The 72,089-nt window shown below is 38.3% G+C and overlaps 1 protein-coding gene across 1 annotated transcript; it reads left to right on the top strand.

Annotated features, from left to right (window-relative positions):
- The first annotated feature begins 24,148 nt into the window (after positions 1–24,148).
- Slco6a1 (solute carrier organic anion transporter family member 6A1) lies at positions 24,149–66,679 on the top strand. Its single transcript, XM_048331315.1, has 14 exons — positions 24,149–24,584; positions 30,553–30,813; positions 32,120–32,305; positions 37,010–37,103; positions 39,669–39,796; positions 43,362–43,471; positions 45,164–45,308; positions 50,422–50,617; positions 52,001–52,154; positions 56,275–56,462; positions 59,250–59,314; positions 61,279–61,416; positions 65,005–65,102; positions 66,650–66,679. Exons 1-14 carry the CDS (start codon positions 24,149–24,151, stop codon positions 66,677–66,679), a joined length of 2,229 nt encoding a protein of 742 aa, XP_048187272.1.
- Positions 66,680–72,089: the final 5,410 nt, after the last annotated feature.

Genomic DNA, 72,089 nt, shown 5'->3' with positions numbered 1-72,089 from the left:
CCTGAGCCACAGCGCCCCTTCTGGCCGTTTTCCATATATGTGGTGCTGGGGAATCCAACCGAGAGCTTCATGTGTAGGAGGCAAGCGCTCTTGCCACTAGGCCATATTCCCAGCCTTCCCTCCTTCTAAGTTGTTTGTTTCTTACTCTTTTTGTCTTTGACACAGAAAGGTGACTAATAAAGTTTATACAATGAATCATGGAGCGGTGATTATGCAGCTCTTTAAATTATTTATTCATGTATTTACCCTTCAAATATTAGTTTAGTGCTTAATATGTGCCGGACACAAAATAAAGACCCAGAAGATGAGATGAATAATGCATAGCTTCTGTCTTCTAGGAGTTTGTCTCTATCTTGGGACTAACAGTAATCATACATAAAATAAAAGCAACAAATTAAGTATAAGACAACACTGATGGTAACATAGATGTATGTACTAATTTACAAAGTTAATTTCCTAACAAAACTGAGTTTATCTTACGTGAAATTTAAGTTTGATCTCAAATGCACAACTCTAAGAAAGCCTGCAAATTAATTTAAAAGAGGTATTAAGTTTATAAAATATTTTTAACCTTGAGAATTCATTTTTTTTTAATTTTTGCTGGTCCTGGGGCTTGAACTCAGGGCCTAGGCACTGTTCTTAAGCCTCTTTGTGCTCAAGGCTAGCACTCTACCACTTGAGCCATAGCTCTGCTTGTTAGTCTACCTTGATCTGAGCTGTGCCATGAATTTGGCCTCGGTAACTGCTTGGCTATTGAACTTCAGTGGTGAGAAACAGAACCTCAACCCAGCAACCACTGAGGTGAGTTCAAGTAATAGGTGGTAGGAAGAAAAACAAAACAAAACAGAACAAAACTCTCTACCAATGTCAGGACTTGATTGCATAAATCCCAACATAGAAGTATGGGTCCTATGGGGAAAAAAAGCAATATATCCTCTCAAGATGTCAAAAATTCTGTAAGAAAGACTAGAATGGCAGTAAAGAGGATGAGATTTCAAACACTGAACTCAAGAGAACAATGATAAGGATGTTCAACAAAATTACATCGGACACATAAATACCTGAATGAAAATGTAAAAATAAACAGCTGAGTGAACTCAAATGGTCCAATAACATAAGAAAGACAATGTAGAATTAAAAAATGAGTTCAACAAAGATATAAAAATCTAGGAGGAGAAAAAGCTGAGCATGGGAGCTCATTACTACTACTCCCGGCCAAAATCATTAGGATCATGATTGAAGGCCAGCCTAGGCAAAAAATTTACTCCTCTCAATCTCAACCAGTAGTTAGACATGGTAGCATACACCTATTAGTCCACATATATGGGAGGCCAAGATGGGAAGCAACAGGCTCAAGGCCAGCAAGAAAGTACATGAAAATCCTCAATCTCAACAGAAAAAGTTGGGCATCATGGTTCACATCGGTGTTCCTGCTGCAGCAGATAGTGTAAATAGAAAGTTCGTGGTCTAGTATATCACAGTAAAATGTGAGATTCTATTTCAAATATCAACAGAATATATAAAGAGCTTGGGATGCGGCTCACTCAGTAGAGAATATGCTTAGAATTCACCCTGGTTCCATTAAAAATAAACAAATCAGACAACGCGTAGTAAGAAAATACGAATGGAAATGCAAAGCCTTTGGAACACCATCAAAAGATCAAACTTGTGACATAGAAGGAACTTAAGGGCATAGACAATATATTCAGCAAAATAACAGTAGAAAACTTTCTCCATCATAAGGAAGAGAGGGTCATCTACAAACAGGAGATTTTCAGGACATCAAACAGAACATTAACACCCCTAGACATATTACAGTTAAGAATTATGTACCATAAAGAAAGAATATGGAAAGCTGCAAGAGAGAAATGACAAGACCTATGAAAATGCATTATAAGAACAGCAGAATTTTTCCACAGACACAGTGAGGAGTGTAAGGAATGATTTATTCTGTGTCAAAACTGAGTATCACCTAAATTAATAGATCCAGTATCCCTATCCTCATAATAGAAGAAGGGAAACCTTCTACAAAAAAAAGAAATATAAATGTATTTTATCTCAATATCTTTTTATTATTATTTTGGTGAAAACCTTTTTTACCCAATAAGCATAGAATATTTTCTTCAATGGCATAGACATGCCACAACACACTGTAAGATCGCAGCCCACCTACCCCACAAAACCCACTGGCTACTAGAAAATGTCTTAGAATTACTATATTTGAGGTCATGGATTTTTTTTTCTCTTCCATATGTGCTATGAAAAGTACTTTGTTATTTTTGGCAGTACTTGGGTTTGGACTCAGGACCTTGCACTTGTTAGACAAGCACTCTATCATTTAAAACACATCTCCAGCCTGTCTTGATTTAGGTTATTTTTCAAATAGAGTTTTAGGTTTTTCTTAACCTGGCATGGCTCTCAAATGTAATTCTTCTATTGCTGCCTTCCAAGTAGTTGTGATTATCGGTATGAGTCACCACACCCAACCCTTAGAAAGTACATTTTTTTTTAGATTATCTTGAGAAAATCAAGACACTTAAAAGTTGTGTTCTCCTTTCAAAATTAAAAAAAAAAACTCAACGAGTTTTATAAATTGGACTGAGTCACTAAAATACCGAAGAGGATAATGACACAATTTTTTTTTCATGCAAACATTGGAATGCAGAGAGAAAATCAAAGAATCTAAGAAGATAGAAAGCCATCATAGGCTTTGCCATGCTCTTTATTGCTCAGCACAGTTGTTTGTACTGTTTTGCTGAGAGGTGATACCACTAGGACCCATTTATCCTCACTTTAGAATGGTCATCCCAAATGGCTGCAAGGCCTCGTGCTTCTCTTGTTCCCTAGCAGCATGCCTCCCTAAAGAGTATTGGCGGCCAACATGATGATGTTATTCCCACTGCAACTATGAGTGCTCACAGGTAAACTGTTTCTCATCTTGGTTGAATGCACGCAAGTATTAAATATGTTGCCTGTGTTCAAGATCACAGAAATATACTGAGTGTTTATAGGGTTAACAAAAATTTAACTTGTTATTTTACAGGCTTTTTGGGTACCAATGGCTATGACCTTATTAACTGGAGGAACTTCCCATGTACTATTGCAGGAAATTTCAACCATAAGCTTTAACTTTGTTGTATGTAATAATAGGTGTCTATTTTGTGGTAAAACAGAAATCATGTTTCTTAAAACACGAAATGGCTTCCAGTGGGCTACAGACTCTTGCTTGCTGTGGGGCTGCTTCCGTGAAGTCTCTTCCTTGGCTCTATGGCTTAATCAGAACTATGTCCTTTTTCAACTCTCCTAATGGAAAGAGTTTGTATAATGAGTTTTATGTGTGATACATTTCTTACCACAAAGGAAGCCAATGCACATTACATGACAGCATTCTCATAACAGCCAGTGGTATGAAAAGCAAAAGTTGCTTTCCATAAGTTGGTATTGGGAAACTGCTGCGGTTTAGCAGACATCGTTCACAGAGGCGAAGCTGTTTCTCTAACCTCCATTTCCTTAGCAATCACTCCGGCGGTGTTCTTCACACTCTATATCTACAGCCACAGCGTTTCAACTCTAAAATTTACAACTGCAGATTTACACTGCAGATGCCTCTTCTGTAGAGACAAAGTTTTAGGCATGAGTTTTGAGCGTTCTGGAGGAAATCAATATCTCTCTAGAGCGTTACATTTCACTTTATTTGTGGCTGACTGCACCATCAACATTATCTTCAGTATAATGAAAACGATCAAGCTCGAGAAAACTTGGTAAAATCACAAATAGTTACCTTCTACACCTTAATAAAAATTGTAGCCATTTCATAAACATAGGAAGAAAGAGGCCAACATTAGGAAAATTGTGGGTGCTTCATAGAGAAAATAGGCTCCTCTTTAAGTTCCACGGTTTGCCAAAATATATTTTTACAGGGAAAACAGTACTTAGTTTAGGGCATAATATTTACACTTTCTAGAAGAACACAGAGTGGCCATTTAGTAAACATTACTAATTATCTTGTTTTGAAAATAAGAGCTGGGCAGCCTCTGTTGGCCTGTTGTTTTCCTTGCCCAGGAGATTGGCCCTAAAGGCTCAGTGCAGTTAATCAGGAGTTTCGCTTAGATCTTTGTCCTTCCTTCTGGGAGATAATTCACATCCCATCCCTCCACAGTGCTTACCACCAAGGCAATGAGGCAAACCAAGTGCACTCAGGTAGAGAAGCTTAACTATACAGTTTCAGAACTGGGTTCCCATTAGAAAGCTTGGAGGGGTAATGAGCCACCCTACCTTCCTTCCTTCGTCAGCCTGGACTTGCAGCACACTGAAAATCCTCCTCTGCCAATGAGCTAGCACGTGGCTTCCGTCCTTCCCCTTCGCAAATCTCTATGATGTGATTCTCCTTAACACGGTTTAAAGAATCATTGCAAATGAGAAGACCTGGACAAAAGATAAAATTATACTTGAATGGAGCTGACCAGAGGAGGAAAGCTTTGAAGAATCCAATATTTGCTTCATGTTGTGAAGAAATGTGGATTAAAAACTAATGATGAAAAAATTTTAATGGGAGGCTTAGTAACAACAAAAACAAATTGAGAGATAACAAGTGTTTACTTTGAACAGAATGAAAATAAACACACTAGGGACAAAATTAAGAATAACAGAGTTGAACATATATTTGTGTGCATAAATAAAAAGAGATTGTTTTCTTTTATCCACTGATATCTATAATAGCAAGAAAATAAAATACCTTTCCTGGAGCTTTCCCAAGAAAGATACACAAAGCTGTTAAGTAGCAAAACAATAAAATTGTAGAATTTATTGTTGAAACTCAAATAGAATTCATGAATCACTCAAGAACTTGAGTAATATACATCACATTACATTACATATTATTCACTTAGAATACAAAGTTGTATTAACTATGAATCATTACATTATAAGAGATAAAAAGCCAGAGCAAACTAGCTAAAAATGAAACAAAGTGGTTCTTTAGCACTAATTCCTGGGATGGAAGAGATATACCTTAGTTCTAAGAGATTTTAAAAACCTCATCAAAATTCTGTCTGTCTCTACTCTTATTTGGGTATCTGTGTTGCAGTGAATCTGCAGACAGATTCTTTTCATAAGGCCATGAATATAATACTGTTAGCTTAAATCTATATACACTCTGTTTAGCGGAAAAAGTCTTTATATGTGTGTATATACACACACATATATAAACATATATATATATACACACACAAACATACACACACACACACACATATACACAGTAATGAAGACTGCTTTTGTTTCCTAGCTCTGGGACAATGACTGTACCAAAAGATAAGGCACTGTGTTCCTTCAGCCTAGGCCCCGTAGCAACTCTGAGATTGAGAAATAGTACTGTGTGGAGCAGCCCAAGCCAGAGCATCTGGGGAAAACATCAAGCTGCTACTAGAAAACAGAGAATAAATACTAGATTGGAAAATCCACACAAATCTTAAATTGAAACTTTTAATTGAGTGTGGTGGAAAAGATCATTCATGAACATTTTTTTAAAGAAAACAAAAGCAATTTTACACCCAAAACACCATGGAAATACACTTTCTAAATATCATAAATATATTTTTTAAATGTTATGCACACTCACATTTGATCCTATATGCTAGGTTTAGGAACTTAGACTTTACATGGGAGAATTAACAAAGTCCTTTTGGGAGCTTATCAGGCTCAGGAATCACTTAATTTTGCTCTTTTCTTAGCATTTTTGAAAATACAATTTCTACTGCACATGAAAGAGACCAGAAATATAAGTAAAAAGTTAGTTTTGATTTCTCTAGGTTAAGTTCAGTAGGACTAAAACTTCTGGATGGTGTCGTAATTGCATGCTTAATTTTTAAAGAGATGCCAAACTTTTCCACAGTGGCTCTTCACAGCCCTCTGAAGAAGTGGTATGTAAAACACCTTAGGAATTATACATCTGTGAAGAACAGAAGTAACCATGAGTGCTACTCAGGTTTACTATTTCCCATCATCCTTGTAGGTCTGCCAAATGGAAGCCTTCAGAACTTCCACGGCACAAGACTGGAAGGGCCTGAGCAGTCACTTGGAGAAAGATACTATCAACACTACGCAAAGTGAGAACTTAAACGATTACCACAACCATGGCTAGACAAAGGTGAGACCTCAGAGTTAAGAATTAGACATTTGATAAACCTCAGAAGCTAGTCTGGGGTAGGTAGATGGAACAATTTTATAACAGAACTATTGGGTTTGATCTAGATTCTATCAACTCTTCTGTGGTTCATTTTTCCAGTAATTTATCACTTTGGTAGCTCAATTAACTAATTGTTTAATTGGAATATTTGTGCTTCATGGTAAGGACCTTATGATTACTGTTATTGTAAAACATAATTTAGTGCATATTGCCTGGAAAACACTAGGTTGTATAGAAGAATCTCACAATCACGGAATATAACAGAGAATTTGCTATTGTAACTGGGTGCTGGTGGCTCGCACCTGCAGTCCTAGGTGCTTGGAAGGTAGTTATTGGCAGGATTGTGGTTTGAGGCCAACCCAGGCACAAATGTGAGACCCCCCCCCATCTCATATCAGTTACTGAATGTGGTACTGTGCATTTTCCTTTTTAGATAGATGGGAAATGTTAAATACTTGCATTGTGGTCTAGGACAGCCTGGGCATACCAACTATACTCAAAAATAATGAAGGCAAAAGCAGCAAAGGATATAGCTTAAGTAATAGAGCTACGGCAAGAAGGCCCTGAATTCACTCCAGAGTACCTCACTAAGAAAAAAAATCATACAAATTATTTCTGTAGAACCCCCACAATCGAGTTTAGTGGAGTCAAACTTTATATTTAGTTCTCAAGAAAACACTTTGCAAAAACGGCCAGAAGTGGCGCTGTGGCTCAAGTGGCAGAGTGCTAGCCTTGAGCAAAAAGAAGCCAGGGACAGTGCTCAGGCCCTGAGTCCAAGCCTCAGGACTGGCAAAGAAAAAAAGAAAGAAAACAATTTGCAAATTTGAGAGACTACATTTTGTGATGAAATTCCCTAACCTAATAAAGGATAAGGTCAGTTGTCTATTTTTCTACATATTTTATCTGCTTCTTTCATTTTTAGAAAACTTTACAACTTCTAAGTTGCTTTTCAGTTTGCAAATTAGTTTGGTCTTCAATTTGCAAATAACACTTAATTTACAAATACAATAAATGGAGGATCAGGCTTATTGTCAGTAGACTAATAACTGTTTAGTTCATTCACATTCCCTGCCACTGAATTTACTTACTAAAAATTAGCCAGTCCTTAAGTCATTTTCCCATGTCTGAGTGCATTGTAGAAGGGCCTGTGACACTACCACCACTGACATTTAGCTTTTAATTAAGTTTGTGACATTCAAGGTCTTCCTTAAATGAGGGTCTCAGGAAGCAACTTAACTTGACAAATGATTATGATTAAGCATGCACACTGATGTTTTAAAAACCCTGTGTAACTGGAAAAAGGTACAGAGAATAATAAATAATTGAAAGTGTCAGAGTTATAGGAACATCATTAAACCCAAATTCACCACTTAATGGAAATATTATTAGTGACCACAATAGTTATTATGAAGAATGTTCTTATATTTTGTTTATTTAGTGAAAAGTAGGTTGTAGGTTTATTGCACAGCGTAGAAGTTCTCATCATAAGTTCTCCTTTGTAATGTTTACTGTTTGTCTAACACAACTCTAACTAAACCTTTTACATGTATTAACCCAATACTCTTTAAATTGTCTACTGAGATGGTAGCAATTTTTATCCCTAGTTCATAAAAGAGAAAACCAAGGCACAAAGGATTAAATGGCTTATGTAAGTTCAGATAGCTACTGATTGGCAAACCCTCATGTCAGAATTCTGACATTCATATCTTAAGTAGATTGTCCCCTTTAAGTGCTTCCTGAAAAAGACGGAAGAAATAAACACAATCAGAATTGTGAATCTAATTAGATAGAGAAGCTTGACTGTTAGATTCTTCCCAGCCCACAGCATTTGAGTTTCCTTTGGTTGCAAATCAAAAGTCCACGTAACGATAATAACAACAAAGCCATCTATTGGCAGATAGAGCGGATCATTCTAGTAGTTAATACTGGTTTGGGACTTAACTGATTCAACACCATCTTTTCTTTTCTTCTTACATCTCATGTCTGCATCTCTTCTTATTGGCTCCGCATGTGATTCCTTGAGGCCAAGAAGGAGACATCATTCTTGATTCTGGTATTGCTAGAATTACAAAATCAGCACTCCTTTCATAAATGTTCATAATAATTGACAGACGAGAACAGAATGGCTCTGGTTGGATCATACATCAACTCCTAGAGCAATCATTGATTCCTAAGGCAAGTGATGCTTTATTGTCTAATGTGGTTTGAAGAAATGAAACATTATTAGAATCATGTCAAATAGTCAAAGAATGATTTCCCAAATAAAAGGAACCATTGCTTTCTAGAAGAAGAAAACAAATCAGTGTCACTAATAAGTCATGGCTCAAATGTTCAAATCACAAAACATTAATAACAGTGGCAATTGGCAACAAACATTATAGAATTTTCCTTTTCTCGTTTCCTAGAGAGCATGTCAGTGAAGATATATTGTGGATATTTGGCCTATCACTATCATTTACATTAAAGGGAAAAATCATCATGTATTTGTATTACTTAAAATAATGTGTTTTTTGGCACTGCTGCATCATGCCTATACTCCTAGATACTCAGGAGGCTGAGATCTGAGAACTGTAATTTGAAGCCAGCATAAGCAGAAAAGTCCATTAGACTGTTAACTCTGATTGACCACCAAAAGCCAGAAATGGAGCTGTGGTTTAAGTGGTAGAGTGCTACACTTGAGCATGAAAGTTCAGGGACAGGCCCATGACTGGCAAAAAAATAATATATATGTAAATATATGACTATAATTACAATATAATATATTTTACATAATAATATAGAGCATATAATTAGAACATATTATACAATTACTTTCTAACGTTTCTTCTGGTGATTAAAACTATTTTTTCTTGCCAGTCCTAGGGTTTGAACTTAGGGCCTGGACAATGTCCTGAGATTCTTTTTGCTCAAGGCTAGGACTCTACCACTTGAAACACAGCACCACTTCTGGCTTTATCTGTTTATGTGTTACTAAGGAATTGAACCCAGGGATTCATGCATGCTAGCCAAGCAAGCACTCTATCACTAAGCCACATTCCCAGCCCAATTAAAACTAATTTAAAACAAGAATATTGTCATCTAAAAGTTTTGGCAACAAATATAACACTGTACACAAAACATGGCCAATGCCTTGTGAACTCGATCCTTTCTGCTGGCTGAACTCCCATTGTTCCTTTGGGATCCGTTATTCCATGCACAGGAAAGTTCTGGACATTTCCCAAATGTCCTGTCCTTCCATGTATTAGCATGTATATAGGTTCTCCTCTGACTGAATGCTAGTCTTTATGTGTGCCTTATAGATACTCCATGTTCTAAGGATATCTACCCAGTCCATAATCTGTATAACCTCTCATTGTCCTAGCTCCTATACCTATCCTTTCCCTCACTACTCTAGCAATAGTTTTATAGGGTAGGAAGTATTTATCCCCAAATTAAGTCAACAGCTTCTCTATGAGATGGATAGTGCTACTATATCTTAAAAAAAAAACCAAGGCACTGGAAATATTGCATAGAGATAGTTAAATAATAGAGTCAAAATACAACTTCAGACAGATGAATCTTAATGACTATATGTTGCCGCTCAGAGCACCCTAATCCAGTGAATATTTCAATAATCATTAACAACAATTGTACTACTATGTTAGGGCTGACTAGAAAAAACTAGGAAGCACAAACTAGGAAGCATAAACAGGCATCCATTTACTTACAAACAAGTAAGAGAAGCCAACTCTTTCATCCTTCAGGAATTGTGCTGATTGATTATGTACAACAATATGAAGCTATCCATATAGATATGTTTTGGGGAGAAATGTTTATCTACTCTAAGTTTTAAACACATGCACACATTTTCTAATGTGACTTGCTAATTTAATACATACATTATTTTTTCTTGTAAGGGAAAAGTCAAATTTATGGTAAAACATGCATTTATTTTTTAATGCACAAAATATTATTCAATGCTTTTTGATATTCTAAGGCCAGGACATTTTGACCCTGATTCTAAATAGATGTCTACTTTCTTGGTTTGGAATTCAACTGTGTTTAGTGAAGTATGACATAGGTAGCTGAAAATTGGTGATCTGTGTCTATTTTTCCTAATTAACACTGACTTCCAAGGCAAACAATTGCACTAGATTGCATAATAATAAAAATACTGCTCTAAGAAATGGAAGTAAAAAGAGATGTTGGGCCTATGTAAAGCAAAATCAAATTCCATACCAAAAATCTTTAACAACAATCAATTTTTGCAGCTGAAAAACTTCTATCCAAAGATTAATAAACTTCAGATTTCAGACAGCCGAGTTATCTTCTCATGTGTTATCCAAGAGAAATGTTCATATTCCCATTTAACAACTGTGTTAAATAAATTCTGACTTTAATCTCGTGTAAAATACCATTATGCAGAGTAATTTGTTGCCTTCTTTCTAGCTCATGCTAAGTGTACCTATTTTCATTTGAATTCTGCAAATTAGTAGTGAATCTTTCACTATCATTTTAGATATACTATTTAATGCCAAGAACTTTTATGCTGTTCCTGTAGTTTAAAATAATTGGCTTTCTTTTCTGATTCTTCCTATTACATATTTTGAGATGAATTGCATATGGTTAGTCATAGAAATTTTTATTTTGGTTTTAGATTACGTAATCCTCATTTTTATTAAACATAGGCAGGTTTTTTGACTCGTGCTTTGATACTATTTACTTGTTTATATTCTTCAGCATTTACAATGTCATCAGTCTGTTCAGTTTGTAGTATGAAGACCTGAAACAGATCCAGTATTCAGGCTCCTTTATATACTAACTTCTCGGATAAATCCCTCATCATTTGGCTAATTCACAGCATTTGAAAGGTATATTAGTCCTAGTTACCTGTTCTTTACTCACATGCATTCCAGTTTTAGTGAATCCTTACTTGACCTCCTCATAAGATTGGTACCACAACCACAGATGGTACCAAGGACCTGAATGAACTTTTGGGTTTCCTCACAACACTGCCAGAGAGGAGTATAATAAGTATTTCAGCAAATGCGAATACCATAGTTTCTAAATGTGATCACAAAGGCAACACAAATGAACACATATAAAATCAAATGTCACATCCTCCATTTGGTCTTAACCTTCTATGAACTAAGCAAGAACTAAATAAAAAGCCCAAAGCCATGTTGAGATCACCAGTAATTTGTTCTTACTTGATAGTTTTTCCTTCCTTCTATGCTAGTATATATTGTTATACACTAAATATCCATCTCTCCTTCAGTTTCACGTGATGACGTCCCAACTCCCGGTGTGATGGTATTTGGGGGAATGAGCATTCAGGAGGGAAATGAGGTTAAATGAGGTCACCAGAGGGAAAGCTCTCTAACCCAATAGGAATACTTATTTTTCAAAAATGAAGAAAGGTTTCTGTGTTCTTTACATGCATACACCGGAGAAATGCTGTGTGTGGATGAAACGAGACGCCAGCCATCTGCACGCAGGGAAGGGAGCTCCCACCATTAGAGGTGTTTGTTGGCATCTTGCTCTGGGACTTTCTAATACCCAGAAGTGTGAATCATAAATTTCTGTTGTTTAAAGCCACCAAATGTATCTGACTATGGCATCCTGAGCAGACCAAGCCATGTGGTTTCAACTCAAAAGGTTGTGTGAATATATGTTCACAACAAATATGAGAAATGTGAAGGACAGAATTGAGGAATGTGAGCTCTATAAACAATTTGGGTATAAATCTTGGCTCAATCAGTTGATAAGTTTGTAATCCTGGAAAAATAATAAAATATCACTTTGTATGATGAGTCTCATCTGTAGCCTGGATGAATACTAGCTGCTGCAACATGGTGTTGTTTCGAGAATAAAATTATTTAAGGCCTAAATCTGGTAAATGTGTATTTTAAATGGTAGATTGAAGGGAATTAATTTACAGATCCTACACTTACATTTTATCCCTGATCAAGCTGATACATCAGGGTGCCATGCCTGTTTTCTATTCTCTTTTCACAAGCTTTTTTCTCTGCATCCTAACACTTCTTATACACCATGAATCTTACTGTGCCCCTGCATATGAGCATTTCAGTACCAAATAGGACTTGAGATAGTGACATTGAAAGCTAAAATTATTCTCAACTAGTTAAATGATTTCCGATTCTTTGTATTCAACAACATTAAAGGAAATCCTAACTGAATTTTCCAGTGGTAGATCAACAAAAAATAATTATAAAACTGGGGTTTAACTTAGGTAGGGTGCTTTGCCTCATAGTGTATCACAAGACTTGAAAAATAAAATAAAATGAAATAAAGGAAAAGCGTAGTTTGTGATGATACAAATAGAAATCTCTCTTTTCCTAAACTTCTGTGTGTGGATATAAGCCTTAGCTTGTTACATGGCCCTGGTCAATATTTAAGAAAATACTTAAGAAACATGGAGGAGCTGGGAATGTGGCTTAGCGGTGAAGTGCCTAGCATGCATGAAGCCCTGGGTTCAATTCCTCAGCACCACATAAACAGAAAAAGCCAGAAGTGGCGCTGTGGCTCAAGTGGTAGAGTGCTAGCCTTGAGCAAAAGGAAGCCAGGTACAGTGCTCAGGCCTTGAGTTCAAATCCCAGGACTGGCAAAAAAAAAAAAAACAAAAGAAAAGAAACATGGAGAATATATATGCATTATTTTATATTTCAATATCTTGGAATTCAATTGTGAAAAAATATTTTAATCTATATGTACATGTTTTCAACTCAGAGATGTGATTTCCTTTTATGTTATCATCCATAATTGCATTTTATATCTAGCTTCCACATATGGGAGAAACGTAGTATCATTTGTCTCTATGTGCCTGACTTTTTTCACTAGCATGTTTTTTCTAAGTCCATCCATTTCCCCACAATGATATAATGCTGTTCTTTCTAATAGATGAGTAAAATTCAATTGCAAATACGCGCCACGTTTTCTTGCTCCACTAACCCATTGTAGGGCATCTGGGCTGTTTCTATAACTTGGCTATTATAATTAGTGCAGCAATGAACATGAGTTTGCAAGTGTCTTTTTGGTATCCTAACCTGCAATGCTCTGAGATGTTTGAGAGTAGTGTAGTTGGGTCATAGGGAATTTCCATGCTTAGTTTCTTGAGGAATTTCCAAACTGTCTTCCAGAGTGGTTGCATAAGTTATCTTCTCACCAGCAATGTAAAAAGGTTCTTTTTTTCCCTCACATTATCAACCAGCACTTGTTATTGTTTGAATTCTTCATGATGGCCAATTGTGCTAGGGTGAGATGGAATCTCAATGTTGTTTTGATTTGCATTTCTTTTATGGCCATAGATATTGAGTATTTCCCCATGTTTGGTGTTTTTTTTGGGGGGGTCATTCTTAACTCTTCTGAGAAATCTCTATTTAGCTCCTTTCCCCATTTATTATTTGGGTTATTATTTTGGGGGAGTAATTAATTGAGGTTCTCTCCTTGTATATTACGGATACAGGCCCTTATCATATGTATTGTTAGAAATATAGTCTTCTCTCATTGCATAGGCTTAAAGCTTTCTGCACAGAAACTTTTTAGCTTGATGTAATCCCACTTATCAATTCTTTCTTGGATTTAATGTGCTTCTGGATCTTTGTTTAGAAAATTCCTGCCCATGCCAATAAGCTCTATTGTTTCTCCCGCTCCTTGTAGAAGTCTGAATGTTTCAGATCTCATGTTGAGGACTTTGGTACATTTTGAGTTGACATTAGTGCAGGGTGACAGACAAGGATCCAATCCAAAAATGGATATAGATATCCAATTTTTTCATCACCATTATTGCATAGGCTGTCTTCTTTCCAACACAGATTTTTGGCTCTTGGCAAATAGTAGGCGACTATGTGTATGAGTTGCTTTATGATTTAGCTTTCTAGGCAGACAATGTCACTCAAGCTGTAAGTACAAGTCCACCCCAACTCAAAAGAAAGAATCATGGCTTCTTTAGCTGCTTCTTCTTCCTCTTCTAATCCTTCTCCTTCTATTGCTCCTCTTCCTCCTCTCTTTCCTCCACCTTCTCCTTCTTTCTCCTTTTCTTTGGGTGCCACTACTGGGACTTTCAGGGTGTGGATGCTGTCTCGTAGCTTATTTTCTTTTTAAGGCAGAACTCTACCAATTGTGCCTGGCTCAGCCCAACTTCTGGTTTTTATGTGGTTAATTGGAGATAAGACTCCATGAACTTTTCTGCCAGGTTGGTTTTCATGTGAAATCCTCAGATCTCAGCCCTCTAAGTAGCTAACATAGGCAAGGGCTCCCCGCATCCAACTGGACCCCACTTCTGATGGAATGTGTCATTGTCAAATTGTGAGAGAACTCCTGGGGTCAGATGTGATATTACAACCGTCCTTGAGGAATACTAACTTCATTGTAAGAGAGAGGGAAAATATCATTTCAAGGTCATCACTACTGTTTTTAAAATATAAATAGTGAACTTTACCTTTCAAATAAATTATATCATTTGTTTTAGGGAACAATGCAAATGTTTACCCTGTCCTTTCCCAAGGAAGCTAATGATGCTTTCATAAAGAATGAAGGTCATCATAAGGAATGAAATTATTCTTCCTCATGAGAATTTTTCCTTCATGAAACATGGAGCCACATCTCTGAAATTTCTTTCCTTTCAAAATTGCCAAGAATTGCAAGGAAAAGTATTTTCTGACTGGAGGTGTGTCTCAAGTGCTAGAGCCCTCTTTGTGAGCAGAGAGGTTAAGGCACTGAGTGGAGGTGCTAGGTGAAGCCCTAGTACTGGCACAAAATATTAAAAAGGAGGAGGAGGAAGTAAAGGAGGAATAGGAGAAGCAGAAAGAGCGGGAGTGAGCTGTTCCAGGTAATCATGTGTGGAAATACCACAGGGAAACCTTGTTTACAAAATTAACATAGGCTAATTTCCAAAAGGCCAAAACCATGTTCCAGGATACGGAACTAGGCCACAAACCCCTCTGCGAATGCAGTGCGTCATGTTTTGCATTACTGGACTCCATCTGTGTGTGAAGACAGTCATCCAAGGTCACTCTCACAACTCTTATATTAATTTCAACACTTTGCAACATCTATTCAGCCTGACTTTCCAAGGATTTTCTGTCTGTTTAGAGTCACTCCTCAGTCCTACAAAATATGCACTCTTTCCATTTATCCCCTTTCTCAAACCCTATTTCTATTTTGATTTAAAACTGTACAACCGAAACACTAGGTGTGCAATGACACTGATTACAGTTGTTTTTACCTTTGAGATCTGAACACATTGAACAAAGAATATACAAAAGTGACATAAGCACTGGCTAGGCAGGCACGTTCTAGCCCTGGAGACACGCCTGCAGCCCTGTTGGCTTTGGCTGTTTAAATCATAGAGGCTCCTCCTCACGAGACTGAGATCTGAGGGTTGTGGTTCGAAGTCAGCCCCATCAGGAAGGTGGTAGAGCAAAGAAATTAGAGCTGTGGCTCAAGTGGTAGAGTACTTTTCTTGAGCAGAAAAGCTAAGGGGCAGCATCCAGGCCCTGAGTTCAAGTTCAGGAAAACTGGAGCACAAAAGAAAAAAGAAAAACAAAACAGAAACACCCCACCAAAGATGAAGGTTCATATTCATGCCTAAGCCACATTATATAGAAATTGTCCTATTTAGGCTTCCCATATAATGGGAATGATGGACATGAACCACCAAGTAGAACTTTTTATGGGGTGAGAAAAGAAAACATTTTTTTTTTAATTTGGGAAGAGATATGGGTTGGTTTTGAATCATGATCCTCCTAATTTCCCCAATCCACGCAGCTAGGATTACAAGTATGAGCTGCCATGGTTGGCTTGCATCTTCTTCAAACTAAATTAAAATAATCAATGATGATCAGCAAATATGGCCTAGGATACAGAATGCTCAGCATCCTTTTTCCTCTTGTGACTGAAGATAAGCCCATTCCCATACATGGGAGATAATTAAATAATGAGATGGACATGCAGCCCCAAGTAATCTATGTATGTATAACCACCAAGTTCATTGTTCGTCATTTGAGAAAGGCAAGTTAAAGTCAATTTGTTGGGCAAATAAAAAGATTTATTTAAAACTCTTCCAATGCCTAATGTATGAAACTGTAACCTCTCTGTACTTGTTTGATAATAAAAATTTGAAAAAAAATAAAAAATAAAAATAAAAATCTCACAAACTGGAACTGGAAGTATAACTGAAGTGGTAGGGCTTTGAGCAAAGTGAGAGCATGAGGTCCTGAGTTCAAGACCTAGTACTGGCATAAAGAAAAAAGACATATTGAGTATTCACAAATTGGCTGTACATTGTATATCATACCTATAATCCTAGCTACATGGGAGGCAGACATCCAGAGGCTTGTGCTTTGAAGCCAGGCTAGGCAGATTAGTAGATGAGTTTTTTTTTTTTTTTTTTTTTTGGCCAGTCCTGGGTCTTGGACTCAGGGCCTGAGCACTGTCCCTGGTTTCTTCCCGCTCAAGGCTAGCACTCTGCCACCTGAGCCACAGCGCCCCTTCTGGCCGTTTTCCATATATGTGGTGCTGGGGAATCGAACTGAGAGCTTCATGTGTAGGAGGCAAGCGCTCTTGCCACTAGGCCATATTCCCAGCCCAGTAGATGAGATTTCATGTTCAAAATAACTAGGAAATAGGTTGGAGGCATGGCTCAAGTGTTAGAACTCGACAAAACACACTCAGAACAAGTGCAAGACCCAGTACAAGCCCCAGTAGCAGGAGAGAGAGAGAGAGAGAAAGACAGAGACAGAGAGAGACAGAGACAGAGAGACAGACAGAGAGGGAGAGAGAGACAGAGACAAAGACAGAGAGATGGAGAGTGACAGAGAGAGACAGAGACAGAGACAGGCAAAGAAGATAGAAGATAGCAAACCAGAGGCTAGTATCTCTCACACTATTTTCCTAGATACCTGTTAGAGAAATATGTTAGAGGCCTGGAAGCATATTAATTAGGTAGGCATGAAGGTACTTATCAATTCCAAAGTAGTTACAAATGTTGTCTTTTTTTTCCTTTTCTGAAATATGAGCAGAGTTAGCCATTAGAAAGTCTTATCATTCATGACATTTTAAGTTCCTTTCCTAGGAATACTTAATTATTAAACCACAAAAGCTATGTCTTCCCTGGAGAATGGGGAAGAGCGACATCTCCCAGGAGGGCCTCGCTGCACAGAGGCAAGCAACGTCTTCCCGGAGGACCTGAGCGGTTCTATTTGCTGGAGATCATTTTTCCACCTTTCAGATGGCTTGAAGAAATGTTGTTCGCTATCACAGAGCTAGTGAGGGACTAGCTGTGTGAGCAACTGGAAAGAGACGTGCAATTTAAGTCTTTCCTTGGTAATATTCCTTTCTGGGAATCCAGTAGAAAACCATTCCCTCCTTGCAAATGAGACAAATGTCACAGATGCTCCCTCCTTAAATTCACTACGGAAAAGAAATTTTCAATAAATCATATAAAACCCAGCTTTGGTCTAGCTTGTGCCCATGGTTTGCCAACTTGTGTGTAAAATTCGATGGAAAATATATTATTTTGTTGTTTTTTAAAGTCAAGAACTCAAATTTAATACGTTAATAACAAATATAATGTATGTTATATAAAAAAAGCAGTGTATACTGAACATAATAACTCTAATTCAGATGTCAAAGATGGAGTGCTGGAAAGATGCGTGAAAATGTCAAACAATTTTGTGACTGAGCATAAGTGAACATGTTTTCTTGAAAATATAAATTTAAAAAAAAAACAGCATGTGAAGATTATATTAAACCATTTCCTATGGATTTACGATAAAGAGGAAACTATTTGTCCTCTAGGTGGCAGCAAACTAGGTCTTTTAGAGCTAATAGAAATGAGTCCCATCAGGAGGAAGAAAGAAGTGGCAACTTGCAAAATGTAAGGATAAATCAAATCCTGCCAAACCAGTCATGATATGCACAAATCCCCTCTACTGTGGAAGTCTTCAACACCAATTCTTTCCATACCTGGGTTCTATGATCATGCCCAAAATGGATCCAGAATTCACTGTAGATTGTGTGTTGGGAGTGATTTGGGCATGGGTCCTCAGAAGTTTAGGCAGAGGAAGGGAAAGGGAATACCAAAATCGAGAGACAAAGGATAAAAAGACAAATTATTCCAAAAGCAATACTTGCAAAACCGTTTGGGGTAAACCAACTGGACAACTCATGGGCGGGGGGGGGGGGGGGAGAGAAAGGGGGAGGGGGGAATGAGGGAGGGGGTAACAAGTTGACACAAGAAATGTACTTATTGCCTTGTATATGAAATGTAACCCCTCTGTACTTCACTTTGACAATAAAGAGGGGAAAAGTTGGGGACTGGGAGAACATGGTCAGGTCCTTGGGGGCTGTGCCCCTGGAAGAGAACAAGGACTGTTTCCTCACAACCCACTCTAGTGACAACTGACCAGTCCAGTGATGACGGCTTCACTCCCACTCTCTTTGTGTGGCTTCTCACTGCTTGATGCTCTCCACCCAATTACGATGTAGCAAGAGAGTCCTCACGACGCAGCCTGGTAAGCACACCTTCCCCAGCTTTCAGAATAGGAGAAATACATTTATTTTCTGCATCAATTGCCTACCTGTGGTATCCTGTAACCATAATGAAAACTGACTAAGACTCACCATCAATCTGATCTTTGATTTATGTCAAGTTGGGAACAGTTTCCTCTGTTACAGTAGTCTTCAATAAATATCTTCTTCCTTGTTTTAACAAATGTCAAATCATTTCTCAACAATGCATGCAGTTAAAAAATGTTTTACTCGTTTTTAAAAGTTTAGCAAGTAATCTGATCATCATTACGGATGGTTCTAAACCAGAAGTTATTTCTGAAAATGTATTGTCTCTCTCAAGCATGCATTTCTAAAAGCCTTCTTCACCATCTTACTTCTCATCCAGCTGTTTATTACTTTGTGCACTCACCTCCTAAGTGATCTGTAATTCGAATCCTATGCTGCTATCATATACACTGACTTCCTAGGTTGTACTCGCTTATGAATAAAACTAACTTTAATATCACACATTTCTACACTGTAAGATCTCAACACACCCAGTTTCCCTTGAGTACAAAAATCTCAATCTGGTCATCAATTTATTACTCTTTTTAAATCACACTTCTTCCTTTCAGAGCAGTTAGCTATCCCTAAATTTGCTGCAGGAAGACTTGAAATGTATTATCACAAGTTTTAACTAACTTTATTTCTAGGTATTTTAAACTTTACCTCTAACACCGCTCAGAGCAAGTATCTGCTTAAGCAGTAATGCTTTTCTTCATCTTCTCTCCTTGTAGCTTTTCATAAGATTTTGTGAAGGTTCTGTCCACCCAGCTGAACCAACTTCTGTGTGGCACTTAAAGGTGCAACTTGTAGAAAGTTGCACATAATCGTTGTTTTTAATGGAGTTGTTTTGAAAAATAATTGTCTTTATGTATGTCTACTATGTACTACTAGTGGAGCCAGACGCTTAAAAAATATTGCTTCTGATAATCACAATGATACCTTCATTTTTCAAATGAGGAACTATGAGTCACAGTGTTTAAAAGACTGAAAACGATTAGTAATTATGGTAAAGAGCTGGGTTCAAAGTCGATTTTTCCATAACTATGTGATAAATACTATTTCTTTGCGCTCTTGGAGTTGTAATATATATATATATATGTACATGTGTACATGTATGTGTATGTTAGACTTCTAATCTTAATAAACTTAAAGAAACTGAAAGAAAATCAAATTAAGAAAAGCAGAGTCAAAAATGGAACCTACTCAATAATCACTAATATGGAACTGGCTACATTTATAGTTAATTCATACCATGGAATTTATACATGTGATTTTCACTAATGTTAAGTACTCAAGGCAAGTAACTTTAACAATAATACTTAGGAATGACAAACAATTGTACAATTCTTGTGACTGGATAGAAATTCCCTCTCTTCTGTGACTAAAAAAAAAACACTTCATGATTAAATTGATCTTTACCTGGACAAGTGCTATGGTTAAAAACAAAATAATTAGGTCATTTTGTTTTGCTTTTGAAATAAATGTATTATGAAAACATGGCTGGGGAAAGTGGCTTAGTGGTAGAGTGCTTGCCTCCTATACATGAAGGTCTAGGTTCAATTCCTCAGTACCACATATATAGAAAAAAAGAAAGGCCAGAAGTGGCTCTGTGGCTCAAGTGGCAGAGTGCTAGCCTTGAGCAAGAAGCCAAGAACAGTGATCAGGCCCTGAGTTCAAGCCCCAGGACTGGCAAAACAAACAAACAAAAACACTATACTAAAACAAAGTGAAGCTTCAGTTGAGTAATTGTTGTATATTTAAGCAAATTATAATCCTAAAATAACTTTCTTGTTGTTTAATGATGTTTTTGTTTGCTTTTTTGATGCTGGTACTGGGGCTTGAATTCAAAGTCTGAGTTCTGTCCCTGAGCTTTTTTTGCTCATAGCTAGTGATCTACCACTTGAGCCAAAGCTCTACGTCTGTTGAAGAATCTCACAGACTTTCTGCTTGAGTTTGCTTCAATCTGCAATCCTCAATGTCAGTCCCCTAAGTAGCAAGAATTGTGTGTCTGCCACCCGTACCCAGATAGCTTTAGCCTTTTTACTTAACTGTTTTTGTTTGTTTTAGTTTTTATTGTCAAGGTGAGGTACAGAGGGGTTACAGTTACATACGGAAGGTAGTAAGTACATTTCTTATCCAACTCGTTATCTCCTCCCTTATTTTTCTCCCACCTCCTTCTTCCCCAGTCCACCCCCCCACAGTTGTACAGCTGGCTTACAGAATATTGTCTTGTAAGTATTGCTGTTGCATTGGTTCGCCTTTTTCCCTTTGTCTCATCATTTATTCATTATTTCCATAATTCAGACAAACATATATAAAATACCCAGCGTACCAGAATCAAATACAATGACAACAGGGGAAATGAACAGAAGAATATAGAAATAATTTCGCATGGTACTTTAAAAATAACATCAATGATAAACCACTAGTTTCTGTATCTTGGAGTTCATTTCACTTAGCATCATCTTATGTAATCATAAATACATAGCTATTGAACTGTTGTGTCATCTGCTAGGACTGTCCTAGACATATACTAATGAGGGAGACCAGAGATAATTGTTTTGTAACTATTTTACTCAACTTTTTAGAACTGTAAGGGAACTTTTCTATTGAATGCTCCATTGTGGAGTTTACCCTTGCCCCGTGTGGCCAGTTCCAAATGAGATGCTCTAAGACTACACACTAAATTAGTGTGTGTGTGTGTGTGTGTGTGTGTGTGTGTGTGTGTGTGTGTAGGGAGGGGAATTACAATATCCCCCATGAACAAGTGGTTTAAAAAAATCAATTTCATATTGAAATGATATTTTGGATATATTATATTAAATAAAGTACCTTATTGAAATCATCTTTATGTTTATTGCTATTATATGGTACTAGAAAATATTACACGATATTTGTGTTTGTTGATGGGAATGTAAAGGAAAGAGAACCTTTATACTCTGTGGATGGATCAGTCAGCCATTGGTACAACCGGTGGCATGGAGTTTCCTTAAAAATTAAAAAATAGAATAATTAGGTATCTAACTGTCCTACCTTTGAGTATGTACCTGAAGAATATGAAATCAGTATACTAAAGATGTATGCAAATTTCTGTTCTTAGTGCATCATATTTGCCAATATGTTCATAATTATTTTATGACATTATTAAATAAAAAAATAGGATATCCTGACTATATAGGTGAACTTGGATGATACGTTGCATAGATTAAGCTAGACACAGAAATCAAAATACTGCCCTGTCTCACTTTTATCTTGATTCTGAAAGGTAGGACTCATAAAAAAAAAAAGACTGAAATGATAGTTCCCAGAAGCTGATGTTAGGGAAAATGGGGAGATGTTGGTCAAATGTTCAGTGTTCATTTGGAGAAATAAATTCTGAAATCTAATCTGCAGAAATGGTGATTGTACTCGGTAATACTTTATTATATTCTTGAAATTTTCCAAGACTGGAGATCTTATGCTAAGTATTCTCACTGTGCACACAATAACAATAATAACAAAACAACAACAGTAGCAATAATAAGAACAGGAGGAAACAGTGAGAGATAGAGAAAAGTATAGTTCCTATAGTGGTCATAGTTTCAGAGAACGCACTGATGTATACACATAATTCATACATTGGCTTTCTAGAAGACATCCCATAAATCCTATAAGATCTCTTAATCTTTTTTTCTTTTGTTTTTCTGATAACTTGCAGTATTCTGTCTTTAAATGTACTTATTTTCCTTCTGGTTGATGAATTCAGCTGCAGACCTAATTAGTGTTTTTCAGTTTAGACTTGGTATCTGTTAGCTCTATTATTTCCTTCCTGATTTGCTTTAATGAGTTCTACTTCTTTTCTACTTCTTTGCTGAACTTTTTATATTACAATATATTGTATCTCAAATGTTATTTCATTATCTTAAATTTCATTATCTTAAATTTCATTATCTTAAAATGGACTGCTTATAAATTCTTTAGAATTTCCCAACTTAAAGTATATTATAGAAAGCATTTAGTATGTATTATGATTGTTTCATTAAACTCTCTTTTTTTTTTTTTTTTTTTTTGGCCAGTCCCAGGGCTTGGACTCAAGGCCTGAGCACTGGCCCTGGCTTCTTTTTGCTCAAGGCTAGCACCCTGCCACTTGAGCCACAGCGCCACTTCTGGCCATTTTCTGTATATGTGGTGCTGGGGAATCGAACCTAGGGCCTCATGTATATGAGGCAGGCACTCTTGCCACTAGGCCATATCCCCAGCCCCTCTCCTAAGTTTTAAAAATTTATTTTTACCACAAGAAGTTAATGTTTATTTCCTGATGCTTTTGCTCCATCTACCAAAACATTTTCAGATTTCATTCCTCCAGAGTAATAATGATGCTCACTGTTCTTGGGTAAGGACAGAAGTTATAGGACTACCGTTTCTATCTACAAATCTGTTTCCTATCTGGTCATTCCTCAACAGTCTGTTTTCTGATTTCTTTGCTACTTCCAAACCTTGCATTGTTCTGGATGTCTCTTCCTAGCGCCGGGTTCTACAAAGTTTAGTTTGTACCCAAGGATATCTTCCAGATAGAAAGACGCCACAGTCAAACGAGTGTGGGGAAACCGCCTCCCTTTGGTGTCTTTCCTTTCCTTGTGTCCAAAGGAGTGTGCATTAAACAAACACTGGAATGCCCTGGACTTAGGAAACACTGGATTTATGAACATTACACTCAAGGCATTTCCTACTCCTACCAGTCCTTATCAAAAATGGGTCAGGTCTGGCTTTCTCACCCTTTGCCTCACAAGAAAAGGAAGAAGAATAAAGGAGGAGGAGGAAGAGGAGGAGGAGGAAGAGGAGGAGGAGGGGGGGGGAGGAGGGGGAGGAGGGGGGGAGGAGGAGGAGGAGGAGGAGGAAGAGGAGGGAGGAGGGAGGAGGAAGAACAGGAAGAAGAAGAGGAAGGAGAAGAAGAAGAGGAAGAAGAAGAGGAAGAGGAAGAGGAAGAAGAGGAAGAGGAAGAGGAAGAAAGAAGAAGAAGAGGAAGAGGAGGAAGAGGAAGGAAGAAGGAAGAAGAAAGGGAGGAGGAGGAGGAGGAGGAGGAGGGGGAGGAGGGGGAGGAGGAGGGGGAGGAGGGGGAGGAGGAGGGGGAGGAGGGGGAGGAGGAGGAGGAGGAGGAGGAGGAGGAGGAGGAGGAGGAGGAGGAGGGGGAGGAGGAGGAGCCGCCTGACAGTTCTCCCAGGGCAACTGTCAAGGCGTCTGCAGAGAGACGTTTGTCTCCTGCCCCAGAACGAAGAGGAAACGTTCTCTGTGTGGCCGGGCGCCCCCAGAGGCTGGGTGGGGGCGTTGGCTCTCCAGGTGTCTGGACCCCCGCGGGACCCGCTCGCCCAGGGGGACCCCGCTCCCTGCAGAGCGCCTGGAGGAGGGAAGGGAGGAGGCCCAGCCATGAAGGAAGCCTTGGTGGATCTCAAGCCACCTTCTACCATGGCCATGAAGAGGCTGGGCGCTGCGCCCCAGGAGGGCCGGCAGGGGAGGAAGGGCAGCATCTTGTCCCGGGAGGGCTGGCCCTCGCCCAGCGCGGTGTCCTGGGAGGCCCCTTCGGTGAGGACCACGAGCGCCATCGCCAGCGAGGAGGCCTCGGAGGTCAGGCGAAAACCCCTGTACCTCACCATGATCCCAGCAGCCATGATGAAGTTCAGCAGGTCCCAGAAAAGGAAGAAGAAAACCGACTCTGAGCTGGCTGAGGAGCAGCCCTTAGGGGCAGAGGCCAAGGCGGCCCCCGAGACCTGCGGCTTGGGGTGCATCGTGCTCCCCTGCTTGCAGAGACTCAACAACATCCGCTGCTTCCTGGCTTTGTACTGCTTCCTGGTGCTGGCCCAGGGTGAGTCTGGGGGGGACTTGTTGGGGGCTTTGCAGGAATGATGCACAGGAGGAGGAAGGAAGAAGGGAGCGCTGGGGGGGACCCCCCCCTTCAGGATCCCACGTGGAAGCACTGTTTCCACACTTGTTCTTGAGGTATGCTGGAGTGAGAGCCAGCCCACCTTTTCCACCTGTCTGCACTCTTCTTACTTTCAAGGGCTCCTGGCTCCCACCGTGCCCCTTACACATGGTGAATGGGCAGCTCTGGCCTCCAGAGAGAGGCTGTTACCAGGTTCTTTCGTGGTGTTGGCTTACCACATTCTACAACAGCCTGGTGTGAAGCCCTAGGAGATCCAAAGAAAAGGGTGAGAGCACGGGCCTTGTCTGGGTCTGTCCATTTTGAGAAAGGTAGATCTGCCGCTGTCCATCTGGAGGTTGCTTGCTTGCCTGGAAAATCGAGGGAGAGTGGGGAGACTTCAAAACTCCAAGGTGTTTGCTTGTGACCACCACCTTTGTAGAAGGCAGATTTGAAAGCCTTTAGAGAGAGCATTGTCCTAACTGTGCTCAACTAGGTGTAGGTTATTAGCTGCTTTACAGCAGGACAGCTGTATTTGCATCACCTGATCTCGCTTTTGGTTCTAAAGTGTTAGTCAAAAATAATTGCTTGGTCATAGGGCAGTTCTATGTTTAGTCTTTGGAGAAACCTCCACACCGCTTTCCAGGGTGGTTGAACAAGTTTCCATTCCCACCAGCAGAGTAGTAGCTTTCCCTTCTGGCTATGTCTCCACCAGCCTCAGTGATTGTTAGTTTTCCTGATAATGGCCATTCTAACTGGGGGAAGTAGAATTTCAGTCTTGTTTCAGTTTGCATTTTGTGATGGCCTGAGGTGTTGAATGTTTCTTCATGTGTCTCTGTTCACCACACTAACTTCTGAGAAGTCTCTCTTTAAGTGTTTAGCTCATTTATTAATTGGGTTGTTGTTTTTCTGAGAGCTTATTGTTGGGGTATAAGTTTTGGAGCTCCATGGATATTTGAGATATAAGGCCTTTGTCTGATGCTTAGCTGGTAAAAAATGTTCTCCCATTCTGTAGGCTTTCTATTTATCCAATAGAACACAAACAAGGACACACTAAAACTACTGGCACAACTAGATTCACTGCAGCATTGTTTACCAGAGCCAAGATGTGGAATCAACCCTTAGAAGCCCTTAGTAGATGAATGGATCAAGAAAATGTGGTATATATACACAATAGAATTTGTGCTTCCATCCAAAAGAATGGCATTGCCCCATTCCTAAGGAAATGGAAAGACTTGGAAAAATTTATGAGGGAGGTAAACCGGGCACAAAGAAACAAAGGGTGCATGTTTTCTCTCATTTGTAGTAACTAGACTGTGCCTATAAATCTACAAGTAAACACAATGGATGATAAAAGAAAAAAACAAACACATTGGACACGATGAATTAAACAGGTCTCTAGGCATTCACACACAGACCAAGGGAGGATATTTTTATGAGAGGATCACATAAGCACAACAGTAATGTACATTTGACCACATAAAATAATAGTTGTCAGAATAAACTCCAGAAAATGGTGTCAATCGATTTTTATTTGCCTTTGTTGCTCTTTTTGTTTTCATTTCCTTTTTTCTTGTTTGTTTATTTCTCTGTATTGGGGATGTAAGGGCACAGAAATAGTGGGACAAAGAGGGAACAAATGCAGCCATGACTCACTGTACAGTATATTGAAAAGGAATTATACAACTTGTGGGTGGAGACAGGAGGGCAAAGCTAGCAGTGAAAGAAAGGGTGACATTGTTCCAAAGAAATGTACTGTCTATCTGACTTATGTAGCTGCAAATCCCCGAACACCACCTTTACAATAACAATAAACAAATTTCTTTTTTTTTAAGTTCAAGAAAAAGGTGGTGTGTTATAAGAACCATTTGAGAGTGGTTTGTCCAGTTTGTCTTGAGATCATCAAAGAAGTTTCTTCAATTTTATAATTGTGTTACCTATGAATTGAGAGAGATCTGATATTAACAATACTGAATATTTGGATGACTAAATGTTATCTAGTCCTTCTGCAATTTGGTAAATTAATGGATTAGTACAAACTAAAATTTTATACATATGTTATCATTTCATCTATAAAGTGTTACTTCTTTCTTTCAGTCTGAAGATTCTTTTATTTTATTATAATCTCTAAAACTTCATTAAAATAGTGAACTTGTGAAAGGGGATGTGCTAATTTCTCTTGTAGATAAAGAATTCAGACTTCCTTTCATAATTAAGTATATCAACTGTATGCATTTTTAAGAAAGATCCCCTTTTAATTTTAAGCATGTTCCCTTTACTTCTTAGATTGCTAAGAATTTTTGTGTTAAATGTTATCAAGTGGTTTTCCTGCATTGTTGAGATGATCATACATGTTTTTAAAATTTATTCTTTTAAACTATAAATCTGCCTTTTTAAGTTAGATATTAATCAACATTAGATTATTAGGAAATACCTTTATTACTTGATTAATGAATTCTTTTTTTAAAACCCACAGTATTACATTTTATTCATCATTTCCAGGAGTTTATTTATTTATTTCTATTTATTTATTTATTTATTTTTGCCAGTCCTGGGCCTTGGACTCAGGGCCTGAGCATTGTCCCTGGCTTCTTTTTGCTCAAGGCTAGCACTCTGCCACTTGAGCCACAGCGCCACTTCTGGCCATTTTCTATATATGTGGTGCTGAGGAACTGAACAGAGGGCTTCATGTATACGAAGCGAGCACTCTTGCCACTAGGCCATATTCCCTGCCCCGATTAATGACTTCTTAAAAATATGTATTGGTGGCAGGGTACCGGTGGCTCATACCTTTAATCCTAGCTACTGGGAAGGCTGAGATCCAAGGGTCACGGTTCAAAGTCAATCTGGGCAGGAAAGTCTGTAAGACTCATCTCCAATTAATCACCAGAAAAACCAGTAGTGGTGCTGTAGCTCAAAGTGGTAGAGCGCTAGGCTTGAACTGAAGAGCTCAGGTTCAGCGCCAAGGCCGAGCCCGGGGACCACCAACAAAAATGCATTGGTGGACTAAGTTTATGAAAATGTGTTTTTAAATTTCTGTGAGAATCTTGGTGCATAGCTGTCTTGTAATAGTTTTCTCTTTTATAACAGCTACTAGTGGCTTTACTGAACTAATTAGGAACTGTATCCTCTTCCTTTTTATGAAAAAGCTTGTGGAAGATTGTAAACTCTTATGAATCAATTTATTGTCTTCCAATATTAAAATTAGTTTATTACCTCTGAACTCCAATGTTTTACCTGGTCTGTGAAAATGGATTGGATCCTTTTTTAAAAAATTCTTTGCTCTATGTCTTGCTATATAGACTAGGAGTCACTTTCAGACCAATAATTTAAAGCATGCAAAAATTGTGGATTTGTCCTCAATTAGGACTTCTGTGAGGTTTGCTTCATTCACCACGCTTCTTTACTCTCCCAGAGTTTAGATTTACAGACTGCTTTGCCATGCTTTTAAACTTTCTTGTCTTTTCTTTCTTGATTTCTGAAGTATGTCTTCTGTCAAAATACAATTTCCCATTTGTTGCCTAGACTCTTCTCATTCACAGAATCATAAAATACTTCCATTTCTCTTACTGAAAATCCATAATCATAGTCTTGATTATTGTAGCTTTCTATATAACTTAAATTTGAAAACTGCGAATGCTTTTCTTTTTCAAGATGGTATAGGCTACTTTTTCCTCATTATTTTCCTATTTGAAATCATCTTGTCAACTTCTGCAAAAAAGAGCAATGAAATCTTGTCTGGTGTGTAAAAATTCTGTTTGTTAATTTGAGAATCATTATGATGTTACCAGAATTAAGTCTTTCAATCCATAACATGGAATCTGCTCCCAATTATTTGGATCTTTTGGGGTTTGATGGTGTGTTGTCACTTCATTTATATCTTGCAACTCCTTCATTGATAATTTCTATTGTAATAAAATAGTGGTTGTTCATCCTTAGTATATTTATTGTCAGCACATGGAAATAAACTATATTTTATGGAAAGCTTGTTGAACTTTTCAGGTCATAGATTGCAGAATTTTGAAATCACAATAATTCAAATTACTTATATCTATGGTAGAGTAGTTGGCAAGGAATGGAGTTCTGAAATTGAGATAAATGCAATCCTGTAGATTCTGATGAACAAGAGAACCATGAATTCCTGTATCATGACAGTAAGACAATGGTTGCTACTGTATCAGAAGAGATCGTCTCTTGTTTGAAGACACTGAATGGGCTAATCTTGAATTGAAGGGATGATTCCTCTCATGACCTATCTCGATATCCTTCACGACTTACATCCTCCGTGACTTATAACTGAAGTCCTATATGGCCTTCCCAGATTAACAGCGGCAAGTCTGCCCTAAGGGAAATAGATAGAAGCAGCTTTTCCTCCACTTTAGGAATCAATTAGTTAGGAATATGCAGAGCTACCTCTTGCAAAATGAATAAAAAGCTTCTCATTTCCACTGCCCATTATTAACGTAGGAATACAAATTTTAATGAGCCTCTGTGGTTTTCCAAAGTTGAAGTGTGTTGTGGTACTTTTGGAATCATACTCAGAGAAAACAAATATGATCTCAGTTGTCCAAACTTCAAACAGCACAAGCAAACATATTTCTTAGCACCAATATGACCATTCCTTGCTAGGTTAGCCAGCAGGTGAGTAGAGTAGCTTAATATGTGCTGCATCTCTCTGAATGCACAGGAATCCATTGTGGAGGAAGTTCTCAATAATGAGACAGACAAAAAAAGAATGTTAGCTAGTTATTCTACTCCTGTTCACTAGGTTGTTATTGTGATATTTTCAACGCTGTAGGACATACAAGAACTGATTTCATGGTATTACTTTAATCATTGCTGAGCTGGGCATTGGTACTGTTGGGTGCCTGCCTTGCTATACCAGACCAGGGAAAGCCAACACTATCTTAGTGATACTCTATCAGCTACCTGGTGGCAGACTGATTACATAGTTCTGTATCTTTTAGGGTATGAGTATTACATTGTCATTGAAATATATGTTATTTGGCTCTGGGTTCTTTTCTTGACACCTGAGTTGTGCAAGCACTACCATAATTGGATTTAGTGAATATCTTATGCATTATTGCTTCTGATTTGATTGCACCAGAGTACAGTTCATGTGCATGGTGTTCATTGAATTATTGCAATAAATTCTTTGCCTTGGGGCTGGGGATATGGCCTAGTGGCAAGAGTGCTTGCCTCGTATACATGAGGCCCTGGGTTCGATTCCTCAGCACCACATATACAGAAAATGACCAGAAGTGGCGCCAAGGCTCAAGTGGCAGAGTGCTATCCTTGAACAAAAAAGAAGCCAGGGACAGTGCTCAGGCCCTGAGTTCACGGCCTAGGACTGGCCAAAAAAAAAAAAAAGAAAAAAAGAAAAAAAAAAGAATTATTTGCCTTATACAAACTATAATATTCTATGGAAGAGTCATGTAAGACTCGGGTTAGTAGCCAAAGTTAACAGGTTTAGGATGTTGTCTTGTAAGATAAGAATATGCCTTGAAATAACAACTTCTATGCTTTTTTTTCTGGTGTCAACTGGTACAAGAGATGTAAGTAGTGGAAGAAGGAAGTTATACATACAACTGTGTTCTCATAACCATTTGAAATAACATTCAGACCCTGAGTTCAAACACCAGGACCAGCGTGCACACACACACACACACACACACATACACACACACACACACACCCCTCATGTAGGAAATATTTCATAGCAGTTTAGCCCTTTTAGTGTTTCTGAAAATGAATCTTAAGTCTATACTTGTTTATGTGTTTTAAGCATTCAGAGTAATTAAATAAAAGCAATGAAGAAGGGACGAATTCGGTCTTGCTTTGATATGATAATGGTGATCTATTTTGTCTCTTAAAAGGCATCTTATTGCTTTAATTTCGTCTGTTTCCATCGTAGGCACTGTGTTCGGCCTTGTAGACCTGAGCAATGCCAATTTTCACAGGGAATATGAGGTGAGCAGTGTGGAGAAAATGGTCTTGGCACTCACTTATGATGTTTCCTCTGGCCTGACAGCAGTATTTATAGCTTACTATGGAGGGAAAGGACACAGAACAAGGTGGATCGCAAGTTCCTCCTTCCTCATTGGATTTGGATCATTTTTATTTGCTGTTCCATTCTACAATGCTAAAATTCGTCGGTCAGTGTTAGAAATGGAAGGTGAGATTTTCATGTATACTGTTAGCAATACTCATTTTAATCACTGATTTGAGGAATTTAGAACAGTCCATGATACCTTTCTGTCTGTATATCCTTCCATCTGTATTAATTTGTATAACCAATTTAGTAACTCTTTGTTGTGAATAGGTGTGGTGATCATACACACCTATATTACAAATAACATTCTGTGATCATTTGCAACTTATTTCTCATGAATTTTCATATAGTGTGAATCTTTTGAGAATTATCATTCCTTTTGTCTTTTATAGGATGCTTGTGCTTAGGTGCACATTATCTTTCAGTATCTCTGTGATTGATATTAAGGGAGCAGAAATAATGAACTATCCTTGCAGAAATTATCATTTTACTCCTCTACTTAGATATTTTACTTATTTTGTTTGAAAGATTATTCTTCTGGTTTTTTTTTGTCCTCTTTAAAGAAACTCAATGAATTTTTTTAAATTTAACTTTATTGTCAAGGTGATGTACAGAGAGGTTAGTTACATATATAAGGCAGTAAGTACATTTCTTGTCATACTTGCTACTTCCTCCCTATTTATCTCCAACCTCCCTTCCTCTTCTATCCCTACCCCAAGTTGTACAGTTAATTTATAACAAGTTGTCTTGTAAATATGCAACAGCGACACTTAAATAGCATTCTTTATCCAACCCAGCCTACCTCTTAAAATTTCCAGAGTCTCTTAAAATAGAGCCAATAGCCAAGAATCAACATTTTCTTGGAGGGAGAGAGACTTCATGCAGTTCATATCACAACAACATGTTTAAAAAGCAAGTTGGATTAAAGTAAGAATTTAATAAAAGAGGCATAAATTTAAAACAAAGATTGCAAAAAATGAACATAGCACTAAACTCAGAAGATTTAAAGTTTCACCATTCAGATAGTGCAGAAAATTAGAAATACATTTATTTTAGGTTAAAAATTAGATAAATATAACATAAAGTAGAAGAAAATGAGTATTTGTTTCCTGTGTGATAAAGAAATATGTATGTGATCTAGTGCTGCACAATATTGTATATACGTAAACTACATGTACATATATTTTTGGTGTGTAGCATGATTATGTTCCAGGATTCCCTAAATGTCTTTATTACAGCATTTTTCTGAGAATATGATGACTGTTTGTATGACTACATTCAGTGTAAATGAAATATGGCCTAAAAAAATAGCATAATGGTAACTATTGCTTATGGAAGGAAAATACTTGATAAAGGATATGACTGTATATTTATTGTATGTTTAAATCTTTAATTCAAATAATTAAAAGTTTAATTATCTCTTCTAAAGATATTTGCCAGAAAAACAAGGATATCAACTTTTGCCCAAGAACTGGAACAAGATTCCAAGTCAAGTATCTATTTTTCTTCATCCTTGGGAAAATGGTTCAAGGAATTGCAGGAATGCCTCTTTATATCCTTGGAATGACCTTTGTTGATGACAATGTCTCCACGCACTCCTCGGGCATCTATTTAGGCAAGTTTTTCTCCTTTCCAGTGATGGAGTGAATTTGTGTGCTCAATGCGCTTTTGTAGTTTGTAAAGACATCAGGAGCTGGGTGCTGATGGCTCATGCCCACCTATCCAGGAGACTGAGATCTGAGCATGGCAATTCCAAGCCAGCCTGGCCAGAGGCATCTGTGAGACTCCAGTCTCCACCTAACCACCAGAAAACCAAGTACGCTGTGTCTCAAAGTGGTAGAGTGCTAATGTTGATCAAAAGAGCTCAGGGACAACATCCAAGCCCTGAGTTCAAACCCCATGCCTGACCAAAAAAAAAAAAGATACTGAGAATTGTACTCAGGACATTTTTTTTTCCAGATAGATCTCTAATTTTTGCCTCCCAGTAGCTGGAACCAAAATTATACACCAGAATGTCAATCCTTTTTGTTAAAAAAAAAAAAAAATCAAGGGCTGGGAGTATGGCCTAGTGGCAAGAGAGCTTGAAGAGAGCTTGAAGCCCTGGGTTCAATTCCCCAGTACCACATATATGGAAAATGGCCAGAAGTGGCGCTGTGGCTCAAGTGGTAGAGTGCTAGCCTTGAGCAAAAAGGAAGCCAGGGACAGTGCTCAGGCCCTGAGTCCAAGGCCCAGGACTGGCAAAAAAAAAAAAAAAAAAAAAAATCAAGACTCAACTATTTTATTTGAGTAGCTGAGATTTTGATTAATGTTGATTGGCTTTTTGTTGTTTTGAATTTTGCATTTCTTATTGTTATTATGAAGGTGATATACAGAGGGGTTACAGTTACATAAGTCGGGTAATGAATGCATTTCCTCTGGGACAGGGCCACCCTTTCCTTGGCTTTTCCCATTTCTCCTCTCGTCTTTGCCTCAAGTTGCACAGTTGATTTTCCGCATGGTCTCTACCACAATCCTGACTGCATTTGTTCACCCTTCTTTGGTCTATTTCTGAGCCCCCGGTGCCCCCACAAAAGACAAAAAGCAGCAACAAAAACCCCACAAAAGCAAACACAAATGACACCTCTACCACCGCTATGATCACCACCACCACCACCAAACTATGTCTCCATTTCCTTGAACTGTTTGGACAAACAGCATTTTCAGAGCCCGGCAGCATTAGCCCTTTGTCCCTCCCCTTGTAGTATTCCTAGCTCCTTTGTAAGATTGAGTGTCTCTAGCTTTTCCCTGAGCTGGCCTTGAACGGCCTATTTTTAGCTGAGAAAACAGGGATATATCATGTCAGGTGAACTTTTGACTGTTGATGTGAACCTTTTAAAGGACACAAAACTGCTAAGTATTGGTTCTGTGATAGCATTGTCTAAATGACAGTTTTTATAGTTAGCAGAGGAAATTAATATTAAATAGCATAATAAATTAAGATGGTTAGCATAATTAATAAATGAATCACTCAGTTTTAAGAAGTGACTTGGGATTTGGAATTCAAGTCAAGTCTTCTGCATGCACTGAAAATACATAGAGGGGGGCTGGGGATATGGCCTAGTGGCAAGAGTGCTTGCCTCATATTCATGAGGCCCTGGGTTCAATTCCCCAGCACCACATATACAGAAAATGGCCAGAAGTGGCACTGTGGCTCAAGTGGCAGAGTGCTAGCCTTGAGCAAAAAGAAGCCAGGGACAGTGCTCAGGCCCTGAGTCCAAGCCCCAGGACTGGCCGAAAAAAAAAAAAAACAACAAACAAAATACATAGAGGGGCTGGGTACATGGCCTAGTGGTAAAGTGCTTGCTTTGCATACATGAAGGCCTGGATTCGATTCCTCAGCACCACTTATATAGGAAAAGCCACAAATGGCGCTGTGGCTCAAGTGGTAGAGTGCTAGCCTTGAGCAAAAGGAAGCCAGGGCCAGTGCTCAGATCCTGAGTCCAAGCCCCAGGATTGGCAATACATACATACATATATACATACATACATACATACATACATATATAAATACATAAATAAAAAAGATAATACATAGACCAATATGTTGTAAAGAATAGTATTTGATTTTGGTACCCTGGGTATTGTATATATGTTTATCAGAACTAGGGAAGGGAAGGGGAACATCAAAATGGTGAGACAAATGTGAAAGGCAACCAATGCAACAGTAATACTTACAAGCCAACATTCTATAAACCAACTGTACAACTGGAGGGGGATTAGGAAGGAGGGAATATGGGAGAAAAATGAGGGAGGAGATAATAAGTTTGACAAGAAATGTACTCACTGCTTACATATGGAACTGAACCCCTTTGTACATCACCTTGACTATATATATATATATATATATATATATTTTTTTTTTTTTTTTTTGGCCAGTCCTGGGGCTTGGACTCAGAGCCTGAGCACTGTCCCTGGCTTCTTTTTGCTCAAGGCTAGCACTCTGCCACTTGAGCCACAGCTCCACTTCTGGCCGTTTTCTGTATATGTGGTGCTGGGGAATCGAACCCAGGGCCTCATGTATATGAGGCAGGCACTCTTGCCACTAGGCCATATCCCCAGCCCCATTGACAATATTTTTTACTTAAAAAAGAACATAATACTCTCAATCGACTAATTTATCTTAATGTCAAATTATACAAGTTGAAATTAACTTCTTCAGTGGAGGAAAAATCTAAAATCATTGAGTTGAATAATTAGAAATTTAGTATTTTAAAATCAGGAGATACAGGCAGAAAGCCCTTGTATCCACTGTTATATGCTCCTTATCACTAGATTCAGAGCAATTATCATTGCCCTAATCTGTTTACATCCATTAACTTAATTTGGGGGGGTACTTTGTAAATTGAAGCTGATTGAAAATGTAGCCATGTTTACCTTATCATAGAGATAAATGATCTGTGTTTAAATGAAACTGAACATGGCATAAATTTCCTTATATTTTATGCAAGAGTATCATGCAATAAGTAAACCTGGTTACATTTCAGAATAACATTTTTTTCTGCAATATATTCTGGAACTGATAGGTCATTTATATAGAAGTTCTATAATAATTACATGTAATACAATATAAAAATATTTTTATAGGGCTGGGAATGTGGCTTAGTGGTAGAGCTCTTGCCTACCATGCACTAAGCCCTGGGTTTGGTTCCTCAGCACCACCTATATAGAAAAAGCCAGAAGTGGTACTGTGGTTCAAGTGGTAGAGTGCTAGCCCTGAGCAAAAAGAAGCCAGGGACAGTGCTCAGGCTCTGAGTCCAAGCCCCAGGAGTGGCAAAAAAAAAAAGAAAAAAAATTATATACTTATTGTTAAGGTGGCTTATAAGTAAATGGTACTTTGTATTGGAATAATACACTTTTCCACCACAGGTAAGAAAAATCATGTCAATAGACCAAAATAGAGAATATTAACTTTTACATTCATTTTTACAAAAAAAAATCATGATAATTTTAGTTGTTGGTCAAGAAAATTTCTGGTTGACATCGAATTCTAATCCAGAGCAATTAAATCACATTTCCTTCTAATATAGGGAAAAACACTGAATTTCAACCTTCTGCTACTGTGGCAGCTAAGGTGTAAGATACAGAAGTGATGATGCTAAAGTATCATCTTACTATGGGGCCTTAGTAATAGAAATATAGTGTATTGAATTTATTATATTCATATTAAATATAGACATGTTCCAGTAAAATACACATATAATGTCCCAGGTGTCAATGGCTCATTCCTGTAATCTTAGCTACCTAAGAGGCTGAGATCTGAGGATAATGGTATGAAGCCAGGCTAAGCAGGAAAGTTTGTGAGATTCTTATCTTCAGTCAACTAGCAGAAAGCCAGAAATGGAGCTGTGACTCAGTGGTAGGGCATTAGCCTTGAGCATGAAAGCTCAGGACAGTGCTCAGGTCTTAAGTTCAAGACCCAAGACTGGTACACACACACACACACACATACACACACACACACACATCATATATGTATATGTGTGTGTATGTATGTATAATTATATGAACAAATTAATTTCTCATGATTGTGTGATGAATAATTTTATGGTGTCATCTTGTCTAGGTTATGTACCTAGACAATTATTAGCAGAAGTTCCTACAATTAGATGATATTAAATTGTGGCAAACAGTTATATCAGTAGACTTTGAGTAAAGCAATCTAACTTTCATAATATAGGGTGAGTTATATCTAGTGAATTTACAGCCCTGGCAACAAAGAATAAAGTTTCTGTAAGAAGTAGTTCTGCCTGAAGACTGTACTACCCATTCTTACATGAATTTTTAGCCTGTTTGGCATGCTTTACAAACATGAAACATTCTTTTGTGCTCTATCCTTTTGTAAAGCAATTCCAATATCTTGTTGCCAGTCCTGGGGCGTGGACTCAGGGCCTGAGCACTGTCCCTGGCTTCTTTTTGCTCTACCTCTTGAGCCACAGCACCACTTCCGGATTTTTTCTATATATGTGGTGCTGAGGAATTGAACCCAGGGCTTCATGTATACGAGGCGAGCACTTTACCACTAGGCCATATTCCCAGCAGCAATTCCAATATCTTAAAACAAATCTTTCTCTAGTCTCTTTCTTTCTTTCATCACCTAATCTCTTCCTCCCTTTCTTCCTACTGTTTAGAAATATAATATCCCCTATTAGAATGTTTCCCTGAAGAACTTGGATTAATATGGAGTGTATCAGAAATTTTTTGAGAAATAATCCATTTATATCATTAAATTATTTTTTATCATTTTTTACCCATGGCTTCATATTTAATGTTTACTTGCTAGGTATTGGTGATGCTTCAGAAATATTGGGATACGGTTTGGGTTATGCAATAGGAGCACCACATCTTAGAGCTGATAATAAAACTTTAGTGCAAAGGTAAGCCATTTTCTTCCCTCTTATTTTTGTTTACATAGTATGAAATATTTATTGAATTGACACTAAAGCTTGCTATATATATATATAAAATTTGTACTGCTTCTAGTTTGAAAAATTATACTCAATGTTCTTGATATGCTATGCGTGCCTTAAAGTATAAAATAAATCCGAAGTGTGTATTTGTGTTTTTATGACTTACAATACATTCAATAAATTATCAGGCCAGTGTTACTATTAATTCTTTCTATGTTCTTTTTTTTTTTTTTTGGCCAGTCTTGGGCCTTGAACTCAGGGCCTGAGCACTGTCCCTGGCTTCTTTTTGCTCAAGGCTAGCACTCCGCCACTTGAGCCACAGCGCCACTTCTGGCTGTTTTCTGTATATGTGATGCTGGGGAATTGAACCCAGGGCTTCTATGTATATGAAGCAAGCACTCTTGCCACTAGGCCATATTCCCAGCCCCCTCTATGTTCTTCTGGTAATTAAAAAGCATATATTGCAAAACTTATCCATTCCCCAGTCTCTTCCATCTGTGGGAGGGAACTATCATTCTATTTTTAACAGTCAATTTAAATAGTCAATTTACTGTTGGGAACAACTAGAATTTGATACTAAGGGGAATAGTATCAGACATAATTCAAGAGTCATTGTAATAGTCATCGAAAGAATTGGGACATCCAGTAACTACTGCATAACATGAGTCATGGGATACTCGAGGTTAAGACAATTTCCTGAAAAAAAAAATTCCTGGGAAATTCTCATGTGCCCTTTGAACTCTGGACTAAGCATACAATTCTTGCCAACCCAAACTATCCACATGTTGTGTATGTAAATGTGGAATGCTGAGTGTAGCTGACAAAAATGACACACCTACATTTCCTTTCACATTGTTTTAAGATTGTGTTAAAGAGTATGATTGTAGGACTGGGAATGTGGCTTAGCGGTAGAGTACTTGCTTAGCAAGCGCGAAGCTCGGGTTCAATTTTTCAGCACTACATAAACAGAAAAAGCCAGAAGTGACGCTGTGGGTCAAGTGCTAGAGTGGTAGCCTTGAGCAAAAAGAAGCCAGGGACAGTGCTCAGACCAGGAGTTCAAGTCCTAGGACTGGCAAAACAAAAAGTATAATTGCATGATAGAATTCCATGACTGTATAGTAACTACAGTAAATATTGTTTTATACAAAATATATATTTATTTTTTTACTGGTCCTGGGGTTGGAACTCAGGGACTAGGCACTGTCCCTGAGCTTCTTTTGCTCAATGGTAGTGCTCTACCACTCGAGACACAGGGCCACTTCAGTGTTTTTATGAGTAGTTTATCAGAGATAGGAGTCTTATGGACTTTTCTACCTAGGCTGGCTTTGAATCTTCATTCTCAGATCTCAGCCTCCCGAGTAGCTAAGATTATAGGTGTGAGCAAATAGTATCCAGCTTAGAACTGCTATTAGTATTTTTTTAGGAGGAGGAGGAAAAAAGGCAGAAGAATATGAACTTCTATTATTTTCCTGGTTGTTCCAGTTTGAACAACTATTCATATACTTTACTATCTTCACAAGTGCTAAGGAATCCAGATAATAGACTGTGTATACCTGGTTTTAGTATAACAATGAGAAAAAGGATGAAGAAAGTGGAAATGAAAGAGGTGCTCACATTATTGTTCTCCCAAACTCCAAGAAATGCATCATGGAGATGGACACCTTCACTTTAGAGAGGGGAGGAGCCGGTAGTCCGGGCTGTAGTCAGGAAACACAGTGCTGGGAAGCGCAGTGCCAGACCCTCTTCCCAAAGACCGAGCTTCTACGACCATTTCAGCCGGATGTCCAAGGAGTGAACTGGAATTAACTCTTCCTCTGCTCACAGAGTGAAGGACGCAGACAAGATATCACCTTCTGGGAAGCACTGAAAGAAAGCTAGCATAGCCTTGTCTTGGAGTCCAATGCTGTGTTTAGCTCCAGGAAGACCCCAGAGTCCTTTCCACCCAAACCCAGGGTCACACATGGAGTTTGGGAATGGCCTCCAGTATAAGGCATGATGTATGTAACAAGTGAATGAAGACAGCTTACATGGGCCTCTCATACCTCTAATCCTCGAGTCTCAAGAGGCTGGGATGGGAGCATTGCAGTTGAAAGTCAGCCCAGGGAGGAAAGCTGAGACTCTATAATCTCCAATTAGCCACCAGTAAATTGGAAGTAGAACTGTGGCTCAAGTGATAGAGTGCTAGTATTGAGCAAAGATGCTGAGGTTCAGAGCCCATTTCCTGAGTTCAAGCCCAAATACAGAGAGAAAGAAGGAAAGAAGGGAGGGAGGGAGGGAGGGAGAGAAGGAGGGTGGCAGGGAGGGAGAAAGGGAGGGAAGGAGGGAGGGAGAGAGGAAAAGAGAATGAAAAAGAGACATAGAAATTGACATATAATTGAATTCTAACAATCACACATCTGTCATCTAAACCAACAAACAATACTGGAAAATGACCAACCAACAGAAAATGTTCTTGCTTTCCCTCTCTCTGATTCTGATTTTATTTTTAATATAAGGCTCCACAGTGAAGTTTTTCATATTTTTCCATTGCAGCTCCAGCCACTATGAGCCTGACAAACCTTTAAAATGGTATGCAACTTGGTGGATAGATTTTCTTTTTGTCGCTGCAGCTGCATGGTCTACATTTATACCATTTTTATTCTTTCCACGTGTTTTATCAGGTGAGTATAAATACAATTCATTATATTATAATTCATTAATTAAAGGACAAAAACTCAGTTGTTTAATATATGTACTACTATCTTGCATAATTTTTGTGAGACACAATCGGTACTGAAATGACTATTGTGTAAACATTACAAAGTATATAGAAAAATCAAATTGGGATTTTTTTATGTCTTAGTAGGGGCTTATGATAGTATAGCAAGATAGAATAGGGAAAAACTTAGAAGAGGAAGGGGCTGGGGATATAGCCTAGTGGCAAGAGTGCCTGCCTCGGATACACGAGGCCCTAGGTTCGATTCCCCAGCACCACATATACAGAAAATGGCCAGAAGCGGCGCTGTGGCTCAAGTGGCAGAGTGCTGCTAGCCTTGAGCGGGAAGAAGCCAGGGACAGTGGCAGAGTGCTGCTAGCCTTGAGCGGGAAGAAGCCAGGGACAGTGCTCAGGCCCTGAGTCCAAGGCCCAGGACTGGCCAAAAAAAAAAAAAAAAAAAAAAAAAAAAAAAAAAAACTTAGAAGAGGAAAAAATAATACATTTCCTTCTCTCTAAGAAAGAAATACAAGTTAAAGGCTTAAAATGGAAAGTCCCTGTCTCTAGGTTTTGTGCTTTGTGAGCTGGAAGAATCTAAGCAGTCCTGTTCATTAGCCACTCCCAGCCGCCAGACAATGGTTCTGGGCGAATAAGATGGTGAGGCTTACAACAGGCAACTTTTACAGCTCCCGTTTGCCATACATACTTTTCAAGGTTTCTGGTTAGTAAGAGAAACTCTTTACTATCATTTTTGTTTTTAATTCCCGCCTGAGTCTGGCCCTTTTAATAATAATTTTAGTGGTCCTATTTCCCTATCTGTCTTTCCTGCCTAAATGCCTTTTTAAATTAAATAATAAATAAATAATAAAAATAATAATAAATTAATTAATGATAATTTTAGTTGTCCTGTTTCCCCATCTGTCTTTCCTGCCTAGATGCCTTTTTAAATTAAAAGGAATACAGATGACAAATATCTTATTTTCAATAGCTGCCTTGTGTTGAGAATGGATTGTTGGCCCTGTTTAGAAAAGGAAACTAAAAAGTCATTTTCATATCATACTTAGGAAGCAGCACCGAAAATTGGGATAGCAGACAATTCAGTTGATAGGCTACCATGATTAAGACCAGAAGACAAATTACTTTTAATTAAAAGATGTCAAAGAGAAATTAGTAAACAAAAATCCCTTTCAAAAAGTATTTCCTGTAGGTAGAAAAGGCTAATAGAACTCCTAAAAAATTACAAAACAACACTGTACACAAACTCCATTGACTGAACATACTGAATACCTCCTCATCCACAGAAACAGAATGGTAGATTGATAGCTACTGTAGAAATGAAAATAGCAACCTAGCAATGGCCACGTACAGCTCTACTGTATAAACAGTGCTCTGCTTTACTATTAAGTACCTTCTAAATACCGGCGGTTGATTTTAAATCCTTTAGTGATTTTTAAGAATAGTACTTCTCAAATAAGATAATACTAAGTGAAATGAACTCCATGTTATGGAAACGATTGTTGTAACTACTTTCAACATGCCATATGTAATTGTAGCCTCTATTATTGATGATGTTCTTGTATCACCCTCCTGTGGTTGTACCTACACTTTCTCTGTATCTTATCTGAGTACATTGGAAACCGGGTATAATGGTATTAGAACTAGGAAATTGGAAGGGAATACCAAAATCAAGAGACACAGGGCGAAAAAAAAAAAAAGACAAACAACTACAAAAGCAATACTTGCAAAACTGTTTGGTGTAAATGAACTGAACAACTCATGGGGGAGGGGGAAGGGAAAGGGGGAGGGGGAAGGGGAATGAGGGAGGAGGTAACAAACAGTACAAGAAATGTATCCAATGCCTAATGTATGAAACTGTAACCTCTCTGTAATTCAGTTTGATAATAAAAAATATATATATATAGAGAGAGAGAGAGAGAGAATATATATAGAATAGTACTTCTCAGTCCTTAATGAGTTTAGAGGGTTTTGAATTTGCTGTTAAGAACTTAAATAAGTTGTATATTTGACTTGTAAATCCTGGAAATATGTTCTTGGATGTGGCCAGAATCTAATGGTTTAGAAAACTAAACCATAGGTCATAGAATTGTTTCCACTTTTCAATAAGAAATCTTAATGTCATGCCTTACCTTTTATACATAGAGAATGAAAGGCTTATCTAAATCCAGAATTCCCAGGGCTAAGGTTGATACCAGTAAGGATTTAAGGGTTTTTTTTTTGTTTTTTTTTTGCCAGTCCTGGGGCTTGGACTCAGGGCCTGAGCACTGTCCCTGGCTTCTTTTGGCTCAAGGCTAGCACTCTGCCACGTGAGCCACAGCGCCACTTCTGGCCATTTTCTGTATATGTGGTGCTGGGGAATCGAACTGAGGGCTTCATGTATACGAGGCAAGCGCTCTTGCCACTAGGCCATATCTCCAGCCCCAGGGTTTAAGTTTTGAGAGGCTTTTTGTTGTTACCTAGTTTATTCCAGGTATTTACAATCAGGTCATGGGCTGCATCATAAAGGGTCTTCATTATTACTCTAAGGGTAGGGGGGCAAATGCTATAGAATCTAATTATTCATAGATGGGTTTAGGGCTGGGTTTTTTTGAGGTGGCTCTAATTTTAAGAAGGAAAGAATGATGCAAAGGAGTGCTGCTGATTGACGCACATTATACTCACAAGTTGACATGTTGAATTGAAACATCTTTGTACAATTACTTAAAATTAAGAAAAGTAAATAACTTTTTAAAAGGCCTTTCTTTCTTTAGCAGCCAAGGGGTAGTTGCCCTGGTGTAACAATAGGGCCTAGTTAAATGGCACCAAGATAATAAAAATTGGTGCACTATGATAGTATAAGCTTAATTGTTAAGAATAGGATATGCAATTCAATTTATGGGAAATATTCAGGTGCGAAAATTGTTTTTCATAACCTTATAGCTTCAAGTTACTTTTGAAAGAACTGGGAGCAGTGACTCAGTTGTTTTTTTTTTCCATTGGTTTTGATACAGGGTTTCACTACATAGTTTGAACTGACCTGGGACTCACTATGTCTCCTAAGTACTGAGATTGGAGGCCTGCACCTCTACACCCAGTGTGACTCCATTTTTAGTCTTACTCTATTCCCTGTGTCTGAACAGATTGTTTTTTTTCTGAATAGCTCTTGACCACTTCTAGGCATTCATTTTCAGGTTTAGCTTTGTCTTCTCTGTAGATGATGTCCAAGCATCTCAAACAAAGTGCTGTTCTGCTCACGGTTGGGAGAAATGTTATGCAAGAGGCATCATCCATTAACTTGATTGTAATTGCCTCAGAGAAAGGTCGAAACTGCCTATGGCAAAAACCTTTAAGCTGATTTTTCGTTTGCAAGTGTTAATAAGATGAGCAAAATATTCTTAAAATAGCCTTGGTATTATAGTTTTAGAGAATTAGGCTTTAGTTTTGCTTCAGCACATTAAATTTTAATCTGGTAAGATTCTGGTATTTTTCCTAACTATTAGACATGTTGTAAGATTCTTTTGCTTGTTAACATATAGGTACAGAAAAAGTAAAAGCTGAGAAAAAGAAAGAGGCTACTTCGATTGACACCAAGCTCAAAGATCAGGACTCTGAAGCTAGCATTAAGGATTTATTTGTTTCTACTTGGGTAAAGTAAAATATTCTCCATGAACGACACAATTAAGTCAAACCTGTTCAGTTGTTTAAGAAAATAACCATGTATATTTAAATCTGACTGGAACTTTCTGAGTCTTTTTAATTGAATTATTTTTTCCAAGTAATGGAAAAAAAATTGCTTTCACTTTTACCTATCTTGAATTGCCAGGAATCTGGATAGTGTCAAAATGATTACCAGTTGTTTTCTATTTCTTTCTTCACTTTTTTTTTGTTGTTATTGTTTGTGAGGGGTGTTCCAGTCTTGGGACTTGAACTCAAAGCCTAGGTGTTGTCCTTTAACTATTTTTCACTCAAGGACAGCATTCTCCTACTTGAGCCACATATTCATTTTGTTAATGAAAATTTCAGTGGGGTAAATACAAAGCAAACCTAGGAGTTAAATTATAGCAAATCCAGGATTTCTTTTCTACAAAGAAAACTGTAGACAACATAATAGATAAATAATAGATACCAAAATTTAAAAAACTAATATTTACAATGAATAAATAATTCTTGGAAAATGTACAAAAAGTTTCAGGAAGCTGAATAAAAATGGAAATATCAGTTCACACATGCACACAGACATACTCATACCGAATAGCTTAAAATTATATGAAGAAGCTCATCTCAAGTTCAATGAATCTTAATAGTGCAACAGTATAACTCAGGAAGTACTGCTCTGTTGGGTTTTGGGAAGTAGAAGCTGGGACATGACGAAAATGGAACTCCTATATCAAAACATGTATCCTGGAGAAAATCTAGAGAAATGATTAAATAAATTATTGTAACTTTCCTAGTAATCCAGTCCTGGACGTGTACTTCCAAAAGAATCATGGGACATTAATAGTACAAGGGACTCTCTCTCTTCTTTCCCTCCACCCCTATGTTCCCCTCCCCCCTCCCTTCCCTCTCCCTCTTTCACCTCTTTCAGCGATATTGGACAAGGAACTCAGGGTCTTGTGCTTGCGTGGCCGGCAATCTATCTCTGGAATCGAGCCCCAAGCCCTTTGAACCTTTGTTAGTGTTCAGATAGGACCCTGCTCATGTTACTGGATTGATGGTGACTGCTGTCCACATATTTATGTTTCCCATGTAGCTAGGATGACAGGTGTGTGCCACTACGTCCAGCTTTTGATTGAGGGAGTGGGTGTCTCATGTTTATGCTCAGGATGGCCTTGAACTCCCATCCTCACTCATTCTGCCTCCTGAATAGATAGGATTGCAAGTGTCAACTACTGGTCCCTGACTGTCCACATAGCTTTGTTTCAGTAGGGAGTAGGATTTCACAAAATAACCTATGGGAATGGGTAAGTACAGTGGGATCACGCTTTGCAAAATCAGACAGCTGAATTAGATAAATATGCAAAATATGATTATATCTCACAAGGCACAGATTTTTTCTCAAAGCTTTTCAACAAATTACCAGGCATACAAATAAAAATTATAGGAGATATAAAGACTGAATTAAGGAAAATTGTTCAAAACCTACCAATCTTTGATGGATTGTGTATATCTGTCAATTGTATATTTGGAGTTTGTATTTATTCATATATAATTTGGGATAACATGCATATATATAACTTTTAGATTAAGCATGGCAAAATTCTTTAGATTGATTATTAACATGACTAAATGCACATGTTTGTGACATAAAATACATGACAAAAATTCATTTCTGTTTCAGAGTCTGATGAAGAATCCACTGTTCTTGTGCCAAGCTGTGTCCAAGGCTGTGGAAGCCTTAATTATTATTGGAGCTTCCAAGTTTTTACCTGTATATATAGAAAATCAATTTATATTAACACCCAGGATGGCAACTATGCTTACAGGTATACGTCTCATAGATTTAGAAGAGTTTGCATGGTCTTGATACATAGAAGGAGAACAGAAAATATGAGAAATAATGTACTTCATCTCCATTGACTGAAATTTTAACAAGTATGAACAGTGTTATCATTATACCCCTATTTTTATATATTAAATCTTGTAAGGAATCTGCAGTCTAACCTTGCCCATTTTTCTTCTTCCTACTCATTATTTAATCACGCTTTTGAAATTACCATGAAGTCTTCTTGCAGGTTGATAGACTTTTCTGCTTATTTATTTCGATGCTGGTAGAGGGGTTTGGACTCTGGGTCACAGAACCTCCCTTGATTTTTTGCTTTGTCTTTCTACATTCTGTGTATGTCTAGCATTCAACGATCACTTACCACATACTTTTTGCTACTACCTTTATTTATAAGAAAACACATTCTGCCAACTCATGTAGCCCCATATCTACTTAACACATCTTAATTGTACTGTGTGAGTCTATTTTATGCACATACAGCTGGCTACTTATTGTCCCATTAACAGACATAAAATTACCTTCAATGTTTTAGTGTTTCATATAGTGTAGTGAATAGGCTTATCGACCTACCCTTGGGGACATTTGTTGAAGTTGCTCTTCATTTGGCACTAAGGGTAAATTCCTGTTGTGTAATCAATCCTCAATCTCAGTTATTGGTAATTTGATTCCCCCCTAAAAGCTGCTAATAGAATTAAGTGCTATGAGGCTCTAGAATTAATGGGAAAGTGGTTAAAAGAATTGACTTATTTTATTCAATAAATAGTCAAGGACACATGTTACAACTTTTAGGGTAACCAATAAAAGACGAGTAAAAAAAAGAATACTAATATGAAATAAAAGAAATGGATATAAACTAAGTGAGTCAAATAGAAAGCAAATGTTAACCATGCAGAAACTTCCGTTACAATGTAGATGTGGACTGCAAATTTCTTAAAAGTCCAAAACACAACAGATCTGTTTCCATGGACGTTTTCCTGTGAGTAAACCACATTAATGGCCACTCTGATTATTATAATTGACAGATTCACACTAAGTAAGTCCAACTTGCTTCTAATAATATTCCATATGAATAAGATTATCTGAGTCCATGAGATAGATGAGACTATCATAGTATAGATCTCAACCTAACACTCAAGAATCTGGACCCAGTCAGGTCAATACATTCTATAACCATCAGATTTTCCCTTAAGCTCACATCTTGATTTTCACACTTAGGCTAACACATTAAACCAAGTATAATAGAATTTATTATCAACTGAATGTTTGACCTTGGCCTACAAGGATAAAGTCTGTGGACAATTCTGCACCCCTACAATGTTGATTAATGAGACTGGCTTACTAAAACAATTTCCAGGACTGAGATGGTGTCTGATTATTTTAGCTAATTTTGGGGATAAATTTTATATCATCTGTTGTAATTGGACAGGAGAAATAATTGTGCTCAGCATTAATGTAAATACTGTGTCACTGATCCTCCCTGAAAGTGGAATTCCAACAGAGGACTTTATTTCAGAGAGAATTTCATAGTCTCCTCAGGCTGTATGATCTACTGGCCATGTCTGTTTGAACACTAGATATGCCATGATTGTATAATGGTGAGTGCTCTGTGTTGTGAACAGTAGATAATTTCAGTGGCCAGTCATGGGCTGTTTTTTGTTGTTGTTTGTTTATTCCTTCCTTCTTCTTTTCTTTTTTGGTGATTCTTGAGTTTGAAATCAGGGTCCCATGATTCCAACTTAAGCCATATTCTCAGAAGTTTCTGCTTTAGTTACTTTTTTGGTAGACTCTTGTGCTTTTTCCCAGGGCCAGCCTTGAACCAAAATCTTCCTACCTATGCCTCCTATGCAGGTAGCTAAGATTACAGGGGTATACTACCCTGTCTGGCTTGTCCTCCCAGGTGCTTGCATTTATCATTCCTATTGGTCAAATAAAACTGTCAAGAAGTGAGTTGTGAGGCTTAGTCTGTTCTCAAATCAGTCTCAGATTATCAAGCTTCTGTTTTAAAGCTTGACTTAAAAAATTACTTTAGAGGGCTGGGAATATGGCCTAGTGGCAAGAGTGCTTGACTCGCATACATGTAGTCCTGGGCTCGATTCCCCAGCACCATATATATAGAAAATGGCCAGAAGTGGTGCTGTGGCTCAAGTGGCAGAGTGTTAGCCTTGAGCAAAAAAGAAGCCAGGGACAGTGCTCAGGCCCTGAGTCCAAGGCCCAGGACTGGCAAAAAAAAAAAAATTACTTTAGAGTTACTATGAATGTGATGTACAGAGGGATTACAATTACCTGAATCATGTAATGAGAATGTTTCTTTTAGTATAGTATCTTCCCTTCCTTCCCTCTCTCCCTCCTTCCTCTTTCTATCCAGAAGTCATATAGTTCACTTTTATCAGTGTCCAGTGAGCTCTGCTGCTGCATTTTTTCACCCTTCACTTCTGACAAATAATATGTATCCTCCCAAATGATCCCTGTTTTAGAGAGGCAATGAGTCCTTTATTCATTGATGTTCTATTAGATATCCTAATGGAAACTTTCACTATTTTTCAGGAGTACCAGACCACCAAAAACATCCGTAAGGGACACTTGTAGTTCAAAGGGGGCAGGAAACCAAGCTGTATGGTTAACAAAAATACAACTACCTCCAGAAGTCAGAGTCTCAAGAGATGCTAGCCTGCCTTTGGTTTAGAGGGAAGGGAGACATCAGTTCTTCCTCAACTGCCCAAGCAGTTACGTATTGTTAATCTGCCTATATACTTCATAAAAATGGAAGGAAAAGCATTCAGAATTTTGTTAGACTTCCTGAGTTATCCTTCCTAGTAAAGGGTTGGAAAATACTAGGGTCAGATTGATGGAATTTGAGGCTCAGACGCTCTAGTAAATTGAATGTCACCTATGAGAACCATCCTTTGAAAAGAATTGTATAGAGTATGTACATGTTTGATCTACGTATATGTTCTAAGACTTACACTTTAGCAAGTGAACAATTGGAGAATTAAAAAAGGAAAGGGAAATAAAGGACAACTTTTTAAGGAAAGGATAGGTTTCCAGTATTCTGAGAGAGTCAATTTGGAGCAAAGTGCAAACACAGAACCGATACCTGCTGGGTTCTCTTTACCCTATGAGGGCACTCTGTTTTCCTTTGTGAGTGCTCAGCCGCCGGGGGGGGGGGGGCTGCATTTGTGGGGAGAGCTGGCGATGCCCCTCAGTGGAGGAATCCTCTACTGACCTCTGTCTTCCAGGTCTCTCTCCTGGGTCTCCACCCAGCATGCCTTGCACTCCCCTCTGTGCCCTTTGCCACGGTGTATTACCTCTCTTTCTCATTACAACTGTGACTTCTCCCAGCAAACAGCTCTCAAAGGCACTGTGTTCAGTCAAGCCTGTGGCTTTTGCCTCTCTGGTCAATGCACTGAAGTCTCCTTAGGGAAACTGAGATTTGATTATGTCAAGTTTTCAAAACCCCAGAGCAGCTGAGTCTTTAACAACAGGATGCTTGTCAAGATGGTCCCTGGCTTTAGCCTTCATATTTTACAGAGACATGCTGGGGATTGTTTTCCCTTCACATGGAGTGTGTTGTGCAGTTTCCAGGTCACCTATTTAAGTGATTGGCTTGTAGGGGACGGCTTTCTTTGTCATGCTGTGGCTCTGCTTTTTTACTACCTCGGATGGAAAGGTTGCTGGGTGTCGGGGGCGGGGACACTCTCATTTCCTTGCTTGGTTGTTCTCCTGGGTCTTTGCAGTGTTCCAGATTTCATGTTCGCTGCTGCTAGTGATTAGTGTGCACCTGTATACACTCCTTTCCATGAGCAATTACGCACCTGCTGCTTTGCTTCCAGCCCGTGGAGGAGCAAAGTGGAGCTGTATTTCCCCACTGTGCCACCTTGAGCCTACACCTGCATTTTTACTGTAACCGTCCCATTTTCTTATTTTTTAGCCACTGGTAGGCCTTCCCACTCGCATTTACTTTGTCACATTCATAGAACATTTCATTTCTGTCATGTATCTTTCTGAACCTTCTGAAAATGCTTATTTTTCACGTTTTTGTCAGGCTTACTAGATTATAAATTGAATCTGATGATAATGGATACTCTTTTTCATTCTTTTAATTTTCTCTTCCTTATCTCAACTGAAGTCAACATGCACGCTACCTGTTCTCACTGGATTATATCAGAGTAGGAATTTACTGTGCAATTTCATTGACTACTTCTAACTATATTTCTCTTTTCTTGTTTTCCTTTTTTCTCTCCCCCTATCCCTCCTGTGCTCCTCTTTCGAAGCACCTGTGCTTGAGGGAAACTCCCTCTGCTAATGGCTATTCTAGAATAGCACATTTCTCATATTGCTCATTTCACATATTGCTCATATTGCCCATCTATTTACAGATCCAGATGATGGCATGGTTCAATCTTTTTCACAAATGTTTATTTAAGAATACATGTCCTATTAATCATGCCTTTTGCAAAAGCTATCAATCCAGTCACCTAGCTAGCAATAACTTTCAGCAGAACTTCTTTTGGCATGAGTCAGGCTTGTTTTGTTGATGTTACCATACAGGAGCAAAAGTCACCACTGTTCCCAAATTCAATATATCGGTGACTCTAGTGCCACACTTAGTTTGTTTTTCTTACGATGTTTATGCTTATTAAGATGTTTATCATGTTTAAAATTTTTATTCTGGCCAGGCTGATGGTGGCTCATGCCTGTAATCATAGCTACTCAGGAGGCTGAAATCTGTGGATTGTGTTTCAAACCCAGCTTAGGCAGGAAAGTCCATGAGACTCATATCTCCAATTGACTACAAAAAGCTGGAAGTGGAGCTGTGACTGAAGTAGTAGAGCATTCAATAGTAGAGCACTATCTTTCAACAAAAGAGCTAAGGGACAGTGCTTAGGCCCTTAGTTCAAGCCACAGGACCAACACGCACATGCACACATACACACACACACACACACACACACAGATAAATTCTACCTTTTTAACTAAAACTACGCTTGGCATGTGCTAGGGCAGAGGGAATCATATCATTGTTTTGTACAGCTTTACTATTTTCAGCAATATTTACTGTAATATATAATTGGTTTCTTCTTTTTTTTTTTCAGGAGTTATTTTAATTCCAGGAGGTTCAATCGGACATTTTCTGGGAGGTGTCATTGTTTCTAAGTTAAGACTGTCTTGTAAAGGCCTGATGAGATTTGTAATGGTTACTTCTATTGTATCTATTATATGTCTTTCCCTTGTAATTTTTGTACACTGCGACCCAGATAAATTTGCTGGAATCAATGAAAATTATGATGGGTAAATATGATTTCATGCATTATATTCAAAAATCAGAACCCAGAACTCAACCAGTGAATAATTATTTGTACACTAACTTTTATATGTTAGTTTCAAAATTGTAAATTATGGAAGGGGCACAAAAGTTCTAGGAAAAAAGTACATGAAATGACTCCCAAGTCTCAAAATATAATTCCACACTAAGATTGGAAACAACTAAGATATGGGTCTAACTTCTGTGCAAAGGTAATCTTACCTTGTCTTCTGTTTTATTTTGTGTAGGTACTGGGGATTGAACTCAGGGTGTGCGTACCATCCTTTAGCTTTTTTGCTCTAGGCTAGTGCTCTACCATTTGAGCCACAGCTCCACTTCTGTTTGCTGCTCTTGTGTGTGTGGTTAATCGGTGTTAAATTGGAGCAGGCTTTGAACTGTGATCCTTAGATCTCAGCTTCCTGAGTTGCTAGGCATACAGGTGTGAGTCACCAGTCCTGGCTTTACCCTGCAGCCTTACATTGATTGGTCTGCCTTCTTATAGGCCACAAAGAATGCATCTGAACTACATCTGAAAGTATATCTGGATAATAATTCCAGTAAGCTAAATGTGCAAGAATTCCAAAACCTGGTCATAGACTGATACTAAATATTGGACCATTGAACTAGCATGGGAAAATAAAGTATCAAGGGAAGTAAAACCACAAAGAATAGACTTGCATTTCCAGCTACAGTTGAGTAGCTCATGATGGTATACACGTTCCTTTCTTCAGTGCCTCTTGGTTAGCAGGGTTTACTCTATTTACTCAATTTTAAAACACCAAAAGGACAGCTCTTGTATAGAGCTAAATTACAGGACAGCTGTCAAAGTCACTACCTATGATAAGTCAAACTAAAATTTTTTTTCTGAGAGTTTCATGCAATTGAGAGTTATTATCTTCTCTTTTCATTTGCAATTACCTGACTGGAAACAATTCAAGGTTGAGAGCTAATGGAGTGCATGGAGTAAAAGACTAAGGGAGTGTAATCATGAGAATACTACAGAGTTCCTGATTATTTAACAAAGTAGAATGGCTTGTTGTGCTGGTTCACACCTGTAATCTCAGTTCTATGGATGGGATCACAATACAAGGCCACTGCAGAAGCACCATAAAGGGGCATAGGAAATATGAGGGGGTTTTAGGTTTTTGTTAACATGACTGTGGTTGACAGTTTCACAGTGTTTATATCCACTCAAAAATGTCAAGTAATCTAAAATGTTTACTATTGTATTTAATTATGCCTTCCAAAAAGATGTCAAAAGAAATGATTTCAATAAGCATACCCTGAGCTTCTCATTGATACCTCACTGTGTACATTCATTTAAAGCAGTAATAGTACAGTGATATTTTATCTCCTCCCTTTTTTTACAGAACAGGTGAGATCGGAAACCTCACGGCTCCTTGTAACGCTCACTGCGGATGCTCTGCCATGATCTATTTTTCTGTATGTGGAAGAGATGAGGTTGAATATTTTTCTCCCTGCTTTGCAGGCTGTAAACGTTCTAAAGTTTTAAACAGAGAAAAGGTAATTGCTTCACTAAGGTGTTCAACCTGTAGGTGATGCTTGTATTTTATTCTTGATTATCTGTAAAATTGTCCTATCTTATTTAAAAACTTAAGATCAAGGAAAAGAATGTGGCTCATGTTTCCATACTGGAATGGACGGTCAGGTGGGAGTTAGAAGGAGAGGAGACACGTTGGTATTAAAACATGGCTCCATATATTATACCAACCAAGGCTGGGGATATGGCCTAGTGGCAAGAGTGCTTGCCTCGTATACATGAGGCCGGGGGTTCAATTCCCCAGCACCACATATACAGAAAATGGCCAGAAGTGGCGCTGTGGCTCAGGTGGCAGAGTGCTAGCCTTGAGCGGGAAGAAGCCAGGGACAGTGCTCAGGCCCTGAGTCCAAGCCCAGGACTGGCCAAAAAAAAAAAATTATACCAACCAAACTTTATACTTTCAAAACAGTGAGTAATTATTGCTTACCTGCAGGGCATTTTTTTTTCTTTCACTTTCGTGGTTTATCTTGCTTCTGTGCTACTTGTCAATAGCATTTGATACCCAAAACTTCGCAAAATCTGTTTCTTCACCTAGGCATTGGCCACTGCTCTGCTTTGGGCCTTTCAGTCTAGCATGCTTCAGCTGAGGAATTCAAAATGCCTACCTGGGCTTCTCACTATGCTCATTATGGCTGGATTTTAATCTGCCTTCCTTTCCATTATTGGAATTGAACTTATTTCGCAATTTTATTCTAATGGATTTTTTGTTTTGGTTGCGGGGCTTGTATTCAGGGCCTGGGTGCACTTCCCGAGCTTATCTGCTCAAAGCTGGCACTTTAGCACTTTGAGCCACAGCGCCACTTCCAGTTTTCTAGTGCTAAAGTGGAGAGAAGAGTTTTATAGACTTCATGCCCAGGCTGCCTCTGAATCATGATCCTTAGATCTCAGCTTCCAGAGCACTTAGGATTCTCTGTGTGAGCCAGCAACATCTGGCTCTAATAACTTTTTTTAATTCGTAGTTTTGTTTAAGTATGTCAAGACTACTTGTGCTATGTTCATTGTACTTCATGGCAGACGCCTAGGAATTTCAGCCCATTTGGTTTCAGTTTTTTGTATCTCCTTGTTTAATCTGTCTTCCATCTACCTCTAACACCATGAATACTTCAATCTTGTCCTCTAACATCAATCTCTTTTCCACATAAACTGATACGTTGAATTAAAATCACTTTATAAAACTATGTTTTCTTTTGTGCCATTCTAGGGGCTTGAACTCAGGGTCTGGGCTCTGTCCCAGAGCCATTTTGCTCAAGGCAATAGTTCTACCACTTCATTCACAGCTCACAACTCTTTAAAGATAACAAGATCAACAAAGCTATTTAAAATTGTTTTTTAAAACTCTCTCTTGGTCTGGGAATGTGGCATAGTGGTATAGCATGCACAAATCCCTGGGTTCGATTCCTCAGTACCACATAAACAGTAAAAGCTGGAAGTGGCGCTGTGGCTCAAGAGGTAGAGTGCTAGCCTTGAGCAAAAGAAGCCAAGGACAGTGCAGGCCCTGAGTCCAGTCCCCAGGACTGACAAACAAACAAACAAAAACCACAACTTCTTTCTAGCTCTATTACATCACACGTTGTTTTAATATTTTACTCTTGCCTTCCTAGACCACTGATCATTAAAAAGAAGACCACAAAATGGTCTTTAAAATATATTATTTACATTCATATTCTCTCAATAGCTTCTCATCACTAAGAATGGAGGCCAAAGTTCTTATATTGGTCTCTCAATTACTTAATAACTGTTACACAATATGTCTACACTCCATTTATTTTTTTCTAATCTCCTTGATGTTCAACCTTTGTGGCCCACATTGTTCTCTTAACTCTTCTTTAAACTTGTCAAGTGAGTACAAGGACATTTTGTTTGTTTGTTTACAACATCTTTTCTTCTCTTACTGGTCACATACTTCTAGATAACCATATGACTCATTCCTATACTTTCTTCAAATTTCTCCTTGACTATCGCTTCATCAGCCAGGCGCTAGTGGCTCATGACTGTAATCCTAGCTACTCAGGAGGTTGAGATCTGAGGATCATGGTTCAAACCCAGCTAGGGCAGAAGAGACTATGAGAACTCTTACCTCCACTTAACCACCTGAAAACCGGAAGTGGAGCTGTGGCTCCGCCTTGAGCTGAAGAGTTCAAGGACAATGCCCAGGTCCAGAGTTCAAGCCCCATGATCAACATAAACAACAACAACAACAAATATCACATCGTCATTGGGCCAATGTATTTACTTATATCCCCTAATATCACCTGCAGCTTTTCTTTGTCCCATTTCATCCATAATAACCATATGCTCTTTATAAATGACTTCCTTTTATTTCTAACTATCTGCTTTTCATGTTTATTATTTAGGATATTTTTGGTAGATTAACAAATTGTTAAATAATCTCTCAATCTCTAATTATTTTTAGGTCTTAGAAAGTTTCACTGCTTCATGTTCCTTGAAATTTTAACCCTGAAATGACCTAATATAGATTCAAGTTTTAACTATTCTTCTATTCATGGCCACATTGTGACTTTCACTGACCCTCAACTCTGTTTTTGTGTTACTCTTTCTTCATTTAAAGAAAAGAATTTAGGCTGGGAATATGGCCTAGTGGTAGAGTGTTTGCCTCGTATACATGAAGCCCTGGGTTCGATTCCTCAGCACCACATATATAGAAAACGGCCAGAAGTGGCGCTGTGGCTCAAGTGGTAGAGCGCTAGCCTTGAGCAAAAAAAGAAGCCAGGGACAGTGCTCAGGTCCTGAGTTCAAGCCCCAGGACTGGCAAAAAAAGAAAAAGAAAGAAAGGAAGAAAAAAGAAAATAATTTAAATATGTTGTTATGAAAATTAATATATCTATGAAAGTTTTGTCATTATATTATTAGATTTCCTTTATAATATGAATACAGTATTTAAACTATTATTTGTCTTTGAAACTCATTGAAATTAAGGTTAGGGTCTTGGCATAGCAGAAGAATGCCTGCATAGGAAACAGAAGGACCTGAGTTCAAACTCCAATACTGCTTCCTCTTCAAATTGCATGAACAAGTTATATTTTATATTTGAGGGATTTTTTTTGAAGGAATTGAAGAGAGGAGAGAATGTTAAACAATGAACAGTACCAAAATACATTGCATACGATAAATGAAGAATGGTCAAAGGAAGCTCACTGGAACCTGTTGAATAATGGCAAAAGTGGATCTGGGGAAAGTGAGAATGCATGAGAAATCAATCTGATTACAATGTTCTATAAGTACCAATGGAAAATACCACAGTGAATCCCCATTTAACAGTTAGTATGCACTGAAAGAGAAATGGACAGGAATAAAAAGCAGGTCTTATCTGGAATTGAATTACTAGTGGAAGCAGAGATAACAGAAAAGGAAAAAAAGTGCTGAAATATTTTATGCACATGGCAAGTGGATTAGTGACATGTTGGTATTAGTTTAGGTAGGATGATGAAGAACAGTGAGAGGAGTGAGTCTGATCAGTGTACATTGAATGCATATATGGATATATCTAGCTGAACTCGCCTTGTCAACTAATTAATGCTGATGAAAATAGAGGTATAAAAAGTAACTGCTATTACATTATTTTACAAGGTTCTAAAGGCATTTTGAGATCTAGACACCCTGTCTGCTGTGTTTAGTAAGTAACAGTCATGACATCATTACATAATAAATCAAAAGGGTTATCCTCTCAGTTCCAAAATCTTTCACATTCACATAATTGTATTTAACACACTAAAATTTCATTTTACTTACTACATTATCTTTAGCTACCCACTATTTACATATTATGGATCATTCTGAGAAAAGTATGAATATTTGAGGAATTTTTAAATGAGCAGAACTTTACATAAGTAATAATAATTACATATATACACACAGACAAAATAATCCCTTGTTAAAACAGCTTGAGTTTATCATTAATGTTTCATTTCTAAATAATAAATATCAGATTTAATGTTAGGATATTATTATTAATATGGTCCAGTCTCCCTACAATTAGTGATTTGGCGTTTTTATTTTTTAATGATGAGCTTTTGATTCATGGCTATGTTTCTGACACATTTTTTCTATCTTTGACATTAATAGGCATACTACAATTGCAGTTGCATTAAAAATGGACTGTTAACCTCTGATATAGAAGGTGATTTTATTGATGCTCTACCTGGAAAATGTGACACCAAGTGTTATAAATTACCTCTGTTCTTTGCTTTTATCCTTTCTTCAATTATTTTTTCCTGTTTTTCTGCCATACCACTCAATCTGGCAATTTTCCGGTATGTATACAACAATATTTACAATTATTATTCATTTAGGACAAAGGGCAAGACTTAGGTTATACTGTTTTATTGAACATTTTATCTATGTTTCATGGTGGCAGATACAAAGGAAAAAGTTAATAATGTCATAATTTATATTTAATTTTCTTAATTTTTATAAGGTATGTACAAGTTACATTTAGTTTAACATTAAGTCAAATGTATGTATGTACTACAACAGCATATATATATACACACACATATATATATATGACATCCCCTAAATATGTGTAATTTGGGGTTTTATAAATCACTTATAAGCTAAAGTTAATTTAAAAACAAATATATTTATTTAAAATATAGAAAATTCATAAACAGGAAAATTCCTACTTATAGCATAAGTATAAATATAAGTTTCATTTATTTTTATAGTGTCTGTCAACTAACTCCTATATTAGCCTATGAGACGCTGAGAAAGCAGTGTCATTACAAAGGGGCACAATAATTTTTTAAATGTCCACCTTAAATATTATTTTAAACTGAGTCAGCATTTCTTATTCATGAATTCTTCCCGGAGACCTGAAATTCATCTAGTATTATTTTTTTCTTATTCATACTAATTTGTCATTATTTTGAAATTATTTTTTTCAAGAGGTTAACAAGAAGCTTTGAGCCCCACATACCCCGTAGGAAAAGGCCAGGTAACAAAGTAGGGGAAAACATGTGGTCTCTCTACCTGGCATGATGTGGAGATGCCAGATCTTCCTTGTGAAGATAGATGATTTGACGTAGGTCATGCAGACCAGGGACAATATCTTCATTCACAGGAAAGATGATGAATTAAAGGAGAGTAAAACCTGATTAAAATATCTTGACAAGGATTTTGCAGACAGGAAGTTCGTGATGGGAGCCTAGGAGATTTGAGCTAGTTAAGTCCTTGCCCAGGGGAACCTTTCTTACACCATGTTGGTATGAGTACTGTTATCTTGTGCATACACTGTGAACCACTGAAAAGAGTAAATGAATGGGAGTTTTTAAACAGTAGATTAGGAATACCCAGCACAAGTATCTGGATCACGGCTCAGGGAGAGTCAAATGGCCTGGAAAGGCAAGAGAAGGCAACAACAAGTATCAGACAGAAATCCAATTAAAACGAGAAGTATTAAATCATAGATTTACAAAGGGAACAATGTACCATAGAGCTCTGAGCAAAACAGTAGGGGACAAGTGGAAATCTCTCCTCAGCAAGGCTACGAACAAGAAAAAGGGCCACACTCAGGAAGATGCCCAGGCACTCACCAGCTGGCACTCCACAGAAACAAGTTTTGAGAGATGGGAAATCTAGACAGTGTGCAGCAAACAAACTTCTGTCTATGAGTACAGAGCAGAGGTCTTAGTCAAACTCGTGGCTGGGGAGAAGAGAAGAACCACACCACCTCTACCTCTCTACTGGCTAAGCAAGTGAGCTTCAGTGTAGAAACCAGCACGAGTCACAGCACCAAAAACCAAAGCGCTGACTGGAGCTGGATCACAAACTCAGTTATGATACAAGTCAGTTGTTTGTGAATATGAATCAAGTTTCCTAGACAAGAAAGTGTGAGGCTAGCTCATTCAGGCTCAGAGTCCAGGTGTATTGCCCAGCCACTGCAAACTGTTTTAATTTGGTTGCTCTGTACCCTTTCAGAAGGCCAAAGACACAATAGCATGGTGCTAAGCCAGCACCAGCAGTACGCTGTCAGCGCCAGGAGCGATCCATCTGGGAGATCTTTAGTCTGAGGGAAGTGGGGTGGGGGGGGCAGTTTGAGGTCAGCTCCTGAACTCCCAACATGCTTTTGTTCCTCTGGGGAAAGAAAGAAATGAAAACCTCAATAAGTAAAAAAAGAAAGATTGTCCAGAAGAAAAAGGATATCATTCATTGATTGGAGACAAGATGGAAGAAATACTAATTTTAAACAACAATGAAAAAAATTAAATATAAACAGTAAAGACACCTGCACACCCACGTTGATTACTACACGCCTCATTATTGGGGAAGATTATTTCTCATTTATTTTAGTTTTTGAGTAGAGAATATAATAATCAAAGATACACAAAGGGGGGAATGCATGCAAACTGAGACAAGTTATGCAATCTTGAATGAAGTGACTATTTCAGACATAGACAGAATGGAAGGAATCCCAAAGCTCAGTATAGCACATCTGCTATGAAAGGTTAGAGCTTGTTTCAGCAAAGAGAAAGGAGGCTGGGATAGAAGATCTGGGTCACAAAATCCTCTCTCAGCCAGTGTTGGTATCTTATGCCTGAAATCCCAGCTACTCCGGAGGCTGCGATCTGAGGATTGCAATTTGAAGTCAGCATGAATAGCAAAGTTTGTGAGAATCTTATCTCCAATTAATCAGATAGACACACACACACACACAGACACACACACACACACAGACACACACACACGGAATCAGAAGTGAAGCTGTGGTTCAGGTGGTAGAGCACAAGACTTGGGCAAAAGGAGCCCAGGGGCATTACTCAGGCCTTGAGTTCAAGCCCCAGAACCAGAACAGACACACACACACACACACACACACACACACACACACACACACACACACACATATGCTCTCTCATGAGGAACAAATGAAATTGGTTGACAATAAGCAGAAAACAGAGACATGGAAGGAGTTGAAATCTTTGAATAGCCCCAATAGAACTGTGTCAATTGAACTGTTAGTACAAGTGGTGCATAAGAAAAAAAATAACTTTCAGCATACATTCTATATAGCTAGTAATACTATTGCTGTTTGTTTTCAGGACTGTACCAGGCAGACTCCATTCTCTGGCCTTAGGTTTATCCTATGTGATTGTGAGACTACTTGGTATGAATTTGTAGAAACTTTTATAAGATAAATTTTTTTCTTATATGTATATGTTTTTAAATGTTTTAGAATTAGTAATAAATTGTAATGTATTATGACAGAACAAATGAATAGAAGACTTCTTTAAAAAAATTAGGAGGCAGAACTTGTGAAGAAATAATTGACTAGGCACTAGTGATTCACGCCTGTAATCCTAACTACTCAGGAGGCTGAGAGCTGAGGATTATGGTTCAAAGCTAGTTTGGACAAGAAAGCTTGTAAGACTCTTCTCCAATGAACAAGAAAAAAGCCACAAGTAGAGCTCAAATGAGAGCACTAGCCTAGAGTAAGAAAACAAAGAAACAATGGCCAGGCCCTGAGTTCAAGTCCTGGCTCCTAAAAAGGATGAGCTATGCAATGCATATGAGTGACTGTGGTAGCCACTACAAAACGTTTGTATATTCAGAACCACTTCATTTTTTTATGTTTGGTAAGTCACTAAATTAGACTAGTTTTTAGAAAAATATCTTAATCACCAAAGATACTGAATCAGGTGTTTTCACTGGTGTTATATATTTCCAAGAACATGTTAGTTTTTTTAGAGGTAATGAGACTTTTTCTTCACATTTTCTTAAGTAGTAAAAATCTATGTTTCAAATCTACATTATAATTAGAACCTCTGAGTCAGGCAATAGGTTAAAAACATCTCTGCAGTAAGAAAGCTTGATCAGATTGAAGGCTGAACCACAAGTAGTAAGGAAATGCAGAGAAATAGGTCCGGCTTTGGTGGGGATCAGAGAAACGTGGGTAACTAAAATTATCTTTTGTTAACTGGGAAAAATCAGAGCATGTGTGTTTTCATGACAGACAATGATCTACTAGCTAAGGAGAGGTTTGTTAAGAAAGAGGTAGCATAGGAAACAGCAATTTCTCTGCCACAGAAAGAAAGTCATTAAGGCTAATGTATTTTTGCATGAAGGGTAGCTTTATAGATAAAGACAGTTTAGTTAATCTAGTGCTTTACCCCTGAAGATTTTTAAGAAAGGAAAATTTATTTATTTATTTTTAATTTTATTTATATTTTAAGAGATAACTGATGGCAAAGGAAAGAAATATTCAACATACATGTGAAGGAAAAGGAAAGGGTGTTTTTGTTGAAGTAGAAGGGATACTTTATATGGAATCTGGATGTTTTAGTGGAGACAGAGAGAAAACATATCCAAGATATTTTGGAATTCATGATGCACTGGTTTGTGGCGAAATGGAAAGCAATGATGAGAAATAGAAGTCATAAATAGTAGGCTTAGGTCTTTTTGCATTTGAGCAATGATTTACAAGAAAAACAAGTAGATAATGACCATTGACAAACATCAAGAGTCGTGAAGCAAGAACCCAGGTCTGGCATTTGGGGGATGATTCTGTGTGACGGTTCATTCTCCTTCAGCTACACGTAGCATGGTTGCTGGGGAGATGGAGTCACTCATCCCTGAGAACCTGTGGGGTTTTGCTAAGGCTGCATAGCTGTTTCAGGGGATTTTATGCCATCGGAATTTGGGGATAACCGAAACATATTGAAGTCCCTGTGCCTTCACTTATCTTCTCAGTATTTTGATAAGCAAAAGATATATGTTGCCAACTCATTTCTCTGTCACTGAAAATGCCACAATTATCCTTACTCATCCATACAGTGAGTTCACAAAACTAGTAATTATTCTAAATATTTACCTTATGATTTTCATGCAAAGTAAAAAATACTGATACATCTTACTATAAAAGGCCATCACAAAATTCTATAAATATTTCAATTTGCTACTACTTTCATTGATGGAGACATAAGGATTTTTAGAAAACTTAATATTGCTCCAAGGAGTTAAGGTTAATATCTATAAGTAGGTAATATCTAGGTAATTTTAAGTGGTCTGTATAGTGATATTTTAAGAGAAATTTTCTAGTATTTCATGGGAAAGAGTGATTGAATATTACAGGTACCATTCCTGGACCGTTAATCTTTGAATGGACAATACGAAATTCTTGCACTTTTCGAGACACTAATAGATGTGGACGCAGAGGACGTTGTTGGATCTATAACAAGATAAAAATGGCGACCGTATGGGTGGGAATATGTAAGTGACATATTATAGAAACTTAGAGAAGTAAAAAGGTTGTTTTTTTGTTTGTTTGTTTGTTTTTTTGGCCAGGCCTGGGGCTTGGACTCAGGGTCTGAGCACTGTCCCTGGCTTCTTTTTGCTCAAGGCTAGCACTCTGACACTTGAGCCACAGCGCCACTTCTGGCTGTTTTCTGTATATGTGGTGCTGGGGAATTGAACCTAGGGCCTCATGTATATGAGGCAAGCACTCTTGCCACTAGGTCATATCCCCAGCCCCGTAAAGAGGTTTTATAATTTTTTTAGTTTTCACAATAAGGTAGAGCAACAATCTATCAACAAATAGGTACTCTGAAAATTAAAAGAGGCTCATCTGGTTTTATAGAAACTGTTTTAGAATTACGCATATGTAATTCATGGAAAATTTGTATTATTTAATATTGTATTAGGTATACTGTAATTCTATGTTATATACCTAAGAAAATCTAGCAATCAGGAGATTTTCAATTGGTTAAATAATTTTGTCTTGGCCAAGGTCTTGGCCTTGGGAGCCTTTCCAGTTTCACAGTAAAAGATTTTAAAAACTGAGGAATTTACAGCACCAAAAGTCACCAAAATATTGTTATCCAAGTCAAGCTTAAATTTCATATTTTCTCTTTCCTTGCCACTTACAGAAGTACTTAGAATGTAGTAAATTGTATTTTTTGAACCTGGAATCTGTGGTGATAGCGGCTAGGGTCACAATGTAGGGAAAGTCTAGATGTGTTTATAGCTCCCTCAAAAATTCACCAGATTTTTCTGGAAACCAAAAATTAATTTTAAAGCCATGCACAGCAGTGGTTTACACCTGTAATCTTAGCTATTCAGGGAAGCTGAGACCTGAAGATCTTGGTTCGAAGTCAGCCAGGGCAAGAAAGACTGTGAGACTCTTAATAACTGATAAACTACTCAGCAAAAGGTGGTCCGCTAGCCTTGAGGACAAAGAAGCTCAGGGACAGCGCCCAGGCCCTGAGCTCAAGCCCTAGGATGGGCACGAAGCAAACAAAAAATAACAACAACAGCACACACACACACACACACACACACATACACACACACACACACACACACACAGATGGTACCAGGCATGGACTCTCGTAATGTATTGTTAACATGGTGAGGACTGCAATGGCGTTACAGTAAACAGAAGACAAGGAGAAACTGAATGAGCAGATAGAAGGGAGCTGAGGCTCATCAATATGTATCATCCATCCACCTGTGTGGAACCAAGCTACTCCTGTCTACTTGTGAAGATGGAGCCTCTGTGAATTGGTGGAGCCAGCCACCCCATAATTAGGCTCTGTCTCCAATTACCGTTAAAATGAAATGTTTCCAACACATGGGTGAAGGGAAATATATGCAAACTATGCAGATGGGCTGTGTACTTCAGAATCACTTGCAATTCTAGTTGCAGATACAAATGAGCAATTGAGAGACTAATGGATGCCATCAAAACGACAGAAGAGCCCTAACATTCATCCCTTCACAGATCTCCAGGATTGAGCCTGCAACCAACAAGCCCTTGAGTGACAAAATGACATCCAGCACACCTGGCCCCCCCAAGGCTCATGTCTCTCTCACAGTGTAAAATGTAATCATCCCATTGTCCTAATTCCCAATTCCTAACTCATTCCAGTGTTACTCAACAGTGCAAGTCCACAGTCTCTTCCTATACTCGTGACAAGCTTTTTTCAGCCACAAATCCTTATTAAAAGAAACACATTATATGGCTCCAAGTTATGATTTTTAGACAGGAATGGGACTAATATTCCAGTCCCAAAAGAGAGATTAGGAAGCAGAGCCCAGTAATGGATCCTGATCAGCAAGGCATCAGCTTGAAAGCTCCAAGCCTGCGATTGTGTAACTACTGTGTTGAAGAGTGGCCTCCTACCTCAGGGCCGCAGGTAGCCCTGTCTTGTGCCTTGGCTGATTCCAGGTGTTATGGCCCTTCTTTCCCAATCCCATAGCTTTCCTTGGTGATGGTGGATGATGTGTCCCTGCCATTCTCCTTGCCCTTGCTCCGTTGGGGTCCTCATGGCAGATTCTGGCTAGCCACCAGTGATTTCGTTTGAAACCCGAGTCAAAGCCATGAGCTCATCACTCTTACATTTTGTTTACCTGCAAACCTAGTACCATACAGGCAACAAGGTTTCAAAAGAACCACTTACTGGGTTGTCTGGCTATTGTGAATACTCTCAGGTTTTTCTTCATGGACACTCCACTGATACTTTAATTTGTGGGTTCTCAACTTTTGCTCAAAAACTAGACCTCCTAAGGAATTCACTGCAACAATTTACTACTTTGTCATCTCATTATCATAACCGTGTCAGATATAATTTGGTCACAAAATGATAGTCTCTCCTTAAATATACGAAGCATTTTAGTCATGAAGGGCAGAGAATCCTTAAGGTTTCCTATGTGATCTCTATGTCAGGCAATTGAAACCACTGCTCCACAATATTGTACATTTTACTTATCAGGGTTGTTCACATCTGCAGTCTAAGTACTTTTATATAATGCTTGAATGATGTTCTGAAATTTGAAACATAAAATGAAAGAAAATAACTACAAAGCAATTCGATTTTCTATATTTGCCTTTGAGGATTAAGAAACATTTCAAAACTAAAAGCTGCATGAAGCTTTTTTAATTAAACATGTCAGTTTATTTTTAATATATTTTTATTTTTTTAGGTAGTTGTACACAGGAGTTGTCATTCAACAGAGTAGTTTATGAATACAGTGCCAAGTGATGTTTGTCACTCCTTTTAACATTGTCAACCACCCCTTCCACCCCATTCCTTCCCTCGTTTTTCTAAATTTTTAGGTTATGTATTGATTATTTTGCCATGTAAGAGCAATTTATGTATACAATGCATCTTGATCTGTGTCAGCCCTTCAACATTTTCACCTCCCTTTATGCTCACGTCTTCCCTTATTTTTCTCAGCTCTGCTTTAAACAGACCCCAGATATCCTGTTTTGAAAGGATAACTCAGTGTGTGTGTGTGTGTGTGTGTGTGTGCGCGCGGCTCAAGCAAGCATGCCAGCTCTGGGACTTGAAATCAGGGCCTGGGCACTCTCTCTGAGCTCTCTGGGGTTTTATTTTTTATTAATTTTCTTCGTTTTTCCTTAGGGGTAACAGTCTACCACTTGCTGGTTAATTGGAGCTAAGAGTGTAGTAGACTCTTCTGCTCTGGCTTCCAACTGTGAGCCTCAGATCTCAGCCTCCATAGTAGCCCGGAGACAACGGGAGACCAGCTCGCAGCGACTGGAGACCAGCAAGGACAACTTACTCTTATGTTTTAGAATTCACACACTCTAAATGCTCCTTATAAACACTATATTCAGAACATGTCTGACTAAGAAATATAAAAAGGCTTATAAGTATTTTTAATTTCATTTAAGTAATGTTAAACAAGTTTTTAACATCAAGTGTATTTTACAGTTGGATAATTTATACCTGTAAAGATGAACACTGTTTCTTTTGCTTAGTTAATGACGTTCTTTCTATGAATACTTTCGATCAAAATAAATTTACAGCAAGGTCACTGAATGTTTTTCAAATTCAGGTTTTTTCTGCAAATTATGCACCATCATCCTCTCTTGTATTGGAATTCATATATTGAGACATCTTAAGAAGGACAGCACAGATGAACTGTCTCTAAACGTAAAAACGATAAAATCAAAAAAGAAAGGAAAGGATTAATATAGAACTGGATTCTTCATTATGTAAGCACTCCCATTTTTTCTTCTTTTTTAAAAAATTTACTTTAAGTAGTTGCACAAAGGGATTACCATTTAACAAAGCAGTCTGTGAATACAATGCATCTTCATCAATGCATCTCTTTCAATATTCTCACCCATCCTCTCCAATCCACCCCTCCCCTCACTCTTGTTGAGTTTTTAGGATACACATTGAATTCTTTTTTTTTTTTTTGAGGCGAGCACCCTTGCCACTAGGCCATATCCCCAGCCCCTCTTTTTTTGGCCAGTTTTGGGCCTTGGACTCAGGGCCTGAGCACTGTCCCTGGCTTCCTTTTTGCTCAAGGCTAGCACTCTGCCACTTGAGCCACAGCGCCACTTCTGGCCGTTTTCTGTATATGTGGTGCTGGGGAATTGAACCCATGGCCTCAAGTATACGAGGCAAGCTCTCTCGCCACTAGGCCATATCCCCAGCCCACATTGAATTCTTGACTACATTATCCCCCTCTTCTCTTCATTCATCTACCTGGTTCCCCTAGACCCCAGCTCATCCCTTTAAGTACCCACTTCCTGGTATTTATTGTGTTGAACTTTGCCTTTCTAAGGAATTATACTATTTGAGTTCTCCCTTGAGTCACATTTTCAATCTACCTAATAGAATATTATACGTAAAGTTTTAAAATAATATTAGTAATAGTTACATGCTTAACAAAGGAATGCACTTAGTGGAATGCCACATGATTGGTTACATTTCCAGAACAAAATAGTAATACGTTTTCGTGTTTAAAATCAATTAAAGGTATTATGAGATGCACAGTCTAGTACTCCTAATAGAAGGAGAATGTTTTGAAAAAGAAAGTTGAAGTGGAATATCTACATAGGTTAATTCTAAGTGCAGTAACACCGTACTCATTATCAGCTGTGTTATGTAGAGGTAATTGCGTTTCTTAGGTTATTTGTTATTACTTTTTATTTGGGCTGTTTACATTTGTTCCTCAGTAATTTTTCCAATTAAAATTAGATTTTCTTGTCCAAGTCATATAATGAAAATTTGAATAAGTCCCATTCATTTTCTTCAAGGATATTACTATAAAGGGGTGTGGCTCGAGTAGAAGAAGGCCCACCTTTAAAGAAAAAGTCTATTTCGAACCTTTGAAAACTTATCATTTTATTTATTAATGATTTGATATGCCATAGTTCTCCAGAAAATTTCTCTGGCCAATTGACAGTTTTGCTGCACATTGGTTCCTGCCCATTTTTATTGTAGCAGATGTGAAATTCAATATGATCTTATTCCTCTCTATAGTTATCCTCATCTGAGTTTTACTGATGAAGAATACATAATCACCTGAGCCGATATTCATTTTTGTACTTTGCACTTTATTTTGTGACGCACCGTAACTCTTTCATGGGTAAACAAAACCATCCCATTGAAGTGTAGGATGTGTTAACAGTACTGAAGTTTTCTTCCACTAAATGTTTATAATAAGTTATGCAAGTTACATTTTCCAGATATCAGATAACAATCTGACTGTTGTGTAATCCAAAAGTTTCGTTCTGGGAACTGAACCCAAGGCATCGCGCTGTTAAGTAGGTTGTGGGAGCGTCTACCCCTTGAACCACACCCCGCCCCCCCTCTCACTTGAGCTATTGATCAGGCAGGATCTTGCACTTTTGCCAAGGCTGGGCCTCACTCCGTGGTTCTCTCACTTGTTGCTCCCTGATAGCTGGGGTGGACACATACCATCACACTTGCTTCCTTGGTTGAGATCGGGGGCCCCTTTCTGCATAATTTTGAGGTTTGAGCCTTGATGCCTGACTGTATTTCGCTTTGGCATAGTGTCTTGGTAACTTTGCTGTCTTAGACCTTGTGATCCTCCTGCCTCTACCTCCTGGGTAGCAGTGATACATGCGAACACCACCATGTGCAGCACACATACAACAATTACACGATGCTTCCTCATTTTCTGGGAGAAAATATCCTTTTGTATTTTCACAAGTCCTTTCTTATTTTCCTTAATAGATGATCTTGTATGGAAGAGTGACCCAATGGGGGTGACAGTTGAGAGAAGGAAATAGGAACTAGAGGAGATTGCTCTTGCGCTAAATATTTTTTGACCTAACTTCAATATACACTTGGGAAAGTCTGAGTGCTGTTTTTTATGTGAAACTCCTTGACTGCTTGACTCTTGTAGATTTGACCTTGTAGGATGGCAGAAAATGTGAAGTTCACATTGGAAAATCCAAGTCTCTCCACGAAATACTCTGTAAGATCCGCAGCTGTGTTCTACTTTCAGAAGAGCGCAATCCCACATGGTCGTCAGCAAAGTCTCTGTCATGATGTGCCTTTCAGAATAAAGTGTCTTCTTGTGTGACCATACTAAAAATGTGCTTATGGGTTAGGATTTTTTAAGTATCAGTGTATAATATTGACTCTACTGAAAATTAAAATTTGGCAATTTTCAACTACCCATTTCCTTAGTATTATACTAGGAATTCTAATTTTCAGGACTGTTGGGGTCAGCTGCACCTTTAAGGGGCCACAGCTGACCTCAGCCTGTCCCTCCCCTTCCTGTCTTTAACCGGAAGAGAAGGAAGTCTGACATCACTTGAGGGACAGCCCCTTGGGACCAATCAGGGGCCCCTCTCTTGTGCCCGCCTTTGGGGTATATCTGGGAGGTTCCTCATTTGAATAAACAGAAGCCCTAGAGGCTTTCTCCAGGGGCCCACGCGTCTGTGTCGTTCTTGGCGGCTTTGGGGCACCCTGCAACCACACGCCACCGAGGCTACCCGTGGCCATCGCTCCCGTGAGAGCGATAAAGGGCCACCCAGGAAGGGGCGGACAAGCCCCTTCCCCCCCCCAAGCGAGGGGAAGTTGAGAGAGCCCACACAGGATCTCTTTGAACACACGTGTAAGTGTTGAGTTGTGTAATGTATACTTAAATGTGTATAGCTATACCTATGTGTATCTCTCTCATTTCTCTTATTTCCTTATTATCTCTTCAGAAAACAAACAAATATATAGCAAAAATAATAATGAAGCTTGGAGCTGGTGGCTCACTCCATAATACTACTTACTCAGGAGTCTGAGATCTGAGGATCATGGTTTGAAGCCAACTCAGGCAAGAAAGTCTTAGGCCCTTATCACCAGTTAATCTCAGAAAAAGCTGGAAGTTCTGGGAATATGGCTTAGTGGTAAAGTGCTCGCCTCGTATACATGAAGCCCTGGGTTCGATTCCTCAGCACCACATGTATAGAAAAAGCCAGAAGTGGCACTGTGGCTCAAGTGGTAGAATGCTAGCCTTGACCTAATATCTGTCATCTACAGAGAACTCAAAAAAACTAAGCCCCTCCAAGCCCAATAAACCAATTAGGAAATGGGCAAAGGAGCTAAAGAGAGACTTCACAAGAGAAGAAATAAAAATGGCAAAGAAACATATGAGGAAATGTTCAACATCCCTGGTAGTAAAGGAAATGCAAATAAAAACAACCCTGAGATACACCTCACCCCAGTTAGAATGGCCTATACTCTGAACTCAGGCAACAACAAATGCTGGAGGGGATGCGGGGAAAGAGGAACCCTTCTCCATTGTTGGTGGGAATGCAAATTAGTACAACCACTTTGGAGAACAGTATGGAGGTTTCTCAAAAAGCTCTATATAGACCTACCCTATAACCCAGCCATACCACTCCTAGGCATCTATCCTAAACAGCAAGTCCCAAGATATCAAAAGACATTTGTACTTCCATGTTTATCGCAGCACAATTCACAATAGCCAAAATATGGAAACAACCCAGATGCCCCTCCACAGATGAATGGATCCAAAAAATATGGTACCTATACACAATGGAATACTACATAGCGATTAGGAATGGTGAAATATTGTTATTCGCAGGGAAATGGTGAGAACTTGAACAAATAATGTTGAGTGAGACAAGCCTAGAACACAGAAAACAAAGGGGCATGATCTCCCTGATATATGACTGTTAAGAAAGGGAGACGGAGAGACAGTAGAGACCAGGTCTGTGAAACCAAAAACTGCTTGTCAAATGGTATTTCCCACAGGATTGGGGCAGCGACCCAACAGTATGTAACTAAAACCAAACAACTACTCAACATATAAAGGTCAAAAATTGACCTCTCAGGGGAATACAATAGCTCAAAAGCTAGGTATGTACGTTCATATAAGACTACTGTCGACATATTGTCTAATATCGACATTACATTTAAAGCCCTAGGCGAATTTTCTTGGGCTTGGCCACGTGGCTACTGTGTATGTTCTTGATAAATTGTATATTGTATATATGTCTACCTGACCTAGAGAAGGGAAAGAAAAACAGGGCGTAAGATATCATAAGAAATGTACACACTGCCCTACTATGTAACTGTACCCTTTTTGCACAACACCTTGTCAAAAAAATTTGTGTTTGGGACTGGGGATATGGCCTAGTGGCAAGAGAGCTTGCCTTGTATACATGAGGCCCTGGGTTCGATTCCCCAGCACCACATATACAGAAAACGGCCAGAAGTGGCGCTGTGGCTCAAGTGGCAGAGTGCTAGCCTTGAGCAAAAGGAAGCCAGGGACAGTGCTCAGGCCCTGAGTCCAAGGCCCAGGACTAGCCCCCCCCCCCCAAAAAAAATTGTGTTCAATTAATAAATAAATTAATAAAAAAAAAAAAAGAATGCTAGCCTTGAGCAAAAAGAAGCCAGGGACAGTGCTCAGGCCCTGAGTTCAAGCCCCAGCACTGGCAAAAAAAAAAATCAGCAGATAGGGTGTCTTGTTTTATAATTTAAGCACTTGGGAGGCTGAGCAGGAAGAGTTGGCTACAAAGAGGATTTTAGGCCAGCCGTAGGTAATATAAGAGACTATCTCAAATTTTTTTTTAAATGCTAAAAGCTTACCAAAGTGCCTTCCTTTGGAGTCAGTCCTAGAATGATTTAATGCTTTTAAGAATCACCATAAAAATGGAATCAGGCAACTGGAGAGGACAGGTAGAGTTAAAATGGAGGGGGAAGATGACGTAAGATAGAGGTCAGATGGAATCAATCAAGATTCACTGTACTCATAAAATAACATGCTGAATTCAAACTTTGGTACGGCTACTTAAAAACAAAAATGAAATGTTATACAAAAATACACAAGGAATTACTGTGCTTTTGATAATGTATATCAAGTGAAACTGGAAATTCAGATTAAAACACATTTTTCAGTTTTGTGGGAAAATGATACCCTTGGGAAACTTAAACTCCCAAAGATCTATATGCTTTTGTTGTAACTTGGCCACCTATATTTATATATTAATTTGAGAGATACACAGTGACACAATGATGTTATGAATTCAGAATACAATGTGAAATAATTAAATTATGTTTTGAAGCCCACTCATGTAATGCCTTCTGCATTGCTCAGTGTGGTTTTGGTGCTTTTGTGTGTCTGTACGTGTATGTTTGGGAGCGAGGGAGAGAGCTTGAGAGAGGATTCTATGTACATTTTAGGATTGTTTTCCAGTTCTGGGAAGAATGCCTTTTGTGTTTCTTTGTGTGAATCTGCCAGTATCAACAGAACCTGGTGCTCTTTTTCAGCCTTGTTACTCAGGGCTGGTGCTCTACCATTTGAGCCACACCTCTACTTCCAGCTTTTTGATGATTTTTGGGGGATACTAGTCTATTGGTTTTGTCTGTCTAGACTGGCTCTGAACCTCAAACTTCAGACTTTGGCTCCCTGAGTAGCTAAAATTACAGGCATGAGCTACCGGAGTCTGGTTCAACAATGTAATTTTGTGTGTATGTGCCTGTCCTGGGACTTGAACTCGGGACCTAGATACTGTCCTTGAGCTTTTTTGTCCAAAGCTATCACTCTATCTCTTGAGCCACATCTCCACTTTGGCTTTTTGTTTTGTTTTGTTTTGGTAATTAATTGGAAATAAGAGTTTCATGGACTTTCTTGCATGAGTGGCTTTGAACCACTTGATCTTTCTATCTCAGCCTTCTGCGTAGCTAGGATTACAAGTATGAGCCACTGACTCCTGGAAAGAATGACACACTTTAGATAGTGATTTCATCTGAAAGAGAAATGGTTCAGCTGTACATCAGTGTGTTCTTAACTGTGGATTATGTATATGGCCTTTTCGGTGTTGAGAAATATTAGTTCAATATCCAATCCACTTAGTTTCATCATAAGAAACTGAGTTTAGCTGACTTTTTGGCTGGTTTTGTGATGATGACATTGTTTTTTTTATTTTTTTTTTCTTTTGTCAGTTGTGGGGCTTGAACTCAGGGCCTGGGGCTGTCCTTAAGCTTTCTTTCAAAGCTAGCACTCTTGTCCTTTGAGTTGCAGCACCACTTTTGGCTTTCTGGTGGTTAATTGGAAATAGGAGTCTGACAGACTTTTTCTGCCCAGGCTGGCTTTGAACTGCGATCCTCAAATCTCAACCTCTTGAGTAGCTAGGATTACAGGTGTGAGCCCAGCTGATCACCTCGTTTTTGCCCTTCATTTTGTTAATTGGCTGCATCTCATTTGCAGTCTTTCTAACCAAAGAAGTTTAAATTTGATTCTTCTCATGTGCCTACTTTTGTAAGATAAATTACTTGGCTCTTTAATTTTCATTTGAGTATGTCTCAATGGTTTTTTTTGTTGTTGTTGTTGTTACTGATTTCTAGTTTTGTTGATGGTGTTTTCAGAAAGATACGTCATATAATTTATAGCACTGGAGACATTCTTCAAGTGATAGAGCACCAGTCATGAGAGGAAAAAGCTAAGGAGGAATGAGTTTAAGGCTCAGTCACCACAAAACAGCCACAACAAACATAGCTTAATTCGTAGAGCTCCAATCATGAGCGGATAAAGCCAAGCAAGAGAATGAGGCACTGAGTTCAAGCTCCTGAGTTCAGGTCCCAGTACTGGCCACACACACACACACACACACACACACACACACACACACACACACA

The sequence above is a fragment of the Perognathus longimembris genome, chromosome 22 (assembly GCF_023159225.1).
Source record: "Perognathus longimembris pacificus isolate PPM17 chromosome 22, ASM2315922v1, whole genome shotgun sequence".
In the NCBI taxonomy this organism is placed as follows: domain Eukaryota; kingdom Metazoa; phylum Chordata; class Mammalia; order Rodentia; family Heteromyidae; genus Perognathus; species Perognathus longimembris.
Note: the sequence above shows the minus strand (reverse complement) of the source record. Positions and strands in the feature narration are given on the sequence as shown.

Bases quoted from the DNA above. Each gene is read 5' to 3' on its own strand.
- Slco6a1 (XM_048331315.1), top strand. From the start codon at position 24,149: ATGAAGGAAGCCTTGGTGGATCTCAAGCCACCTTCTACCATGGCCATG. The intron at 56,463-59,249 runs GTATGTATACAA...GTTTGTTTTCAG, and splicing joins CTCAATCTGGCAATTTTCCG to GACTGTACCAGGCAGACTCC. The intron at 59,315-61,278 runs GTATGAATTTGT...TGAATATTACAG, and splicing joins TGTGATTGTGAGACTACTTG to GTACCATTCCTGGACCGTTA.